Source organism: Mobula birostris, chromosome 6 (genome assembly GCF_030028105.1).
Source record: "Mobula birostris isolate sMobBir1 chromosome 6, sMobBir1.hap1, whole genome shotgun sequence".
Lineage (NCBI taxonomy): Eukaryota > Metazoa > Chordata > Chondrichthyes > Myliobatiformes > Myliobatidae > Mobula > Mobula birostris.
This window is the reverse complement of record NC_092375.1, coordinates 140,117,754-140,184,657: the sequence shown is the minus strand read 5'-3', so window position 1 is coordinate 140,184,657 and position 66,904 is coordinate 140,117,754. Positions and strand designations below refer to the sequence as shown.

Genomic DNA, 66,904 nt, shown 5'->3' with positions numbered 1-66,904 from the left:
ATAGTGTTCTTCCCCTTCCTCTTCTGAGGCAGTCTTTTGGAATACTGGTTCCGTGGGTTCTGACCAGCTGTGCCTCCAAGTGATAAAAGATTTTGCCAAGTTAGAGTTATGCCACCAGGGGTGGCGCTGAGGTGATGCTAGCTAGTGCTATAGCCCCAGCAGAAATTACAATAGCACCACCAAAGCACCACCAAGAAATAAACTGAAATTTGACATAGAAATTGCAGCTGCTTTGCTTTCTCTGTATAGTTTTGAATACAGCTTGTTTCTCCAGTTGATCTAATGAAACAGCGCCCCAATTACCATAGTCTTCTTCGCTGGAAACCATGCCTAGGCCTTTGCTGACTATTTATGTACCTTCTAAGTTCATTAATAAGAGCCTACAAATGTCTCCTTGGCCTCACCAGCCATTCCAGAACCCACGGAACCAGTATTCCAAAGGACTGCCTCAGAAGAGGAAGGAGTAGCCCAGGACTGGCAATGGCTCAGAACTCCTGGTATGCTCTGTTGCAAGTACATCTCCTTCTGCAAACTCATCAGAGATTCTGATAAAGGTCTTTGTAAAAGTCTTACATAGAGGGTGTTGGATGTCAGAGTATCTTCAAAAGGTTGAAAATTTCAAAGTAAATTTATTGTCAAAATATATATATGCCACCGTATACAACCCTGGGATTTATTTTCTTGCAGACATTCACAGTAGAACAAAGAAATACAATATAATCAATGAAAAACTACACACAGAGACTGACAAACAACTGATGTGCAAAAGAAAACAAACTGAGCAAAGATTAAAACAAATATTAATAATAATAAATAAATAATACTGAGAATATGAGTTGTAGAGTCCTTGAAAATGAGTCCGTAGGTGGTGCCTCATGAAGACGGCATCCATCATTAAGGACCTTCACCATCCACCACATGCCCCCTTCTCATTTCTACCAACAGGAGGAAGTACAGGAGCCTGAAGACTCACACTCAACATTTTAGGAACAGTTCCTCTCCATCATCATATTTTGGCACAGTCCATGAACTTTACCTTGTTATTCCTCTTTTATGTTATTTATTTACTTACAATTGTAACTTAGAGTAATTTACTGCCACAAAACAACAAATTTCACAATGCCTGTCAGTGATAATTCAGCCTAATTCTAATTCTGATTCTGGCTATCAGGGTTAGTGTTGGAGGCAGATATGTTACAAGCACTTATGAGGCTCTCAGATAGTCACATGTATATGCAGAGAATCGAGAGAAGCAGGCTATGTGCAGGCTGACGGGATTAGTTTAATTCGCCATCACTCACTTAATTAGTTGGTGTTGTGTGTTTAATATTTCAGTAATACTTGAGGAATATTGTAAATATATTGTTTGGTTCAACATACTTTGTTGTTTAAGTAATTCATTTTGGGTTATTTATAAAATTACATGAATAGCATAATAGGTCATTATGCTGCCATGTCATATCTGTGCACCTTGCTTAATGTAAAAATGAAGTTTACACGCATCTTTTGGGCTTCCTTGGCTCCCTTGTTTTTCTTTTCAATAGTTTTATGTTTTAGAATTACAAAACATAAGTTAGGATTAAAATCGTGGATCAATGGACCTGTCTTGTGCTGTACTTTTCTACTTTTTTTGTGTACCTTGACCTGTTCCGACCAGCTGTGCCTCCAAGTGATAAAAGATTTTGCCAAGTTAGAGTTATGCCACCAGGGGTGGCGCTGAGGTGATGCTAGCTGGTGCTATAGCCCCAGCAGAAATTGCAATAGCACCACCAAAGCACCACCAAGAAATAAACTGAAATTTGACATAGAAATTGCAGCTGCTTTGCTTTCTCTGTATAGTTTTGAATACAGCTTGTTTCTCCAGTTGATCTAATGAAACAGCGCCCCAATTACCATAGTACCCACACAGCAATAAAGTTATAAACTCTGTGCTGGCCTAAGGTCAGATCCACTCTACACTTCTGTTTATTCATTCGTTGTCAATGTCTTGCCATTGCTGATCTAAGATCACTTAAGGTGGTGATGTCACTCACTCTCACTCACGCGAGAGATTGATAGTATACATCCAGGCACGGATCCATGGTCTCGCGAGACTAACGGATGCCACACACACACATTGTGCTTTGACAAGCTAGCGTCGGCCTGGCACATGCATTATTTTGGCCGGCGTGAAAAATGGATCAATTTTTAGTGAGAAAATGACCTCATCCAGAGGAATTAGTGGTGTCTCAGCCTGAGCCTGTCTTAATTGAAAGTGACATGCAGAAAGAAATAAGTGGGGATGAGGACAACAGCAGTTCATCGAAGGAGTGTGAGGGCGAAGTAGAGGAACAAGAAATGGAGCGGGATTCGGAAGAGGATGTGGATGAAGCTGCTCTTAGTGGTAGTGGGAATACTGTTAGTGATGTTAGCCAGCAGCCTGAGGAAGGACCCCATCGGCTAGCATTGAAAAAGTACCCTTCGCAACAGTTTGGCAATCAGCAAAGGAGTTTTATTCGTGGCTGGTTTGACTGGAATATTCGATCACGAAAGATACTACATTCTGCTTCGCATGCAGGCATTTCCTGTGTGGAGGACATGGGTTCCATTCTGAGTCTACCTTCACTGTCACTGGTTACCGCATCTGGCAGAAAGCTACAACAGCTTTCAAAACCCGCCATGTAAGTGCAGCTCATAAGTTTGCTATGGAGGCACGGGCCGAATTCAGATTGAGAAAACAAGATGGTTCAGGATTGGGAAATATGCTCGATAAAGGACATGCAAAAATTGTCCCCAAGAAAATCGTGAGTATATGAGAGCAGTGGTTGAGTCTCTACGCTATACTGCGTGCCAAGGCATTGCCCAGTGAGGGCACCAGGAGAATGATGGATCTGGCAATAGGGGAAACTTTGCTGAGTTGCTCGGTGTAATTAGACAGTTTGATAAGACTGTAGCTAAAAAAAAATAGAGGACAATTCTGGAAATGCAAAGAAACACCCATCACGATATCCAAAATGAAATTATGGGTATTATGGCAGATATGGTCAGACGTCAAATAAGTGCAGAAATTAAGGAGGCTGGATATTTTGCCATCATGGCGGATGAAAGTAAAGACTTGAGTAAAAAGGAGCAAATATCAGTGGTGGTGCGGTATTTGAATAATGAAACTGTGCTTGAAGAATTCTTGCACTTCACTCCAGCAGAAGGGTTGGACGCAGAGTCGCTTCTTAAGAGCATTGAACAGACACTTGCCCAGTGTGTTATTGATAAGAACGCGTGTATAGGTCAGTGTTATGACGGGGCGGCAGTGATGTCCGGGTGCAATAACGGGGTACAAGAGAGGTTCAGGAAAGAGGTCCCGCAGGCATTATATATACACTGCCATGCTCACAGACTTAACCTTGTTTTAGTGGATGTTGTGAGCAATGTACAAGAAGCGGGCGGGTGAGTTTTTTGAAACTGTGCAGCTGCTTTACAACTTCCTTTCAAACTCTGTTGCCCACGATCTTTTCATGAAGAAACAGAGAGAAATGGAATCAACTGCACAGCCCATGGAGTTAAGAAATTGTCAGATACACGCTGGGCATGGCAGTATACAGCTTTGTGGGCTATAAAGAAATCACTCCCTGTCATTCTAGCTACACTACAGGATATTATGGGTCAACCAAATGCATGGAGGAAAACGGAGGCCAGAGCTGTAAATGGTCTGATTGACGAGCAGTTTGCTTTACTTCTCACTCTGTTTGAGGATTTATTCCAAGTCACCAAATTCATGTCAGACCAGCTACAATATCGCAGTTTGGAGCTTTCATCCGCTGTGGACTTGGCTCAGTCTGTTATCAATGCACTCTCAAGAAAACGGGGAGAGGAATCATGGAGTGAAATTCAGGCAAGAGCTAGGGACCTGTGCGTCAAGGCCAGTATACAGAGCAGATCACATGAAAGGAGACAGGCCCAGCCACCCCGCCACCTACATGATTTTGTTGTTGAGGCCCAAACCAAATACACACCTGTCACAATCTCTGACGACCTTCGCAAGCACTGTTTCTATCCAGTTATAGACAGGCTGCTGACTGAAATGAAAAGACGGTTCTCAATTGAGACTGGGGGTGTTCTGACTGGAGTCTCAGCATTGAGTCCCAAACACAAGTTCTTCCTAGACAAGAATTGTCTTTGGCCAATGGTCCAATACTATGGAGTGACTGTAGTGAACCTGACTGTAGAGCTACATCAGGTTCGGCGTCTGCTGGAAACAAAACAAAAGCAAGGACAGACAGTGAATGACACAGTGGAATTTCTAGCTCCAATGAGACCCTACCGCAATGCATTTATAGATTCATACAAACTAATCTGCGTATCACTGACTCTACCTGTGACATCTGCCTCATGCAAACGGAGTTTCTCTTGCCTCAGGCGCGTCAAAAACTACCTAAGGAATAGCAGTGGTAATGCTCGGAACAGAAACTTGGCCCTGTTGGCCATAAACAGCCGGAGGACCAAGGCACTTGACAACCAGAAAATTATTGATACTTTTGCTAATCACAACAGATGGATTGTGCTTCTCTGAAAACATCAATGGTGAGTGCGGTTGATTTTTTAAAAATTTGGGCCAAGACTAATGCTGATTATTATTATTATTTTGTGGTGGATACCCCATAGTCCTTATGCTTCCTGCAAATCCTAAGATATTACATTTACTGCTATTAAGCCTACCGGGTTTGCTTAGACTTCCAAGTGGTGATTCTGTTGATTTTTGTTTTAGATTCAGTAGCCGAATTAATTGAGGTATTGCATGGTCAGAGTACGATTTGTCCAACTCCTGGTAAAGCCTTGCATCTGTTGTTTGCCTTATTTGACTTTAATAATGGTGTATCTTTTAGCATTGTCTGTCTGTGTAATGCGAATAGCAGTGGGCATTTTCAGTTGAAAAGCACGTATTTGACGCTGATTGCGGGATTGGTGCATGATTCACGTTGTGCACTGTGGGTCGGATGCTCTGTTGGTTTGTTTGTTTATGCTCTGTGTAGCCCGGGTTGTCTCCGATGCTGTTGACACTGTCACAGTTCACTTCTATATTATATTTACCAATTGCTGTTGCTTGTGAATCAACAGAGGTATTTATAGTAGGCACATAATGCTTGAAACTGACTTTTGAACGCCACACATCTGGCCTTGCGAATACATATTACCATAGGGTACATCCCTCAGCACCATCACTGAATACCCAGCCCCACTGTAGCACCAGCAAGAAAAAATCTCTGGTGCCGCCAGTGTAAGCCACGCCTCCATTGATAGATTTGAACCAGGTTTTTGAACGTTATCTGGACCTTACCTGATTTAATGATTGCACGATTTGCCATTTTTAAATCAAGGAATTTGGGATTTAGAAGTCATTCCAGAATTCTGTCTGAAGAGTCTCTGCAGCTGCCCCTCTGAAACCCCCCCCCACATAAAGAACATACTTCCTGTGCCATAAATCTCTACCATTCAGATCCATTCATGTCCTCTTACTCCCACCCCATCTCCTCCCAGAAACACTCTCTTACACCTCTTCAGCAGCAACTCACCTCCAGTGTTGGAATAGTGTGACTTATATCGTGAGAGGCCCCTTTAAGAGCAGCCTGCAAGTCCCATATTTACTGTTTCAGTGTCAGGAATGTGCAATGGGGAACATCCTGCTGGAACCAAATGCTCAGCTAAAGCAGGAATCCCAACATTATTGTTCATGAATCTCACAATTGAAATTCTTGATCCTGGTTTAGCCATCACGTTAAGCAAGAGGAAGACTTTCTTTGACAATATAGCACCAAAACTAAAATGGAGTAAATTTTGTGGTCCATGTGTGTGGGTTCATTATATAGTAACAGCTGAGTCAGCTCCTATAGACTTCTCTGCACGCTTGTCAATATCTATTTAAAACTGGGATCAGTGATACCATGAGATCTTTTCTTTAGGGTTTAAATGGAGTCATATATAATTCTCTCTTTGTGAAGAGATGTTTGATCGGAAGCGTTGATTAGTCAATATTTCATCAGCAGGAGTGGCTGCCAGTCCCCTCCCTGAAGAGGTGAGGATCATTAGCCCTGAGATACAAGGCTCAGGTTAGATAGATTACAGGCGTTACTGATGCAATCAGGCCCTCAAGACTCCATTCAGCTTTTAATGATTTATTAAAACCTCATTTTTTGAGGGAATCTTGCTGTCACCGGTGAGACCAGTACTACTGCCCATTTCTAACTTCACTGGGGTGAAGAGCCACCTTCCTGAAATTGTACACATCACTGGTTAGGCAGCACTTGGAGTATTGTGCATGGTTCTGGTCACCGTAATATGAGAACAATGTGATCAAGATGGAGGGGGAGGGTGGGTTCAGAAGGATTCACAAAGCTGGGCAGCTGCAACGTAGCACAGCAGTTAGCAAAGCACTATTACAGTGCCAGCGACCTGGGTTCCAATCCCACTGCTGTCTGTCAGGAGTTTGTACTTTCTCCCCTTGACCGCATGGCTTTCCTCTGGGTGCTCCGGTTTCCTCCCACATTCTGAAATATAAGGGTCATGAGGTTAATTGGTCACATGGGTGCAACTGGGCAACATGGGCTTTTGGCCAGAAGGGCCTATTACCGTGTGGTAACTCGAAACCTCTAAAAAAAATGTTGTCTGGACTGGATATGATGGGACTGCATTAGACCATAAGACATAGAGCAGAATTAGGCCATTTGGCCCATCACGATTTCCCCGGAGGGAAGGAGACTGAGGGGCGACCCTTTAGAGGGGTATAAAATCATGATGAGCATAGGGAATGTCCATAGCTACAGTCTTTGTCTCAGGGTAGGGCAGCCTAAATTTAAAGGGCGTAGATTTAAGATGAAAGGGGAAAGGTAACATTGATATGCGTCCTGGTCAACATGATCACATTGGTCTGAAGGGCTTGTTTCCTATGCCGTTTAACTCTACAAAAGCTGACTACTGCAGTCCATCTGAGGAAAGAGTTCCTAGAGCACTGATGAGGATTTAGACCCAGATATGATATGATGAGGGAATGGTGATATACAGTATTTCCAGGTCAGGACGGTGTGTGACTTGGAAGGGAATTTTGGAATTAGTGGAGAGGATGAATGTTTAGGTAGTGGATCGGGTGTCAATCAAATGGGCCGCCACACAACAGATGTAGTTGAACCTCTAGAGAGCTGTCAGAGCTGCAGTCACTCTGGTAAATGGAACACTCACTACATGATGCTCGGTATCTGAACTGCCATTGTAGCCATTAGTACTGATATGGCTACTCCAATGGAGCTTTCAGTCAAAGGTGACCAAGCACATTGATAGAAAGAAAGAAGGGTTAGCTTTATTTGTCACAGGTAATTCAAAGCATACAGTGAAATATGTCATTTGGCATCAAATTAAATCAGTGAGGATTATACTGGGCAGCCCACAAATGTCGCCATGTTTCCGGCGTCATCACAGCATGTTCACAATTTACTAATGGACATGGAATGGGAATGCAGACCTTCCATCCAATCGGTTGGTCTGACATCACTTAGCTCTGCCATCGTGTGCTGTTTTTGTAGCTTAGCTGACAAAGGCACAGAAAGTACTCTGGACAGATCTTCAATGCATTATAGCCTCACTAGGCAGGCATCTTATCATTTCTTAGTAGACCTGGTTCTGCTCCTCATATGCCCTTCTGCAATCCCCATTGAACCAGGGTTTATGCCATGGCTGTGCGAGGGGATATACCAGGTCAGGAGGTTGCCAGTCAATGTGATTTACACTTCCTCTATTTGGTGATGGAGGTCCCAGTAACTTTATGGCCTCCCAGTTTTGCTCTGAGTCTACCTCAATAAACACATTTGTTGCAACACACACACAACCAAGGATTCTTTAGCATTAAACACAGGATATTTTCCTCTCAAGGGTTGTGCCATGGTCAGTTTTACCATTGCTGTTGTGGACAGATGAACCTGCCACAGTCAGACTTGTGAGGATGAGATCAAGAAGGTTTACCTCTGGTGAAGGTTCACCTATTACCAGTTGCCAATGCAGTCTTATAGCTGGCTCCTCCTTCAGGACTTGGCCAGTTCTGTCAGCTCTGGTGGTAACAAGTCATTCTTGGTGATGGACTCTTGAAGTCCTATCCTGAGAACAATTCTGTGCCCTTGCTTCAAATGGTGTTCAACATGAAGGAGCACAGATCTGTCAATTAAAGGAGGATGGAATCGGGACCATGTTTCCTTGCCTGGAACCATGAGATCTCAGGAGGTTTTGGGTCAATGTTGAGAACACCCTGGGCCTGTGTGCCACAGTGCCACCACCTCTGGTCCTGCCTGAGGACTAACAGGGACAGAAGAGACTGCAGATGTCCTCTGGAACAACATGCAAACTGCTGGAGGAACTCAATGTATCAGGCAGCATCTGTGGGGGCAGTGGGAAAATCAACATTCTTGGTCAAGAATTTGCAACATAGTATTTGTCTTTCTATTTCATACTGCCCCACTTTCATGCTTAAATTTTTGGGATTTGGAGTTCAAGCTAGAGCTGTTCAGTCAACTGTTGTTTTACTTATAAGACATAAGAGGCTATTTGACCCTGAAAGTCTGCTCCATCATTCAATCATGGTTGAATTATTTTCTCTTTGAACTTCAGTCTCCTGCCTTCTCCTCATTCTTGTAAGGTTCAGCAAGTACAACAAACACGCTTCATAAATTAACCCTTTCTTTCCCAGAATCATTCTTGTGAACCTCTTCTGGACCCTCTCCAATGCCAGCACAGCTTTCTTAGGTAAGGGGTCCAAAGCTGCTCAGAATACTCCAAATGCATTCTGGCTACTGTTTTATAAAGCTACAGCATTAAATCCTTGCTTTTATATTCTAGTCCTCTTGAAAGGAATGATAACATTGTATTTGCCATCCTTACTAATGCAAAAGCAGGACAATAAGGCTGAATTCATAGAGTAGCCCCAAGTGAGTTAAGGCACTATCTGTTTTCTGGGTTGGCATGCCAAGGTTGACTAAAAGTAATGTACAATTGAATCATGGTTTTGGATGATTCATAGGCTTTTAAGTTGTGGCAGAGCCTTTGCTAGAGCATGGGAGCAGCCTTAATGTTCTTCCTTGGGCATGTGTCACAATTTTCAACAAACCCATGGAAAGCCCCAGCTCAACTCATTAAAACTGGAGCTGAGGTGATCCTGGGTAAAACACAGAATGATGTTCCCTCCATTTTGCCATTGCTTTCCTTTCCTCTCTCCCGAAGAGAGAGCGACTGATACTTCTTTCTGAGGCAAGAGCACAGAGGCATTCAGATCTGTGGCTGGCAAATGGTGTTAAACATCAAGCCAACCTTGGTACAATGAAATGGTAGAGCAGGTTCAAGGACATAAGGAACAGGTATTGATTGGCCCAGTGTGCCAATCGATACGATCATGGCTGTTACCTCAGTGCTAAATTCTTATACTAACTCCATATTTCTTGCTTCTGATGAACTGATATCTGTCTTGAATATACTCAGCAACTGACCCATCAAAACCCTTATGGATGGAGAACTCCAAAGATCCACCAATCTCTTACTGCAGTTCTGAATGATGGATACCTTATTTTGACCCAACAGCCCCTGAAATGTATACAGTCAAGGGAAATATTACCCCTATATTTACCCTGTTCAATTTGGTAGAATATTGTATGCTTCCAGTCCTGAGAGCACAGGCCCATCCACTTCATACTTACCACAAACCAAATGCTCCGTCCCGGCAATCATTCTGGTAGAGCTTTGTGGTGCTCTTTCAATGGCATGTATAATTCTTCATCAGTAGGGAAGCCTGTCCTCCACACAATAATCAAGGGACAGCATCACCAAGGCTACATCACTCAAATCATGTTGCAATAAAGATTCAAAGTACATTTATCACCAAAGTATGATTTATCCTCATGTAGACAGCCACAAAACAAAGAAAACCATGGAACCTGTTCAAAGAAAAACATTAAACTCCCAACACACAGAAAAAGAGAACAAATCATGCAAAATGAAAAGAAGAAACAAACGAAAAATGCTGAATATAAAACACTAAGCCACAAAGTTTTCTGAAGAATCCGGGCATACTCAGTCCAGCTCAGCACAACCCAGCCCAGCCCAGCTCAGTTCAGCACAGCACAGCACAGCACAGCACAGCACAGCACAGCACAGCACAGCCCAGCCCAGCCCTGTGTTTTTGTTGTCTACAGGCCACAGGGCCCACCACTCTGATCAAAATTGCACAAAATAGCAACAAAAAAAAGACCAGATACCAGTGTAAAGCACTGTAATGTTTCACTGCTAATGTAATGGTTTCTCTGTAGCAGCAATGTTTGGGTTATGACTTGAGATAACAGGGGCTTTGAAATTTCTAATGACAGGCATGTTGCTCTTTCTTGTGGGTCTGAGAAAAGGGATTTCACGGTCCTTTGTCAGTGAGTGATGAAGAGAGAAAACACGAGTGGAGAGAGTTGGTAGACTGCCAGACAGTGTGGACTTGGAGCGAGGGTCCGAGGTCAGCAACGCTTGGAGGAGGTTGATGGGGAACGAATGGACGGAAGCGTGAACTCCAATGTTATGCATTAGACTGTTTAAGTAAAATGGGCCCTTTTTCTTTTTCATTTTCTTTACTAACCCTATAGTCAGATTAAGATTTATAAAGTTCAATCGTTAAATTACATATGGTGTACTGATATTTTGCGGTACGGATTTGTAACCAGGCAACACGTCCCACAGCATCCATACAAACGAGTATTTCTCAGCTTGGCTGGGCCAGAGGCTATCTTCCCCTAGACAAATGCATGCTGTCCGAACCTGAGGGTTACACCAAAAACACGTAACTTGAACTACAGAGTCAAATCCACAAAAGGCGATGATTAAACTTGCCCAATACCCAGGACTCTGGCAACACCTCGGTCAGCATCAAGTGGGAGAGAGAGAAAGAGAGACTGTTCGTACACAGGCACCTTCCTCTGGGAGCAGTGGGCGAGAGAGAAAGAGGGACCAGTCACACGTAGACACCTTCCTCTGCAGCAGCAAGCCAATATACTATTTGTCTTTTGCTTACAGTACCTGCATGTTAATTTAAGCTATTAACTTACAAAGACACCCAGGCCCTTCTGAATTCCAACAGTTTTCCACTCTCATCATTTAAAACAATACTCTTCAAACAAAGTGGAAGATCACACACTTTTCCACAGTTGCCTGGTTATGGTCACAATACTATAGGAAAGATACGATCTAGATAGAGTGGGTGTTGAGGGCATGTATTTTATAGTGGAGAATTCTAGGGACCAGAGGGCACAACCTCAGAATACAATGATGCTCTTTTGGAACAGAGATAAGGAGGAATTTATTTAGCTAGGGCGTGGTGAATCATTGTGGAAATCATTGCCACAGACAGCTGGAGAGGCCAAGTCATTCATTATATTTAAAGTTGAGGTTAATAGGTCCTTGGTTAGTAGGAGCATCAAAGGTTACAGGGAGAAGGCAGGAGAACAGAGTTGAGAGGGAAAATAAATCAACCATGATTGAAAGGTAGAGCAAATGGCCTAATTCTTCTCCTCTGTCTTCTGGTTGCATGAGAGAAAGAGCAGAGGAGATTCACCAAGAAGTTGCCTGCATTGGAGAACTTCAGTTCCGCAGAGGGATTGATTAAATAGGTTGAATTTGTTTTCCCTGGCGTGAAGGCAGTTGAGGGGTGATCGAACAGAGGTAATATATAAGAGATGTAGGCAAGATAGAAAATCATATTCTGTTTCTGTTACAAGGAGTGACTGTGACTGTTACAAGGAGAATCCAAGTGCAGGACACCGACACGGAGATAGGGTTGAGAGCCACTTGCACAGTCGCAAACGTGGAACAGATAACCAGGGGAGTTTTGACCCGGTGACAAAGTTTTCGTAGAATATCTAGAGACTGGAGCTGAACTTAGAACTAACAGTCTTAAGTGATCGGGAAATGAGGTTAACACACAGGAATCGACCGACAAGCTGGCGACCCGTGGTTGTGTCGCCAGAGTTCTTACCCTGCAGTCTTTGATGGAAACCAGGTGTGTTATAATTAAGTGAACTAGCAGCAATTGGGAATCTAGTGACTGGAATTAAGACAGAATCAAGGAGATATGAGTGGGATGGGGAACAGCCTGACGGGACCATGACAGTATCCCCCCTCAACAGGAGCCTCCAGGCGATCTCCCAGGCTTGACTGGATGGTCCAGAGGGAAGTCACGGATAAGGAAGGGGTCCAGGATGAAGGAGCAGGGAACCCTGGCTGTATAGTTCCCAGTCCACCAGGTACTGGAGGCCCCTGCCCCGACAGTGCACATCCAGTAACCACTGGACGGTGTATGCCAGGTGTTTGTCAATGATCCGGGCAGGTGGAGGGGGTTCGGTCGGAGAGCACAAGGGGCTGACAGAAACTGGTTTTAATTGGGAAACATGAAATGTAGGATGGATGTGCATAGATTTAGGCAGTTTGAGTCGAACCGCTGTGAGGTTGATAATACTCTCAATCTCGAAAGTTCCCAGGAAGCCAGAGGTGAGCTTCTTGGGCTAGTTCTTCAGAGGAATGTCTTTAGACGAGAGCCACACCTTCTGTACAAGTCGATACTCAGGTGCAGGAGTCCAATGGCGATCGGCAATCCTCCGGTTGTGGGTGGCTGAGCGGAGCAGGGCCGTGCGTGTGTCTTCCCAGACCTTGCGACACTGGCGGATATGGGCCTAAACAGAAGGCACCGCAATATTCCCTTCCTGAGCGGGAAACAGCGGGGGTTGATAGCCAAGAGGGCATTCAAAAGGAGATCTTCTGGTGGCGGTGCTGACCAGAGAGTTGTGGGCGTACTCTACCCACGCAAGGTGGTTGCTCCAGGCAGACGGGTTGTTGGCTGTTAAGCAACGTAGCACCACCTCCAAATCCTGGTTGACCCGTTCCGTTTGCCCATTCGTCTGTGGATGAAAGCCAGACGACAGACTAACTGGGGAACCCAGGGCTCGACAAAAGGACCTCCAGACTTGTGAAATGAATTGGGGTCCCCAGTTGGAGATAATGTCTGAAGGAATTCTGTGAAGGCGGAAGGCATGGAGGACAAGAAGGTCTGTGCTCTCCTGAGCAGAAGGGAGTTTAGGGAGGGCTACAAGGTGCACAGTCTTGGAGAAATGGTCCACCACAGTGAGTATGGGGGTGTTCCCATGTGAAGGGGGTAGTCCCGTGACAAAATCCAGTGCTATTTGAGACCAAGTACGACTAGGGACAGGTAGGGGACGAAGCAATCCAGCAGGTGGCCGGTGGGAGGCTTTTCCATGAGCACAGACGGAATATGCAGAGACAAAGGAACAGGTATCAGCATCCATGGAAAGCCACCAAAAGTGTCTTTTCAGAAGAGAGTGTCTGATCACTTCTGGGATGGCGGGTGAAACGAGATGTGTGCCCCCACTGGAGAACCTGAGATCGAACAGAATCGGGCACAAAAAGGCGATTAGCTGGTCCATTGCCAGGGTCAGGTTCAGCCTGTTCGGCCTCTTTTACTATGGCCTCGATCTCCCAGGTGAGGGCCACCACCACACAGAACGGCGGGAGGATAATCTCCAGGCTGGAAGGGTCTTCCTGGGAATCGTATTGACGGGACAGCGCATCAGGTTTCCCGTTCTTGGACCCCAGATGATAGGTGAGAGTAAACCTGAACCAGCCAAAAAATAATGCCCAACGGGCTTGGCGGGAGTTCAGGCGTTCGGTGGTCTGGATATATCCGAGGTTCTTGTGATCGGTCCAGACTATAAACGGGTGTTCCACCCCCTCCAGCCACTGCCTCCATTCTTCCAACGCCAGTAGCTCCCGGTTCCCCACGTCGTAACTTCATACAGCGGGGGACAGCCGGCGAAAAAAGGAGGCACAGGGATGAAGTTTCTGATCAGGACCTGAATGTTGGAACAGGACCGCTCCCTCCCCGGAGTCGGAGGCGTCGACCTCCACAAACAATTGGCAGGAGGGGGTCCGGTTGGACTAGGATGGGAGCGGACGTGAAACGCCTCTTCAGTTCAGCGAATGTTGAGTCAGCCTTGGAGTCCCAAAGAAAAGGTGTAGGTGAGTTAAGTCGGGTAAGGGGCGCCGCCACTGACTATAATCCCTGATAAACCGGCAATAGAAGTTCGCAAACCCCAGAAATCGCTGGAGTTGCTTGCGATCATGGGTCTGGGCCACTCCACCACCGACCGGATCTTCTCGGGATCCACTCTCACTCGCCCACTCTCGATGATGTAGCCTAAGCTGACCGACAGGACGTGGAATTCACACTTCTCAGCCTTCACAAATAATTTGTTCTCCCACAGCCTCTGTAGGATTTGATAAACATGATTAATGTGTTTCTAGAGACTGCTGGAGAAGATTAGGATGTCATCCAGATAGACAAATACAAAGCCGTTAATATAGTCTCTCAGCATGTCGCTAATCAAGGCTTGAAGAAGGGCAGGGGCGTTGGTGAGGCCAGGCGGCATGACCAGGTATTTGAGGTGGCCTAGAGGGGTATTGAATGCCGTCGTCCACTCGTCGCCCTCCCTTATTCGGACCAGGTGTTCGGCACTTCATAGGTCCAGCTCCGAGAAGATGGTGGCTCCGTGAAGTGGTTCAAACGTTGAATTTATGAGGAGCAGTGGGTACTTGTTTTGAACAGTTATGTTGTTAAGGCCTCGGTAATCAATACAGGGAAGTAGTGACCCATCCTTCTTCCCCACAAAGAAGAACCCTGCGCCCAGCAGGGAGGATGAAGGCCGAGTAATGCCCGCTACAAGAGTATCACTGATGTACTTCTCCATGGCTTCTCTCTCAGGCCGGGACAAGTTATACAACCAACTAGTGGGTAACGAGGCCCTGAAGAGGAAGTCGATAGCACAGTCGTATGGTCAGTGTGGAGGCAGGGAAAGAGCCTGTTGTTTACTAAATACCTGTTCCAGGTCGTGGTACTCTGCTGGAACCCTGGACAAGTCAGGGGGTTCCACGACAGGCGAGGTCTCAGTGACCACCCCAGGGGATAGGGCCGACTGAAGACAGGTGGAGTGATGAAACGGGCTCCAGATGGCTATCCTCCCTGTAGACCAGTCAATGTGGGGATTATGGTGGCTCAGCCAGGGGTATCCCAGAACTATAAGGGCTTGAGGAGAATGGATTAGATTAAATTGTACCTGTTCCTGATGGTTTCCAGACAGAATCAAAGTCAGGGGTGGCATACTGTGGGTGACCCGGGCCAGAAGTCCTCCGTCCAGCGTCCGGGCTTCCAGAGAGGTACTTAACAGTTCCCGAGGAATTCCGGCCCGGGAGGCTATGTCCTCATCCAACAGATTTCCCACCGGAGTCCACCAAGGCGGATAGAGACAGGGACTATTGGAGATAGTTCACAGTAGCTACAATCTGCATCCGGGTTTCGGGGACTGAAGGGAGTGTCGTCTGGCTCACCAGGGGCCCCCTTTCTACTGGTGAGCCCTCCCTTTTGGCCAAAGAGAACAGGTATCATGGGAATGTCCAGACTGGCCTCAATAGAGACAATCCCCTGATCTTAATCTCCGGAGTCGCTCGGTGGGAGCGAGACGGCTCCGTGCCAACTGCATTGGTTCCTCCCCAGGGTAGTGGGAACGGTCGGAGCAGGAGCTATGCTAGGAGCTGAAGGGGGAGAGAGGTTAGGTCTGGTCGAAGATGGTAAAACGGGCCGTGGGGTGACCCGAGGAATGGGGGGTTGGTGGGGGGGGGGGGGCAACCGGTTTTCTCTCTCTGGCATTCTCGGAGTCGGTTATCTAGCCTGGTGGCTAGAGAGACCAAAGAGCCCAAGCTGTTTGCTTCATCTCTCGCCACCAATTCGTCTTTTATCCTGTCACAGAGGCCTTGTCGTAACACTTCCTGGAGTGCCTCATCATTCCACCCCGAGTCGGCCGCTAGTGTCCGGAACTCTACGGAGTATTCGGCTACACTTCGTGAGGCGTGACGGAGAGTCAGTAGGTGCTTAGCGGCATCCTTACCACGAATGGGATGTTCAAAAATCTTCCTCATTTCAGAGAAGAAGGTGAGAAAAGAAGAGCAGGTCTCCGGCTGGTTATCCCAAATTGCAGCGGCCCATGCTAAGGCATTCCCTCGCAACAACCCCATGACGCACGCTATTTTTGATCTGTCCATAGCGTACGTACATGGGCTGCTGCTCAAAAACCAAGGAGCATTGCAGTAAAAAAGCCGGGCACTTCCCTAGGTCCCCAGGGTAGGGTTCCGGTTCGGGAACGTGCGGCTCCCTTGGTGATTGTGTTGCCGACCCATCGGGCGTTGCCATCTCAGGCTGTACGGGTTGGTCAGACCGGGTTCTCAGAAGGGACGCAGTAAGAGGAGCGGATACTCAGTCGACCTACTCACTGATCTTCCTTATGTTCTTGGACAGGGCACGGAGGTTCTCCATGACATCTCTGAGCAGTTGATCGTGTAGGCCCAGGAGGGAACCCTGGCTGGTGAGGGCCTGTTGCAGGGGGTTCGTGTCCGCTGGGTTTATTCTTGGTCAGTTCGTTCTGTTACAAGGAGTGACTGGGGGGTGAACCCAAGTGCAGGACACAGACACGGAGATAGGATTGAGAGGTGCTTGCACAGTCGCAAACGTGGAACAGATAACCAGGGGAGTCTTGACCCGGAGACAAGGTTTTCACAGAATATCTAGACACTGGAGCTGAACTTAGAACTAACAGTCCTAAGTGACCGGGAAACGAGGTTAACACATGGGAATCGAATAACGAACTGGTGACCTGTAGTTGTGACGCCAGAGTTCTTATCCTGTAGTCTTTGATGGAAACCAGGTGTGCTGTAATTAAGTGAACTAGCAGCAATTGGGAATCTAACCACTGGAATTAAGGCAGAATCAAGGAGATAGGAGTGGGATGGGGGCAGCCAGATGAGACCATGACAGTTTCTCATGGTAGAGATACCAAAACTAAGAAGGCCAATCACAAACAAGAGAAAATGTGTAGATGCTGGAAATCCAAGCAATACACACAAAATGCTGGAGGAACTCAGCAGGCCAGGCTATGGAAAAGAGTATTGTCGACATTTCTGGCAGAAACCCTTCAGCAGGACTGGAGGAAAAGGGCTGAGGAGTAAACTTAAAAGGTTGGGGACAGGAGAGAGAACACAAGCTGATAAGTGAAATCCGAAGGGGGAGGGATGAAGAGCTGGGAAGTTGATAGGTGAAAGAGACGGAATGCCATGGAAGAAAGAAAAGGGGAAAGTAGCACCAGAGGGAGTTGATGGATGGGCAAGGAGATAAGGTGAGCGAGGGAAAAAGAGATGGGAAATGGTGAAGGGGGGCATTACTGGAAGTTCGAGAAATCGATGCTCATGCCATCAGATTGGAGGCTACTCAAACGGAATATAAGGTGTTGCTCCTCCAACCTAAGAGTGGCCTCATCACGACAGTGGAGGAGGCCATGGATGGACAAATTGGAATAGGAATGGGAAGTGGTATTAAAATCGGTGGCCACTGCAAAATCCCTCTTTTTAGCAGACAGAGCGTAGCTTCTTGGCGAAGAGGTCTCCCAATCTACGTCATGTCTCACTGAAGTACAGGAGCACCGGACACAGTATATGACCTCAAAAGACTCACAGGTGAAGTGTTACCTCACCTGGAAGGACTGTTTAGGGCCCTGAATGTTAGTGAGGTAGGAGGTACAGGAGCATGTGTAGCATTTGTCTGCTTGCAGGGATAAGTGCCAAGAATGAGATCAGTGGCGAGGGACGAATGGACGAGGGAGTCACGTAGGGAACTATCCCTGCGGAAAGCAGTAGGTGGGGGGGGAGTGAAAGATGTTTCCCAGAAAGGATACATGGCTGTGGTAGTGGCCTACCGAAGGATTTCAGCCCAAAACTTCAACAATACTCTTTTCCATAGATGGTGCCTGGTCTTCTGAGTTCCTCCAGCATTTTGTGTGTGTTGCAAAACAAGAAGGCTTAGGGTTAAATCAAGGGGAAGAAGTTTTAAAGGGCATCTGAGGGGAAAAAAGGGTGATTGGTGTCTGGAACACACTGCAGAGGAGGTGATGGAATCAGATGCAATTACTACATATTAGAGGCATTTTGGCAGAAAAATAAGCGAAGCTTAGAAGGATGCAGACCTAATGTAGGCAAGTGAGATTAGAGATGGGCAAAAGGCCAGCATGGTCACAATGGGCCAAAGGGAGCAATTTTATGCTGTACAACTCTAACACTATGATTAATTCCTTATCCCCGTGAACTCCCTCACAACACATACCAGGGCTTTGTGTCATTAACAAACTTGAATAAATTGCAATTCATCTCCTCATCCATATCATTGTGAACATCTTCAGTTACAAAGGCACACCAGTAGTTATAGTTCAGTAAGAGTTTGAGGAGATTTGGTATGTCGCAATAGACTCTATCAAAGTTCTTCAGATGTACTGTGAAGAGCATTCTGACTGTAACAGCACCGTCTGGTATCGAAGTGCCCATGCACTGGATCGGAAAAAAGCCGCAGAGGGTCATAAAGGCAGCCAGCTCTGTCATGGGCACTGGCCTCCTCACCATCGAGGACATCTTCGAAAGGCAGTGACTCAAAAGAGCACAAAAATGCTGCCATTTTGAGGCATCGCCTTTTGAAGATTTCCTGGGTGGTAGGGGGCAATACAGACCCCCGTCAACCAGGACATGCCCCCTTCTCATGGATATCATCAAGGAGGAGGTACAGGAGCCTGAAGACACACACTCAACATGTTAGGATCAGCTTCACCTCCTCCACCATCAGAATTCTGAAAGGTCATGAACTCATGAACATGATCTCACTTTTGCTCTCTTAGTCCACTACTTACTTATTTTTTTATATATTTCTTAATGTAACTTATAACTTACAGTAATTTTTAATGTATTGCATTGCACTGCTGCCACAAAGCAACAAATTTCAAGTATATGTCAGTGATAATAAACTTGATTCTGATTCTGAAGGGCTTCCAGTCTTCCAGTCCTATGTTCCTTAGCTCCTATGTCAGAAGAACAAAGACAATGCTAAAGCCCAGATAAGCTGTCCTCTGGTGAGTTGCTCATACCCATTAGGAACTGAAGTAGGATTCCCCAAATCATTTCATTTAAAACTTGTGCAGACAAATGGCTTTCATTTGGCCAAGCTTCACTGAATGACAGGTGTACACTGAGATAAATGCAACATCGCGGTTCTTTCTTCCGAATGAGCCTTAAGTTCCAGGCAGCTGAGCCTTCACTCATCACTCCTTTGTTGCTGCCGCTGTTACTTCCTTTGGGTTAAAGGAGCCTTTATAAAACAATGATTATAAATAGGCCTCGATCTTCTCCCGCGGGTTATTTGGAGGAGACCTTGATCTTCTCCCACTAGCCATCAATCTTCACCATTCATTAGTCCCTGGATACAGATATTTGCCCCTCCATTGAAATCTATCAGCACAAGGACAAAAGATATCGCTGGAGTACAAAACCAGCATTGAGTGTGTTTCTGAGAGCCCCTGGTTGTATATGAGATTACAACCATATCAAAATCAAGTGAACAATTGTGAAGAACAGAGTGATTTTCTTTCCAGCTATTTATTGCTATCAGTGCAATTGAGCACTCCCACCACGTCATAACAACATTCATAGGTTTCTTCCAATATGTTGTAACTCTGTCATCCAAGGAGTACACGCTGGGTTCAATTGTCTCGCTTCCCACCTTTCAGTGATATTATCAATTCAATGACAGATTGAGCTTGATTGTGGGCAGTGCCCAAATTGAAAACAATTTAGTGTCTGATATGTACCAGGACATTTCATTAATCCTCATTAGGTTTATTCTGAGGCGAATGCACCGAATGTTACTATAGTGTCTTTTAATGAATAAGTAGTTAATAATATTTCTCTAGATTTTTAAAAGCACAGTACATTCAAATAATGCACTGGATCAGCCATTATATAAAGGAGTCTTCTTACCCTACTGCTACCACAAGTGCACTTAATGTAGTAACATAATGCACATTTTGAGAAATAAACAGAGGACCAAAACCGAATAGTTCAGGACTAGAGGTGCAGAAAAATGACATTGTTCCTTGCATTTACTCTTTTATTTTACATACAACAGACCAGAATGGAACATTGCATGAGGCTCTTGAACCATGCAACCTGGGGAAAAAGCCCACTAATAATCAATCGTCCATTTACACCAATCCTACACTTTTATTCTTCCCACATTCCATCAAATTAAATTGGTAAATTGGTTTATTATTATCACATAGAATCACAGAACACAGAAACAGGCCTTTCAGCCCATCCGGTCCATGCTAAACTATTAATCTACCTAGACCCATCAAACTGTACCCAGATCTGACTAAGTGCCTCCCTAAATATATCTTACACGCAGGGATTGCAGCTGACTCCACCACGTCCTCTGGCAGTGCATCAAAGATATCAACCACACTTTGTATAAACAATTTATGCCTCAGCTCCCCTTTAAAACCCTTTCTGATCACCTTAAACTTATTCCCTTTTATTTTTGATACCCATCAAGAGATAGAGATTCTATCTACCTTATCCATGCCTTTCTTGCGCTTAGATCAACCTCATGAACTCACTGAACTATCCAGGCTATGCTCTCTTCTTGCTGCTGCCATCAGGAAGGAGGTACAGGAGCCTTAGGTCCCACACCACCAGGTTCAGGAACAGTTATTACCCTACAACCATCTGGCTCCTGAACCAGTGGAGATAACTTCACTCACCTGAACACTGAATTGAGTCCACAACCTATGGACTCATTTTCAAGGACTCTACCACTCATGTTGTCGGTATTATTTATTTACTATTTATTTATTAGTATTATAATTATTTGTCTTTTTAGTATTTGCACATTGGTTGCTTGTCAGTTTTTGTGTGTCGTTTTTCACTGATTCTTTTGTATTTCTTTGGTCTACTGTGAATGCCTACAAGGGGAGCATATGATGACACATAGCTACCTAGATAATACCACTGGTGAACAATGCTTCTCAACTCAAAGTTTGCCCAGATAGCTGTTTTTTCTTGAAAATTGCAATGTACCAAGAGACATCACAGCCCCAATCAGGTTGCTACAGCATAAGCTTCAAGACAGTTGGCAGCTCGATGGAAACTCTGTGACATAGCAACCAGCTGCTAGGAGTATGCAGTGAGCAATTTAATCTATGGCACGTCAGACGAAAAACGCCAGCACTGGGAACTTGTTGCATGGAGAATAAGTGCAGAGGCAGAAAGAAAGAAAGTATTCCCTGGAATTAATAGGTCCTACCATATATTAGGATAACAATTGTTTGACATCAGATTTGCAAAAGACTCACAAGGTGACTAAAGCTATCATGATTTATCTTGACTGCTGATCTAAGTGATACTTAGGTAATTAGAAAATGAGTACAAAAACAGAAAGGGCATTTGTCTCAAATGATATACGGCATGGTTACACTTTATCTATCATGTCCATTTTTTTGGGTTCCATATATCATCCAATACAATGCTCTGGAAAAAGGAATAGAAGGTTGTAACAAAATTGCTACCCATTTCCCACTTACAATCATTTCTATTAGTTCAGGTTGCTGCTTTCTCGTTAAGAAAAACATGGCTCAGAGGGGAAGTTAATGTGAATTTTTAAATAATACAGCGATAAGATTATTTCCATTTAGACTATTACCTGTGAAAGCAAAGAGTTAAGTTGCATGTTTGTTTTTCAGAGTCATCTCCCTCTGGAACCAATCACTGGAACATCTAATGAGCATGGGTTCTCCACACCCCTTCAAAATGCACTTGAACAAGTAATTGAAAGAAGGGACTATTTCTGTAAACAAAAGAGTAATGTGGGATCAGTAAGCATTGACACAATCACACTTGGAATTTTGCTAGATTATGTTAAGAAATCAGAGAGGAATTTCTCAGTGCTTTACCCATATCACTTCAGTTCCATTGTGCCTCTCAGAGGAGAGTATACAATTAGAGAGGGTAGGGCCAGTGTCTCAGTGGGTTATGCGTGCTTGATTATGTTTTTCCATGCTTATATTCATATGGTTGCAAGCTTTAGCTAGTCACAGGACACCAATTATGCCCTATCCAAGTGTATACGGTCAGATGAGAACTTCTGAACATCAGTTCATTATTAATGTTGCTATGTATTAAAGTTCCATCCAAATGGTTTAACATTGCACTTTAAAATGTAACCATTTTTAAAATTTAGATTACTGATTTTATCCAGAACATAATCTATTGTGGGAGGTGTCAGTGAATCAGGAGGGGGAGAAGAAAGTCATAGAGTCATTGAGTACTACAGCACAGAAATAAACCTTAGTGGTGCATTAGCCGAAGATGAAAACACTGATTATACATCTAAATGTTTGCAAAGATAAAGAATTTCAGGATGTACAGTATATTGTATACATTTCTCTGACATTGAATGTACCTATTGAAATCTAATTTTTTGTCTCTTTTTTTGGTATTCTGTACCATGGGATGAAGAACAGCACAGACTGCTCAAATAATTCTCTACTTTTCCTTCTCTCCTTTTGTGAAAGATGTGGATTCTACGACAAGTTAGTGTTAATATTAATGATAACGTTACTGCACTGTCAGTGATAATGTTAAGTAGCTGAGCAATTTTCTCAGTGAATAGGAAACACCTGAGATTCAACTCCTGCTTGAGCTGAATTAGCTAAATGACTGAGAAATGCAGGGAGCAGAGTAGCAGCCCTTAGTACCCTTTGTCTGGAAACAAGGACAGCTATCAGTGAAAGCTTCTGCTCTCTGCAGTAACATTGGGAATGTGGCTTAGCTAAAGTCAGATTGAACTGAGTAGATTGTGATGCTCCAGATAGCCCACCAGTACTCTACAGGCCTGGAGACAGGCTGGACACAGGAGTGGACTGTTAATCCACACTCTAGCAGATCTCACTACCTTCAAGTCAAGGTGTTTGAAAAGTCTGGAGGGTGAGTGGAAAGAAATGCCTTTTTTTTCTGCATGTGTCTTTAATTCTACTTTCCTGAAGTTTTAGAGACAGGAGATGAATTGTCAAAGACTGCAGAAGAGTGGACACAAGTTTCACATCTTTATTTTTCTTAGTAGAATGCAAAATCCACCCCCATGAACACACCCAAGACAAGTTTAGGACATGCTTAGCTTCTACACATCAAAGAACCTAAATGCTCAATTGAGTGAGAGCCATATTTAGGAAGCAGCACGCACCAGAGAATGAAGCTGGGTGCAGGATGACACTTACCTAGGATGATAAGTGGCAAGTAACAGGACTTCAGGAAAGGTAAGATGAAGGAACACATCCAATCCTCGTAGAGGGATCAGAAGTGGAGAGAGTGAGCACCTTCAAGTTCCCGGGTGTCAAGATCTCTGAGGATCTAACCTGGTTCCAACATATCGATGCAGTTATAAAGAAGGCAAGACAGTGGCTATACTTTATTAGGAGTTTGAAGAGATTTGTCAACAAATACACTCAAAAATTTCTATAGTCGTACCGTGGAAAGCATTCTGACAGGCTGCATCACTGTCTGGTATGGGGGGGGGGGGGGGCGTGGCTACTGCACAGGACCGAAAGAAGCTGCAGAAGGTTGTAAATCTAGTCAGCTCCATCTTGGGCACTAGCCTACAAAGTACCCAGGACACCTTTGGGGAGCGGTGTCTCAGAAAGGCAGCATCCATTATTTAGGACCTCCAGCACCCAGGGCATGCCCTTTTCTCACTGCTGCCATCAGGTAGGAGGTACAGAAGCCTGAAGGCACACACACAGCGATTCAGGAACAGCTTCTTCAGCTCTGCCATCCGATTCCTAAGTGGACATTGAAGCTTTGGACACGACCTCACTTTTTTTAAGTATACAATATTTCTGTTTTTGCATTAAAAAATCTATTCAATATACATAATTCATTTATTTGTTTATTTATTATGTTTTATTTTATTTTTTTTCTCTCTGCTAGATTATGTATTGCATTGAACTGCTGCTGCTAAGTTAACAAATTTCACATCACATGCCGGTGATAATAAACCTGATTCTGATTCTGACATTCACAGCGCAAAAGTTCTAGTCACTGACCATCACCAACCAGACAGAATTCAACATTTATCCTTGATATCCAGTGGCATCAGAATCAGGTTTAATACTACTGTCGTATGTCATGAAATTTGTTGTTTTTCAGCAGCAGTACATTGCAAAACATAAATATAAAAATCTAGGAATTACAATAAGCATATATATTAAAATATTTAATTAAATAACTAGTGCAAAAGCGGAGGAAAAATAGTGAGGTAGTGTTCATGGATTCATTGTCTATTCAGAAATCTGATGGCAGAGGGCCAGAAGCTGTTCCTGAAATGTTCAGGGTGTGTAAGTCCTGTAACTCCTCCTTGATGATACCAATGGGAAAGGGGCATGTCCTGGGTGATGGGAATCCTTGATGATGGATGATGTCTTTCTGAGGCATTACCACTGCTGTCCTCTCCCATCAACTTCCTAAGAGTCACCTTGATCAGGAACTCAACTCAAACTACCACAAAACTAACATGGTTCTAATAACAAAGCAGAGGCTGACTACACTGCAGTGATTGATGCCTCATAACACCCCAAAACATCATGCCCCTGAACTCATTGCCATATATGAAAAGTAGCCCATTTATTTAGCTTCACACCCTGAACACTCATTACCTCCACCATAGCTGTAGTGCATACAATCAACAAATTCATTGCAATTGCTTGTCGAGGCTGACTTGCTGATATATCAATGTGCTTTCATCATCAGTAGCTCATTGAATGCTATTCCCGGAAATACTCAGGGACCACCTTCAGCAGAAGAACTGACTTGGTCCAAGAAGAGGACTCATCATCACCTTTTCAAGAGAAGTTAAGGTTGGAAAATAAATACCAGCAATACTGACATCCTGAAAACTGAATAAATGGAAAACATACTAGGGCCTCTAATTTTGAGGCGGTGCATTACAAATAAAAAAAATTGGAACAAAAAACATTCCTGCGATGCAAAGGACCGATGACATTAGATAGGATGGGGCTGATAGCGTTAAGGTGGGATGGGATAGAAAGGATTAAAATGACTTGTCTTGTCTTAGAGACAACATATTTCAAGTAAGCATGGGACACTTGACAGTGGAGTATATGGAACAAACTTTACTAACAGTCAGCACAGTAACCTGCCCATGCATAGATAAAGTAGTATTCATGCTGTATATATTCAAACCTTCTGAAAGCCCATTGGAAACTAAGTTCCTTTGCTCTCTCATTTGTATTTACATCAAAGGTACAAACCAAATAAACGACCTCATGAAGGATCTACTCCCAATTTCCTAGAGACAGTTGCAGATGTTTACTCTAAAGCCACTGCCTCCAAACAAGCCCTCCCCTCCACCTTTCCTCACCAAATTGCTTGCATCCTTTCAAAGTGCACATTCAGAAACTTACCTTTCCAAGCTGCGGTTCATGTATCTCCCATCTGCAGTTAGGTGAGTGTAAAGTTAAAAAAGATTTAAAAAATGGCAAAAATCCCAAACTGCCTCAAAAGCTTTCTTAACAATTGCAGTGGAGGTGGGTTGAGGGTGACAAATGACCCACCTGCCTCAAATTTGATGTCTGTTACAGTTATCTCCTAGATTGTAGGAAGCCCACGTACTAAAGGCGAGAGCCAGCCAGAAGCGGCCAATCATAAAACTGATTCTGAGGCAGGCACGTTGAGAGTGCATTGCTCTAATTTCACAAAGCACCCTATAGCCCACCTTGGCATTGAACACCAATCTACAAACTATTTCCTCTAATGGCCAAGTCTATCCAACCACCGTGTCTATTGCATTGCCCTATTGACAGAGCATTACTTCCATCCACCTTCCCTCCTTCTGCTCCTTGATGACTGATTACTTGATGGAACCTGTCTAACCTCGGCCATGAAATCCATTCATAAATTCGTAAACACAGCAGAAACTGGAACACAGTTCCTCTGGATTTTCCGTGCTCTTTCACTAACCTAATTCCAGAATATAATTCATTCTCTCCAAACTCACAGTTTGCAAATGACTGAACGAGAAATAGAAAGAAATCAGAGCAATTCTCAGCCCCGTATTCCACCAAAGCTCACTTGGCTGGGATCAACAGACATAACCAGGAATGGAAATAACTGGATGAATTTTGCCATCCTTTGTACAGGTTCACTGTTAAACTGAGCACCTCTCCTGTGACAACATCATCACCCCAGTCCAAAATAACAAAAAAATTTCTTCAAGATTAGCTTTATTTGTTACACGTACATCAAAACATACAGTGAAATGCGTTGTTTGTGTCAAATCAGATCAGTGGAGATCGTGCTGGGGCAGCCTATGGGTGTTGCCACGCTTCTGGTGCCAACGTTGTATGGGCGCACCTCATTAACCCTAACTCTTATGTCTTTGTAATGTGGGAGAAACCGAACGAAACCCACGTGGTCATGCGGAAAATGTGCAAACTCCTTACAGACTGCAGCGGGAATCGAACCCCAATCTGCGATCACTGGCACTGTAAAGCGACATGCTCACTGCTATGCAACCCTGCCACCCAATAACTAGTGCTTGCAATTATCATAATAAAATGCTCACTATCCCACCATTGCCTGCCACTGTTAAAAACGCCAAGCACTATATGAGGTCATTCTTACCCTCAGCCATTTGGCTCTATAATAAGTCAACCTATAGCCAGGGAAGTGATAACCCCACTCCTGCTAGACTGTTTGAGGTAACTTATTTTTTATTCTTTCTTACTTCTCTTCCAATATTTGTATATTTGTATATCTGTGCACTTGTAACGCTACTGTGATACTATAAGTTCCTTTGGGATCAATAAAGTAGCTATCTATCTACCTATCTATCTAAGGGGAAAATGTCAGCCAAACACAAACACACACACACCTGCTGACTCGTGACTTCAAAGAGATTCTTTTGGAATCCCTGTGGTACGGACCATTGCTGAAAGCAAGCCAACATACACTAGCATAGCTTAGAAGTCAGAAAACGTGTGAAACATTCAGAGCAAATAAGAAAAAATGGCTACCAGTACCACCATAATGATAAGAATGGTCAAAGATTTTCACTCTCCAACTTGATTTCTAAGGTTCCATATCTAGAGAATATTCTGAGCTTCATTCAGAAACATCCTAGTGGAGATCTTCCTTTCTCCTAGTTGAAAGCCAGTCAGCCAGACTCTGTTATTGCTGGGTTTCCCAGGTCAAAGGAAACTCTGTTCCTTGTGCAAGTTTCTCTTTGGCCTTTTGCTCATACTTTGACATCCAGGGTGCTCTAACTACAGACAGCCAGTTTCAAAAGAAGGAGGTTATTTTATAGTCTTCATGATAACATTAAGAAATCATTATGACAAGCTGTTGCAGTAATGGAGAATATGCAGTGGTTAGGAGTATTTTATGAAGCTGCAGCAAAAGGTGTAATGACATTCTGGGGCTCCACAGACCCTTTGCTTAATGGTATTGGTCCATGGCATCAAAATGGTTGGGAACCCCTGTTCTAACCCAAAAGATGCAATGGAGTGTGTTTGGCAAACTCATCATAATCACCTTTGTGTATGACATTTTTAAAAATTATACAATTTTAATAAATATTTGACATTCTTTCCATCTGAGAATTCTGACGTCATTTGCCACTACTTTACCAGACTTAGCAATATATGACTAAAACTGCAATTTACATCCACTTCAGAGTTAAAATGGAGTCATATAGTGTATATATTGCAGGTGTTCCCATTTAATGACCCATTCAATTTGCTTCTCTAAACAACCTCCCCACCCCTATTCCTCAACCCACAGCCCCCTTTTAGCAGCGAAACAGGTGAAATATCTTTGGCCCACACTTTATACTTCGTTGAAAACAGATACCAAAGGTTGGGACCATTTAACATCAGAGTCCAAACTGGTCCATAAGCATATCCATACAAATATAAATCCAGGCTAAATCACTATTTGACAATTAAGGGGCAGTCTTATCTATCCCCTTTCCTCATGTGGTGGCATCAAGGTCAGTTCTAGCACACCCAGTTTGACTAACTAAATCATGGCAATGCATCGAGCCCTAGTCTAGTTAGCTGAGAGTCACAACATGTGGATCTTCGACTCTGTGACCTGTAGGGAATGAACCTTACTCTTGAGCGCTGAATTGTGCATCAATCTTGTGAATCTAAGTCTTCGCTCTCCTCACTCCAATGTTTCCCAGTCCGTTTCTTCCTATTCCTCTCTGCCATTACAATGGCAGCTACCACAGTGATGAAGACTGTGAAGGTGATGACAAGGACCGTGACAGTCTCCGCTATGCATAGCTGAGTGTCAACAGACGCCATAGGTAAATCCCTTAAGGCCGGCGGCTCCAAGCAAATCACGTCGTTGTAGTCATCAACTATCAGGCGCTGGACACTGTGCAACTTCCCGAAAACCCTCTGCAGTTCACAGTCACAAGTCCAATTATTTTCAGACAGCAAAATGTGAGTGCCCCAAGTCTGAATGCCCAGAAACGTTTTGAACTTAATTCGCTCCAGGCCATTTCTGGAAAGATTTAGGACAGTAAGACTTGTCAATGATGTGAAGACACCGGTGTCAACGTCCTTGATGTGATTACTCTGAAGGTTCAGCACCTCCAGACTCTGAAGCATGAAGAACACTCCATTGTGTAAGTAAGCGAGCCTGTTATTCTGAAGGTGCAGGTGTCGGAGTTTGGTCATACTTCTGAAAGCCCCATTCCTGATCTGATGGATCTGGTTATTATTAAGGTAGAGTTTCTTCACATTGTCCAGGTACTGGAACATCTGTGAATTAAGCGTTTCCAAGTTGTTCTCAGATAGAATGAGCTCACTGAGGAAGGACAGGCCAGCGGAGAAACTGTCACCCAGCTGTCTGATGTCATTTCTCTGGAGATCCAGTCTCCAAAGGTTTTCCAGTACCGTGAAGGCTCCGTCCTCCACGAACTTCACGTTGCAGGAACTAATGAGTAGGATGTTCATCCGCCATAGGGTGTGGAAGGCTTTGGCGGGGAGAACAGTCAGGTTATTCTTGGAGAGGTCCAGGTGCTCGGTATCTGGTGGTAGAGTGGCGGGGATCTGGTGGAGAGAGGCCGCCGTGCAGTTCACATACTTGAGGCCTTCCCTGCAGTCACATCCCCTGGGGCACACAGACCAGGGCTCAGATGCAGGGCTCACAGCACCGAGTTGGAAAAGCAGCAGCAGTGTGGCAGGGACGATCACCTCCATCTGACCTTCTCAAGCCCAGAGCAGAGGGATAGAGTGGCGAGTACTTCATTCACTGCTCCTCTACCTCTGATTCTTAGTTGTGCTGTTCCTACTTCATCCTGCCTGAAGGAGTCAGTCAGAATGAAAAGAATTAATTTGCAAGTGAATATTTTTTTTCATCCCTATTTATCATCTGATACCCATCTAACTGCGTCCTCCAATACAACACTGAAATGTTTACCATTTCCAGGATTATACCGAAATCTAAGTAAATACTAATCCAAGCACAACTGTCCTGGTAAACAATTTTTTTGTTTGTTTTTCAGAGCAGTTTCACACAATTTATATCCACTATAATTATTGTGACAAAGCCTGGAAGCTTTAAATAACGAAAACGTTATTCGGTATAAACCACAACATGCAACGGAACAACGGTAATCTGACCTCGCTTTCCATGCGGTAAATCTCGGGGCACAATTTAATAAAATATCTAACTGTTTAGATGTATTGAATTTAATTTTCAGAGGTTAATTCTATTTAAGTAATCGAACTGGAGGACTCGGTAAAATATCTTTTCCATTACCTGTGCTGAGTTCCGTCTTGATGCTCTTGGCAAGATGATGGGTGATATCTGGGGAGTCGCTAGTGGGATGGCAAGGAGAGAGCGCACGGACCGCCCGGAGATGAAGTGCGGGAGAGGGGAAGGGAACAAACGGGTCTAGCGGGCTCTTGTGGAGATTCAGTCGGCGACTTCCGAGGCAGGGTAGATTTGCGAGACGATAGCAGGGCGGGGAAGTGTGAAGTCGGGATGAGGTGCCAACGAGTGGGTTGGGTTTAACAGCCCTGTGCGCGGACTACGATAAGGCACACGCTGTCGCCACGCTGAAAGGAGAGATGTCCTGAGTAAATAATGCAGAAACTAACTCCGCACCGCTTGCCAGATGAATTCAGAGCATCTCTCGCTGGGCCGAACGGGATTTACAGAAGAAGCTTAGCACGACACAAACAAACACGATCTTCCGTATTCTCCTACTAGTCACGCGGCAAAAAATAAAAAATTAAAGAGCCTTTCATACTTTGCCTTCGTTGGTCAGAAATCAGATCTTAAATGAGGTTTGTTATCCTTGACTTATACAGCATCTTGTGTAAATTGTTCGTTTGTGGCAGCAATACTGCGCATACACATAAAATTGCCATCGATTACAAAGTCAATGAACACGTAAGGCACGGGAGCAGAATTGGACCTTTGGGCACATCGAGTCAAAGGTCAGAAAGTTCAAAGCTCAAAATAAATTTATTATCAAAATCCATATATGTCACTATATACAACTCCAAGATTTATTTTCTAGTGGGCATACTCAATAAATCTATAGAATAATAAACCATAACAGAATCAATGAAAGACCACCTAACTTGCACATTCAACTAGAGTGCAGAAGACAACAAACTGCAAATACAAAAAAAAAGAAATAATTTTAAAAAAGCTATAAATATCGATAATATGAGATGAAAAGTCCTTGAAAATGAGTCCATTGGTCGTGGGAACAGTTCAATGATGGGTTAAGTTGAGTGAAGTTTGCCCCTTTGGTTCAAGAGCCTGATAGTTGAGGGATAGTAACTGTTCCCAAACGTGGTGGTGAGAGTTTTGAGGCTCCTGTACCTCCTTCCTGATGGCAACAGCCAGAAGAGAGCATGGCCTGGATGATGGTGGTCCCTGATGATGGATGCTGCTTTCCTGCTACAGCAGATGTAGATGTGCTCAATGATGGGAAGGTCTTTACCCATGATAGACTGGACTGTGTCCATTACGTTTTGTCGAATTTTCCACTCAAGGGTATTGGTGTTTCCATACCAAGCTGTGATGCAGCCAGTCAATATACTCCCCACTACACATCTACAGATGTTTGTCAAAGTGTTAGATGTCATGTCAAGTCTTTGCAAACTCTTAAACATGTAAAGATATCCTGTGCTTTCTTCGTAATTACACTTAAGTGCTGGGCTCAGGATGGGTCCTCCAAAATAGTAACACCACAGAATTTAAAGCTGGTGACCCTCTCCTCCTCTGATTCTTCAGTGAGGACTGGCTCATAGACCTCTGGCTTCCTTCTCCTGAAGTCAATCATCAGCTCCTTGGTCTTGCTGATTTTGAGTGAGAGGTCGTTGATATGGCACCACTCAGCCAGATTCTTAATCTCCTTCCTATATGCTGAATTCATCACCACCTTTGTTTGGCCTATGACAGTGGCACATCTGCAAACTTGAATATGGTATTGGAACTATGCTTAGCCACGCAGTCATAAGCGGAAAGCAAGTAGAGCAGGGGGTTAAGCACGCAGCCTTGTGGTGTACCTGTGCTGATGGAATGTTGATCCAGCATTCTGTTTCAGCATTCCAGCATGGTTGATTCATTTTCCCTCTCAGCTCCACTCTCCCGCCTTCTCTGTGTAACCTTTGACGCCCTGACGAATCAAGAACCTATCAACCTCCACTTTAAATACACTCAATACCTTGGCCACCACAGCTGTCTGTGGCAATGAATTCTACAGATTCGCCACCTCCTGGCTGAAAAAACTCCTCCTCACTTCTGCTCTAAATAGACATCCCTCTAGTCTGAGGCTGTGCTCTCTGGTCATAGACTCACCCGGTATTGGATCAACCTCTCTACATCCACTCTATCCAGGCCTTTCAATATTCGATAGGTTTCAATGAGATTCCCTCTCATTCTTCGAAAATCCAGTGAGTACAGGCCGAGAGCCACCAACTACCACCCCATCACTAACCCTTTCATTCCTGAAATCATTTTTGTGAGCGTCCTCTGGATCCTCTCCAATGCCAGCACTTCTTTTCTTGGATAAGGGGCCCAAAACTTCTCACAATTCTCCAAGTATGGTCTGACCAATGTCTCATAAAGCCTCAGCACTACATCTTTGCTTTTGTATTCTAGTCGAATGCTGATAAATAAACAAATGTTGTAAAAGGAATAAAGAGGCAGTGTTGATGGTTCCATGCACCTTTAAGAAATCTGACGGCAGAGGGGAGGAAGCTGTTTTTAAATAGTTGAGTGTGAGTCTTCAGCCTCCTGCACCTCCTCCCTGATGACAGAACTGGGCACCATGGGGATGGTGAACCACCTTCTTGAGGTATTCCCCCTTGAGGATGTCCTTGATGATGGGGAGATGTGTCCATGATGGAACTGGATGAGTCTATAGCTGCCTGCAGCTTCTTACAATCCTGACAATTGGAGGCTCCATACCAGGCTGTGATGCCACCAGTCAGAATGCTCTCCACTGTATAGAAATTTGTAAAAGACTTTGGTGACATACCAAATCTCCTTAAACTCCTAACAAAGTATATCCAGTGGTGTGTATCAATGTGTTGGGCTCCGATACGTTGACATCTAGGAATTCAAGGTGGCTCATGCTTTCCCTTATGGGCCCCTTCATAAAGATCGGTGTGTGTTGTCCCAGCTTTCTCTTCCTCAAATCCACAGACTGCTCTGGTTGAGAGCTTCAAGTTCCTAGAAATATCATCACCAATAGCTTGTCCTAGTCCAACCCCAAAGACTCTATGGCCAAGAAATCTCACAAATGCCTCTTCTTCTTCAGGAGGCTAACAAAATATGACATGTCCCCATCAACCTTTACCGATTTTAATCAATGCACCATAGGAAGCTTTGGTACAGAAACTGCTCTTCCCATGATCACAAGAAGCTGCAGAGAGTTGTGGATCATGGGAACTAGCCTCCCCTCCATGCACTCTGTCTATACTTCTCACTGACTCAATAACACAGCCAGCATAATCAAAGACCCCACCTACCCCAGAAATTCTCGGTTCTGTCTTCTCCCCTCTTCCATTGGGTGGAAGATACTAAAGCTTAAAATCACACACACCAGGCTCAAGAAAAGCTTCTACCCCCCCTTTTATAAGACATTGAGTGGTTCCCTAGTATAATAAGACAGACTCCTGATCTCACAACCTACCTTGTTATGAAGTTGTACCTTATTGTCTATTTGCACTGCACTTTATCCGTAGTCGCTAAATTTAATTCTGTTATAATCTTACATTGTACTACCTCAATGCATTGTGTAATCAATGGATCTATATGAACAGCATGCAAAACAAACGTTTCACTGTATCCCGGTTCATGTGACAATTATAAACCAATTACAATTCCGTTTCCAATTCCAATCAATTCTTTAGTCACATCTGTTTTTCTCCAGTCCTGATGAAGGGTCTCGGCCCGAAATGTTGACTATACTATTTTCCATAGATGCTGCCTGGCCTGCTGTGTTCCTCCAGCATTTTGTGTGTGTTGTTTGGATTTCCAGCATCTGCTGATTTTCTCTTGTTTGTAATTCTTTAGTCTTGCTGATCTTAAGTGCAAGGCTATTTTTACGACACCACTCAACCAGCCGATTTTTCTTACGCCTCCTTGATGCCATCTGAGATTTTTACCAACAAAATAGTGACACTGGTGAACCTGGAGACAGTATTTAAGTTGTGCTGAGTTACACAGTCATTAATGTAGAAAGAGTAGAGCAGTGGGCTAAGCACACTCGCCTGTGTTGATTGTCAATGTGGAGGAGATTTTGTTACTGATCCGCACTGATAATAGTCTCCCGATAAGGAAGTTGAGGATCCATTTGCAGAAGGAGGCACAGAGGCCCAAGTTTTGAAGCTTATTGATTAATACTGAAAGGATGCTGGTGTTAAGTTCTGAGCTGTAATCAATAAACAGCAGCCTGATATATTTTTCGCTGATGTCTAGGTGCTCCAAAGCAGAATGGAGAGCCAGTGAGTGCACACCTAAATTGAGCAGGGTTCAGAAAATAGCAACAAGCTCGACTTAACAGATTTTCTACACCCCCCCCCCGCCTCACACATGTACACATTCACATATGCAAACACAGGCACATATACACTTTAGCATACCCGCATATACACTTTAACATACGCACATATACACTTTAGTATACACACATATACACTTTAGCATACCCACATGTATACTTTAGCATATGCACATACACATATTAGCATACACACATACATATACTCACATGCATATTTACATATTTCAAACTTACATCAGCACACATATATACAGTGCCTATAAAAAGCATTCGCATCCCTTGGAAGTTTTCATGTTTTATTGTTTTACAACATTGATTCACAGTGGATTTAATTTGGCTTTTTTGACATTGATCAACAGTCAAAAAGATTCTTTCGTGTCAAAGTGAAAACAGGTTTCCACAAAGTAATCTAAATTAATTACAAATATAAAATGCAAGATAATTCATTGCGTAAATATTTACCCCCTTGATGTCAGTATTTAATGAATGCACTTTTGGCAGCAATTACAGCCTTGAGTCTGTGTGGATAGGTCTCTGTCAGCATTGCACATTTGGACTCTGCAATTTTTCACCACTCTTCTTTACCAAACTGCTCAAGCTCTGTAGGATTGCATGGGGATCATCAGTGAACAGCCCTTTTCAAATCTAGCCACAAATTCTCAATGGGATTGAGGTCTGGACCTTGACTTGGCCAGTCCAGGACATTATTGTTTTTAAGCCATTCCTGTGTAGCTTTAGCTTTATAGTTGGGGTAATTTTCTTGCTAGAAAACAAATCTCCCAAGCTGCAGTCCTCTTGCAGGCTACATCAGGTTTTCCTCCAGATTTCCCTATATTTTGCTCTATCCATTTTACCTTCTACCATCACAACCCTTCTAGGGCCTGGTACAGTGAAGCATTCCTACAACATGGTGCAGCTACCACCATGCTTCATGGTAGGGATGGTGTGTTTTTGATGATGTGCCGTGTTTGGCTTATGCCAAACATAGCATTTAGTCTGATGGCCAAAAGCTCAATTTTGGTTTCATCAAACAATAGAACCTTCTTCCAGCTGACTTCAGAGTCTCCCACATGCCTTCTGGCAAACTCTAGCTGAGATTTCCTGTTATTTTTTTTTTAACAGTGGCTTTCTCTTTACCACTCTGCCATAAAGCTGCGACTGGTGAAGCAACTGGGCAACAGTTGTTGTATAAGTTGTCCTAGGTGTCTTGGTGGCCTCCCTTACTAGTCCCCTTCTTGTACGGTCACTCTGTTTTTGAGGACAGCCCGTTCTGGGCAGATTTACAGCTGTGCTACATTCTTTCCATTTTTGATGATTCACTTAACTGTACTCTAAAGGATATTCTGTGACTTGAAAATTTTCTTGGTTCATCTCCCGACTTGTGCTTCTCAATAACCTTTTTGTGGAGTTGCTTGGAGTGTTCTTTTGTCTTCATGGTGCAGTTTTTGCCAGGATACTCACCAGCAGTTGGACCTTCCAGATACGGGTGTATTTTTACTACAATGAATTGAAACACCTTGACTGCACCCAGGTCTCAAAAAACAGATCTTTATTTAACTAATTACGTGTCTTTTAAAACCAATTGGCTGCAGCAGTGATGATTTGGTGCATCATATTAAACAGAGTGAATACTTATGCAATCAATTATTTTGTGTTTTATATTTGTAATTAATTTAGATCTCTTTGTAGAGACCTGTTTTCACATTGTCACAAAAGAGTCTTCTTTCTATTGATCTGTGTTACAAAAGTCAAAGTAAATCCACTGTGATTCAACGTTGTAAAATAATAAAACATGAAAACTTCCAGGGAGAGGTGAATACTTTTCATAGGCACTGTACATTTGCATATACACATCCATGCAACAAAAGTTTCTCTGATGTTTTTCCATTAAAAGATGGATTGCTGACCACATTTATGCACCAATAGGATTAATGCCTGTCAATTACAGTACATTTCTAAAACGTGTAAAATATAAAAAGATAGAGGTTTTCTGCCACACTTGGAGTTAATAATCACCGATACATTTTATTCCTTGGATTAAATTGGAGAGAATTCTGTGACAGGGTGGGATGTTATGGGATATTATGACTAAATAGAGAGTCTCTTGTTCCATTCTAATCTTCCAAAAATACAAATTTAAATCGTATAAAATGAATTAACAAGGAACAAATAAGTTGCTTTTAGCTCCTGATGAACTAGTGACAGTGGATGAAGTCAATTTTATCTATAAATGGAATGGATGCAAATCTTATCCAGACAGAATGAAGTGTAGCCAGACATGGTCAGGCACTAGTGTGGAGAAGTATCGAGAGTGGATCAACACAGGCATCACAAAATCATTGGCAGCACAGTGTTTTTCAGTACTTGCATGTAGACTGAATTTTGTCTCCTGTGGTAGCGGATACCAAAATTTACTTCCTTTGACTTCAGTGCGACTGAAGTGAGTAACATGTATGGCAGCTCCGTGCGACAGAAGTGAGTAACATGTATGGCAGCTCCTTGAAGCAGGAGTTTTTTCTCTGGTGTAAAGTGTCAGTGTACCTCAGTGTTGAGAGTCCTCTGCACTGCTGGCAGGCAGAGAAGAACTGAGACATCAATGCTCCTTTAGGGACGTGATAATTCAATAACGTTCTTCAACCAAAACAACTCGGACTGTGATGGTGCTTTCACCATAGCAAAGGCATTAGCAAGGCACTTTGCACCAGCTTAGTAAACAAGTGTAACATACCATCTCGTGACAAGTTGAACAGCCGAAAGTAGTATTGTAGGAGCAGGAGGCACAAGAGACTGTGATCTGGAGCGAAATAAGAATCATTGCTTTAAAGAATGGCAGAATAGAGTGGAATAGAGGCAAGGATGCTAGCCCTCTGTGTGGGAAGGGGATGCGAGATGGGTGCTCCAAGTTCAGGTGACAGATGGAGGAGCTCAGATAGCTTAGGGAGTTGAGGAGCGATCCCAGAGATTGGAAAGGATACTCTTCTATCTGTACAGATGCCGCCTTACCTGCTGAGTCTTTCCGGTCTTTCCTATTTTTCTTTTAGCTTTTAGAGGAATAAATGCAGAGGAAATATTCCTGCTTGTGGAGATGAGCTTAACGTTGTAAGGTAGTCGCCATGAAGTCTGGTCACCGAATTATAGGAAAGATGTCAATAAAATTGAGAGAGTACAGAGGAGATTTACTAAAATGTTGCCTGGGTTTCATCTCCTAAGTTATAGAGAAAGGTTGAACAAGTTAGGTCTTTATTCTTTGGAGCGTAGAAGGTTGAGGAGGGACTTGATAGAGGTGTCTAAAATTGTGAGGGGGATTGATAGAGTTGACGTGGATAGGCTTTTTCCATTGAGAATGGGGGAGATTCAAACAAGAGGGCATGAGTTGAGAGTTAAAGGGCAAAAGTTTAGGGGTAACATGAGGGGGAACTTCTTTACTCAGAGAGTGGTAGCTGTGTGGAATGAGCTTCCAACAGAGGTGGTTGAGGCAGGTTCTATGTTGTCGTTTAAAATTAAATTGGATAGATATATGGACAGGAAGGGAATGGAAGGTTATGGGCCGAGTGCAAGTCGGTGGGATTAGGTGAGAGCAAAAGTTTGGCATGGACTAGAAGGGCCAAGATGGCCTGTTTCCATTCTGTAATTGTTATATGGTTATATGGTTAAGTCCAGTGGAAAATGCAGTTAGACAAGACCCAGGGAGTGGTGAGAAAATGAAACTCATTCTTTGAAGTGTCACGACCACAGATTCGACAGTGCAGTAGATACGGCAATTGCGCTTGTGAATTTGCAGGTGTCAGGTAATTATTATTTAATCGTGATAGTACTTAACTCCATTCTTGTTGTCGTAGTGCTTGTCGAGACTTGGACAGAGCATAGCAACACTTCGCTGCTGTTTTGCATTCGGCCTTCCCTGAGATATTGGACTTTCAAATCAACTGACTCTGAAGACTAGCGGTATTCATTGAATGTTTAGATGTTCTTTTCAGCCGCAGTGTAGGCTTCGTGTCCCTTTGAGAGTTTTAGTTAATGACCCTGTTTTGGCCCAGCATTTATTGTCTTATTTTCCCTTTAACACTGTTCATATTAAAGTCTGTGAACTATCAACCTGACTCAGTGTCTCTCACTCTGCACTCGGGCCATATCTGAACCGTGGTGACATAAGGAAGCTGGAGAGAAGCTTAGTGATGGGCAGGATGGGCTGAATGGCCTGCTTCTCTGGGGGGGAGTATAAATGGAGGTTGCTGCTGGGCTGATACACAATCTCCAGACTTGTATCTCATACGACTTGCGGTAGTGCTGTTAGTAGTAGGAGATGGGTGGGGGTTGCTGGGGTAGGTGGCGGCAGATATAAGTGCTTGACTGAAATGCTTATGGGAGCTTCATCCAATAAAAGGCAGAGGATGCTGGATAAAGAGACAGCTGGATAGCATCTCCAAAACAGATATCAGGCTAAGAATTAAAGTCACATGAAGCCATTACAAGCTATTTTAGACCATAAAACATAGGAGCAGAAATAGGCTATTCAGCTCACCAAAACTGTTCTGCCAAACGTGATACTGATTCTGACAGATAGTACCTGAGGTCAGCATTGAAGCTGGGATTCTGGCACTGCAAGGCATTGATTATACCATCTGTACAACTGTTCTGCACTACTTAGCTGCTGTAACAATCTATTCATGAGCCGGCCATAACTATTGTGATTAGGTGTTGGATTGCTTTGATTGCATTACCGGGAACTAAACTCCAAGAGTTCAGCTGTAACATTATACAAATGTGTGTAGTTTTCTTCCTAATTGGAGCACTGGACCTACCCTTTGGCCACACTGTAAATTAGATGTGCTTCAATTTATAAATAGGGTAAAAAATGTTGTGGGAATGCCATGCAAACCATTTAAGAGAATAATTCACATCTGATAAATACTTACCCTTTTCAGTTATTAAACTCTTTTTCAGCTAATTGAAAAAGTCAAAAGAATGTCATTTCTTGCCAACTTTTTCAAGTCTAACTTCATGGAAGAATCAGAATCAGGCTTATTATCACTGGTGTATTATCACGTGGCAGCAGTACAGTGCAAGACTTTAAAAAATTACTATAAGTCACAAAAATAAATAAATAATGTAAAAGATGAACAATGAAGAAGTGTTTCTGGACCATTCAGAAATTTGATGGCAGAGGGGAAGAAGCTGTTCTTATAATGTTGAGTCAGCCTTCTGTCAAGAAAGAATATTCTATGCAATTGACATAGAAGAGTAATCGATGGAATATACTTGACTATTTTTGCTCTATTTTTGCCCTACTCCTTTAATTTATATATATTTCTTATTGTAATTTAAAGCTCTTATGCATTACACTCCAAGCTGCCGCAAATAATCAAATTTTAAGTTCAACCTCAAGTTCAAGCTTTTTGTCATTTCAACCGTATACGTGTATATCACCAAACAAATAAATCCTCCTCCAGACCAAGGTGCATAATACAGTAATATAACTCAGGCATATGGAACTTAATGCAAACAAGTGCAATGTTTTGCATTTCAGTAGGACCAGGCAGGTTAGGTTTTACACAGAGAACAGTAGGGCACTGAAGAGTGTAGCAGAACAAAGCGATCTGGAAATGCTGGTACATAATTTATTGAAAGCGGCATCACAGGTAGATAGGGTTGTAAAAAAAGCTTTTGGCATATTGGCCTTCATATATCAATGCATTGAGTACAGAAGATGGGATATTATGTTGAAGTTGTATAAGACATTGATGAGGCCTTAATTTAGAGTATCGTCTGTAGTTTTGGTCACCTACCTACAGGGAAGGTGTAAACAAGGTTGAAGGAATACAGAGAAAGTTTGCAAGGACGTTGCCAGGTCTGGAGCTTCTAAGTTATAAAGAAAGATTGAATAGGTTAGGACTGTATTTTTTAGATTGTAGAAGATTGACAAGAGATTTGATAGAGGTATACAAAATTATGAGGGATATAGATAGGGTAAATTCAAGCAGGCTTTTTCCACTAAAGTTGAGTGGGACTACAACCAGAGATCATGGGTTAAGGGTAAAAGGTGAAAAATTTAAGGGGGGAACATGAGGGGAAACTCCTTCCCTCAGAGGGTCATGAGAGTGTGAAATGAGTTGCCAGCACAAGTGGTCCATGTGAGCTGGATTTCAACGTTTAAGGGAAGTTTGGATAGATACATGGAGAGTAGAGATATGAAGGGCTATGCTCCTGGCACAGGTCATTGGGAGTAGGCAGCTTAAAAGATTTCAGCATGGACTAAATGGGCTGAGGGCCTGCTCTGTGCTGTGCTTCCCCATGACTCTGTGATTCAATAACACATGAACTAATATCACCACAAATACGTTTTCAAATAGTAAGTTGTGTTTGTAGAGCCTTGTGGTCAGATATCTTGGAATTCCATTGCAGCTAGTCAGGACACTCTCAATGGTGCTCCTATAGAAATTGATTAGAATGGGAGGGGGAGGGAGGAGTCTTGTGCACTTCAGTCATCCTCAGGAAGTTGAGATGCTGCTGTGCTTTCTTGATTAAAGTGAGGTGTTGAGGGACAGGAAGAAATTATCTTCCAGGTGTGCTTTTAATATTTCAGTAATATTTGAGTTATATTGTAAATATATTGCTTCATTAAGCATTTTTTGTTGCTTACATAATTCATTTTGGGTTATATTTAAAAGTATATGAGTGGCATGAGTCATTACACCACTACATCATATGTGCCTGGCCTCACTAAAGTAAGAATGAAGTAGACACATTATCCCCAGATCTGTGTTTTTCTTTTGAATAGTTTTTGGAGTTACAATACATAACAGTAGTGATGAGCAATTACTAAAACAAATCTGAGATGTCTACCTATCTGAAAAAGTGCAGCGATACAGCTGAGTTAAAAACACCACAGCACATTTCTCTTTGGAAAGGGGAAAGAGAGTGCGCAGCAGATATTATTTCATCGGTAGGGGAAAAAAGTTGGTCAAGTTTAAAAAAGTAGAATATGGATAAGATCACAGGTTCATTATACAGTAAATACTGGGTGATAATGATAAATAAGTAAACAAACAAACAAACAAATAAATAAATATATAGGCAGAAATCACTGGCTACATCAGAATGATAGACGCATTCACTTGTATAACAGATTACTGGGTCATATATACTGAATGAATTGAACAGTATTTTGAAGCAATTGAAATAGTCTATGAAGACTGAATGCCAGTTTTGTCAAGTTGCAGTTTCAAAAAGGGCACTAATCTGCACGCTGTTGATGAAAAATCTGATAATGATGGGAGTGACACAGAACTATGTAATCTTGAGATTAACAATGTGAAAATTAACAAGGGACAAGCAACATGACTTACTCCAGAATGATTGGCAGTTTAATTAAAATGGAATTGCACACTGGCTCAGCTGTTTCAGTCATTTCACAAAATGAGTTTGAATGGCATTTCAAGGATACTGAACTGAAGCCTGCAGATATCCAACTAAGAATTACACTAGAGAAGAGTTAATTCCTGTGAGAATGACATTTGTAAGAGTGAAAAACAATAACCAACAAGCCACATTGAACTTGTATAGAACAGGAGGGCCAGAACTGTGGGGCTGTTATTGGCTGAGACAACCTCAGCTTGATTGGAGATCCATCCACTATCTGCATATCACATCCACTGAAATAGAGTCAACTGAAAGTGAATTAAGAACGATATTGGATGATGCCACAGCAGTGTTCATGGATGGCATTGGAAAACTCAAGCATATCAAAGTAAAAATAGTGTTTAATGAAAATACCACTCCAGGTTTTCCAAATCGGTTTTGGATCCTTCTGCCATCTGTGATAAGTTAGCCAGTGAGATAGATCGCATGGAGGTTAAATGGATTCATTCTAAGGTTGAGTGGAGTCTGTGGGCAATGCCGGTGGTTCTAGAAGCCGAGAAAGATGGATCCATCAGGATTTGTGGTGATTTTAAGGTCCCTGTCAACCCAGTACTGAAAGTAGATCAATACCGAGTAAACTTTCCTTGGGCTTCCAGATGGACACTGGTATTGATTTTAACCAACATTTCGATGACAATCTCTGCCATCTTCATCAGGGATGATGCCTAGGCATGTCTGGTCTGGCGGTATATATACCCCCGTCATCCGTGCCTCATGATTGGTTAGTCCTCATCCAATCAGTTTTCTTCTGTCCAACCTTGTTTGCAATCGAATTCCAGTTCTTACTTAGAATGAGAGCTTTGCCTTTGTTAAAATTCTTATTCTCTAGTCTTACTTCAATGGCTTCCTTCACCAGGTGGTCCCAAAAGCCACTGATGTGGCATAGTAGTTTTGTGCCATCGAAGTCAATCCTATGGCCTTTGCAAATACAATGGTCTCTTACCACAGATTTCTCCAGGTAACCCAAATGGATATAACTCCTATGTTCCCTAATACAGGTTTCCATTGTATGTCCCTCTGGACGATATACGCTGCTCCGCATTCACAGGGAATCCTGTAAACACCAGCCGTCCTGAGTCCCAGGTCATCTTTGAGCCACAGAAGCTGTGATTTGAGCTTCCTTATGGGTTTGTGGGTGCTATTAATCTGGTATTTCTTCAGGATCCTGGCTATCCTTCCAGAAACTGTGGAAATACAGGGAAAATAGGCTGTAGTGATGGGTTCCTCCTCGTTGATAGGTTTCCTGGTTTTTCTTTCAGCCCTTTTAAGGGACCAATTGATTTCCTTCCAATTGTAGCCATTCTGTAGGAATGTCGTACTTTACCAGGAATGGTCCAAAGGGAAACCAGTAAAGACCCCACACTGTCTCAGCTCTACATCACCACCCAAAATGGCTGGAGTGAGCGACAGAAGCTCCAGTTCCCTCAGTTTTACCAGCGCTGGGATGAACTTACCCTTGATTCTGGTTGCTTTATATAGGGACTGGGAGTTGTCGTTCCATCCAGACTGAGAGCTAAAGTGTTGGAGGAGCCACATGCTGGTCAACTATGTATGATCAAAATGAAAGCGCTCAAAGTTTTGTCTGGTAGCCTAGGATAGATTAGCAGATGGAGCAGCTTGCCATGCACTGTTTAGCCTGCCTACCCAGAAGATGCCAAGAGCAGAGGCTCTCCATCCCTGGGAGTGTCTTGCCTTGCCCTGGCTGAAAATTCATATGGATTTTGCTGGACCATTCATGGGCACAAATTTCTTGTTGTAAAGTGCCCAGAAGTGTTCCCAATAGCCTCCACTACATCGTCACACACTCTCCTGATGGACAGGTGTTCAAGAACACTTAGTCAGTGGCCATGGACCACAGTTTGTTGCAGAATACTGTCTGTCATTCCTGCTGAAGGGTTTCGATCCGAAACATTGACTGTTCTTTTTTCCATAGATGCTGCCTGTCCTGCTGAGTTCCTCCAGCATTTTGTCTGTGTTGCTCAGATTTCCAGCATCTGCAGATTTTCTCTTGTTTGTACTAGGTTCATGGTCAATGGACAGCTCACTCACATATTTTTCAGGGCATGAAAACCTACAGCAGGCACCTCAAGGCGTCGGTGAAGATCAATAAAACTAATAATCCACTATCCAATTGTTCAAAAATCCCAGTGATTTAGCAACTGGATCTCTGGGAGTCAGTTCCTGCACTTCATTTAAAATCATCTGATTCTTTTTCCCACCTTCCGTTGAAACTTAAAGATTTCATTGGAAAATTGATTATACTCTTCTACTGTGTAACACCTACAATAAGTAAAGTAAAATTGTGTTGCAACAATATCCAATGGTCTGGACAATCTGCCAGTTCATCAAGTTCCCGAGCATGCCAGATTATCAGAATTTTATTGTACCTGTCCCAGTAAAATCTTCAAATCCTCCAGCAGGGCAGGAAGGTCAAATACCAAGTTCTCTCTAAGCCAGCATAGAGGCACCGATCAATCTTAACCAGCTCCAGTTGGTCCACATTAGCAGCTCCAGGCCCCTGAAACAAACGTTTGTCTCCAAGCTTCCTCACAACAAGTCAGAGGCAGGAGGGCACAGAAAATATTTCAAGGGCATTCTCTAATGCATAGGCACTGAGATAGGAGTGCTGAAGGGTGGCAGAAATGCATATTGTTCCATACTGCTTACACACTTACCCTGTCAATTACCACCTACCTCACTTGGGCCAGAGTTTGCAGATCCCACCAGTGAAGAGCTTAGGAGAGACAATGGCACCTATCGGCGACTCCTTTGCTTGCTTCTTCAGAAACAGCTCTATTTCTATCTTTAACATTTCTGTTATTCCCTTTCAGGGTTCTTTTGAAGACCCTGACCTGGAGTTACATGCTGACTTCGGTTCTTTGTGGGAATGGGACCCGTTCTCGGGGTTTCACGACTGGCTGTTATTCAATATGCTAAGGATGCAGCCTAGAATATTAGCTCACCTTCAAAGTTCCAGGGTCTCGTGGCTCTGGAGACGGGTGGACTGAAGGTTGGTGCCTCTGCAGGAGTCCAGTGTGTCGTGGGAGACGGAAGATCGAATGCAGTGAGCTGGCTGCTGGCTGTGTGCCCAGAGATCCAAGTTCTTTGGGCACAGAGCTTGGAAAAAGCGATGCAACGGACTTTTAACATTGTAAATCAGTGAGTTGTTTGTTATGTCTCCCCTCTCGCTGTGAAATTGAGACACCTCTTTTTCCCTTATTAGGGAGAGAGAGAGACTGTGGTATGTCGAATACCGGGCGAATGAGTAGACTTTGGGGTACTGCAAGTCTGTGTCTTTGCTGATGCTTTGCTGCACGCTTGAGTGGTGGGTGCTGATGCTTTTTTTTGCTGGTGGGGGAGGGAGCGGTGGCTTTGCTGTTGCTTACCTGTGGGGAGGGGAAGCTGGGGGAGCTTTGGGGTTCTAACATTTAATTGTCATTCATTCTTTGCGGAACTCCTCTGTTTTTGTGGATGATTGCGAAGAAAAAGTGATTCAGGATGTATATTGTATACATTTCTCTGACATTAAAGTGTACCTTTGAAACCTTTGAATTTTAGCCCCCTCAGAGCCCACAGAAGAACATAAGACAATTGGAGCAGGTGTAAGCCACTTGGTCCCTCAAGTCGGTTCTGTCATTCAATATGATCACGGATGATTGATCAATTGGTGCAACTGTAACGAAAACCAATTTCCCTCGGGATCAATAAAGTATGACTATGACTATACTATGACTATGATCAATGATGGCCTCAACTCTTTCTCTCTGCCAGTTACCCAGAATCTTCAATTCAATGATCTTTCAAATATTTATCTACCTCCGTCCTTCTAATAATCCCACTTCCACAACACTCTAGGGTAGAGAATTCCAGACACTCATCACACTCTGCTGAAAGAATTTTTTACATATGTCGTCTTTAAAATTTAGCTCCTTATCTCAAACTACATCTCTTCATTCAAGACTCTCCCACTTGTGAAAATATCTTGATATCTACTCTATCGTGTCCTCTTAAGATCCCCTTGTATGTTTCAATAAGGTGAGCCCTCAATCTTCTGAATCACAACCAAACCGTTCTTTCTGAGGACATCCCAGGAATTAGTCTACCGAAAAACAAAAACAACAGGAATTCTGCAAATGCTGGAAATTCAAGCAACACACATAAAAGTTGCTGGTGAACGCAGCAGGCCAGGCAGCATCTCTAGGAAGAGGTGCAGTCGGCGTTTCAGGCCGAGACCTTTCGTCAGGACTAACTGAAGGAAGAGTGAGTAAGGGATTTGAAAGTGGGAGGGGGAGGGGGAGATCCAAAATGATAGGAGAAGACAGGAGGGGGAGGGATGGAGCCAAGAGCTGGACAGGTGATTGGCAAAGGGGATACGAGAGGATCATGGGACAGGAGGTCCGGGAAGAAAGACGGGGGGGGGGGCCCAGAGGATGGGCAAGAGGTATATTCAGAGGGACAGAGGGAGAAAAAGGAAAGTGAGAGAAAGAGTGTGTGTATAAAAATAAGTAACAGATGGGGTACAAGAGGGAGGTGGGGCATTAGCGGAAGTTAGAGAAGTCGATGTTCATGCCATCAGGTTGGAGGCTACCCAGACGGAATATAAACGCAAACAACAGGAATTCTGCAGATGCTGGAAATTCAAGCAACACACATCAAAGTTGCTGGTGAACGCAGCAGGCCAGGCAGTATAAGGTGTTGTTCCTCCAACCTGAGTGTGGCTTCATCTTTACAGTAGAGGTAACCGAATCTCCTTTGTACCACCTCGAACGTTACTATATCATTCTTCAGTAATAAGTCCAAAACTCAGTATTAAAGAGGAGGTTTTGCCAATACCCCATGCAAGTGCAAAAAAACCTACCTATTTTAAACTCCCACTTTGCAGCAAAGGACATGGTGCCAGTTCCCTTCTTAACACTTGCAGTACCTGCCTGGTAAATTCTTGAGATTTATCCACTAGTACACCAATATCCCTCTGAACTTTACTCACTTGCAGTCTCTCTCTATTCAGATAATAATCTATCTTTTGATGTCCAGGTGTTCCAGAGCTGAGTGGAGAGCCAATGAAATAACACCTGCTGTTTTCCTGTTGTGACAGTAGACAAATTGGAGCGGATCAAAGTCATTCCTCAGGCAGGAGTTGATGTTTCATTGCCAGCCTCGCAAAACACTTGAGCACAGTGGATGTAAGTGCTACTGGACAATCATCATTGATGCACGTTACCACGCTGTGTAGTTAGTCCCCTGCTAATTATGAACATTTATACTGTGGGGCTAAGTACAGTTCCAAAGCCATACTTAAATTTGCTGACTACACCACAGTTGATGGTCAAATCAAAGGTGATGACAAATCAACATTTGGGAGGGAGATTGAGTGGTTCCACAATAACAACATCTCACTCAATGTCAGCAAAACCAAAGAGCTGATTGTTGACTACAGGAGTGAGAATCAGGGGTCCATGACTTAGTGTTTACTCGGGGATTGGAAGTGGAAAGGGTCAGTAACATTATATTCAAAGGTGTTATCATATCAGAGGTACCATAAAATCCATAGAAACATAGAAAACCTACAGTACAATACAGGCCCTTCAGCCCACAAAGCTGTGCCGAACATGTCCTTACCTTAGAAATTACCTAGGGTTACCCATAACCCTCTATTTTTCTAAGCTCTACGTACCTATCCAGGAGTTTCTTAAAAGACCCTATCATATCTGCCGGCAGCCCATTCCACGCACTCACCACAGGAACGTGACCACCACCAGGTTCAGGAACCGTTATCTGCTTTCATCCACTGGGCTCCTGAACCAGTGTGGATAACTTCATTCACCTCGGCACTGAGCTGATCACTGAACACAACCTATGGACTCATTTTCATCAACTCTGCCACTCACCTTTTCAGTATCATTTATTTATTTGTTTGTTTGTTTGTTTGTTTATTATTTCTCAGCCCAAGCTGGTAAAACCTGAGATACGAGCATAACCAAGCACACTGTTTTCTCAATTGTTGGGAACCTTTGGACTATTCTGTGGTGTTTAGTATTGTAGCTTTCTGCCGATTTACATAGATATCACTGCGTAACCCTAATTGGTTAATACTATTGTGTAGTGCCTTTGGGATGATATCAGTTGTAGATAATACTATCGAAACAAAGTCTTTCAATTTCCTCTTTTAATTCAGCATCATTTCTGGCGTCCATCACTTAAATGATTTCTGTAAGTTACATGCATTTGGAATGGCTATATCTATTAAGTTGTTCTTGCCTGTTTATCCTGTATTATTATATTCAGAAGGTTATTATGGATTGTCCTATCTGTTATAACAGATCGGTCATAATATAATTTGTGGTATTCTGACTCTAAAACTGGATCAGTCCAGGGAGGCGACGGGGAGCTTGCTACAGGGGTAACAGCTTGCTCTCCATATCATACTGCCCTGGCTTACATATCTCAACAGCTAGGACACAACATCCATGGCCAACCCTGACCGATGGAGGCCTCACTCACTCACTCAGTTTTGAGTGCAGTATCATCCTTAGATCTGCTCAGCCCATCAACCACGGGATCATTGAATATCAAGGGACACAGTGGAGAGCTGACCTGGTCTATATAAACGTGTGTGTGGGTAAGGAATGTGGGGCATTCTGACTCTGTACTACTTGCACTGTGCACCACACAGCGGAAGACAATAGATAAATGTTTATGTTGAAAACCACCCTTCTCGGACTCTGTCTATACTTCTTGCTGACAGTCAATCAGACAGCATGATCAAAGATCCCACCCACCCCGGATACTCTCTCTCCTCTCCCCTCTTCCATTGACTAAAAATACAAAAGTCTGAAAGCATATATCACCAGCTCAAGGACCGTAGTAGGATAAGCTGTGCTCTTGACCTCACAATCTACCTCGTTATGATCTTGCATTTTATTATTTACCTGGGATGCACTTTATTCTACATGTTATATCTCTACACTTTACCTCAATACAATGATCTGATCTATACAAACAGTATGCCAGACAAGCTTTTTACCGTATCTCAGTGTATGTGACAATAATAAGCCAAAATCAGTTGCAAAACAATCAGACCAGGGAAAGCATTGAGTGACCACCTCCTGTATCAACACATTGTAAAAGGTGTATCCCTGACATTTAATAACCAATTCAGGACAGGTCCGTTTTGGCTAGCTGTATATCCAGGGAGTCATCCCTCAACACTTTAACATAGGAGATTCATCTTGGGTGTCTGGTGTTGAAGCTGAGAAGCTTTTGGACAAGGAACCAGTATGAAATATCCAAAGTCGTTCTGCTAGTTGGGATGTGCTACCATTGTAATGTGTAATGGTGCAAAGTTACCTGTCTACATTCAAACTTTTAAAGTAGGTGATATTGCCATTGAAACTATAATTAATCATTTATTGTTCACTTTGTATTTAAACCATGTAAAACATTGTGAAGGGAGACAATTCTATATTCTTTCCCAAAGATGTGTTTTGTTTGATAATGACTTTTACAGTTTCCATGTGGCTTTGTTTAATCAGTCACAATAATACTAGTTACATCCAACCTGAAAACAACCCATCTGTCTGCTTTCTGTGTGATAACTGGCTAATCAGTCTGTGTTAATACACTTCCTCCAATAACAGGAGATCTTCAAAGTTTTTCTTTGCTTCTAGAAAATAGAATGAAGAATACAGAACTGCACAGCACAGAAACAGGCCCTTCCGCCCAAACACCATGCCGAATTAAACTAAATCTCTTCTGGCTGTACATGATCCATAAGGACATGTACAGCACAGCTTTGAGGGCCGAAGGGCCTGTATTGTGCTGTGGGTTTTCTATGTTTCTATTACCCACCATCTCCTATATATTAATGTATCTATTTAATTGCCTCTTAAATGCCACCATGATTCCAGCTCCACTGCTATCCCCAGCACCAAGTACTCTCTGTGAAGAAAACTTGGCTTGCACATGTCCTTTAATCTTTACCCTTCTCACCTTAAATTCATAACTGTTAGTTCATGACATTTCTACCCTGGGGGAAAAAGTTTATGGCTGTCTACCCTATCTGTGCCTTACATAATTTTATAAACTTGTATGTGGTCTCCTCTCAGCCTCTAACACTAGCAGGAAAACAATACATTTATTTATGCAATCTCTCTTTTTAGCTCATACCCTCTAATCCAGGCAGCATCCTGGTGAACCATTTCTGAATCCTTTTTAAATTCTCTACGTCATCCCTGTAACGGGGTGAACAGAACAAAGTCAAATTAAATTTCTATTGCAGTACATGTATGGTGTGGACCGGTGGCCAAGTGGTTAAGGCATTGGACTAGCGACCTGAAGGTCGTGAATTCGAGCCCAGCTGAGGCAATATGTTGTGTCCTTAAGCAAGGCACTTAATCACACATTGCTCTGCGACAACACTGGTGCCAAGCTGTATGGGTCCTAGTGGCCTTTCCTTGGACAACGTTGCTGTCGTGGAGAGGGGAGACTTGCAGCATGGGCAACTACTGGTCTTCCATACAACCTTGCCCAGGCCTGCGCCCTGGAGAGTGAAGACATTCCAGGCGCAGATCCATGGTCTCGCAAGACTAACGGATGTATGGTAATATATGGTACTATCTACTACTTTTGAGATTCATTTTTACAGCCACTTACAGGAAAATAAGGAAACACAACAGAATTTATAGAACATATACATAAACAAGGACCGACAAATAACCAATCACCAATGTACAAAAGAAGACAAACCTTGCAGATAAAAAATACTGAAGACTTGAGTGACAGATTCCATGAAAGTGCATCTGTAGATTGTGACATCTCTTGAGAGTTGTGTTGAGTGAAGTCACCCACACCTGTTCGGGAGCCTGGTGGTTGTAGAGTATTAACTGTTCCTGAACCTGGTGGTGTGGGATCTAAGGCTCCTATACCTCCTGCCTTATGACAGCAATGAGAAGTGAGCATGGCCTGGATGGTGGGGGTCGTTGATGACCGATGCTGCTTTCTTGTGGCGGTGCTCCGAGTGAATGCGCTTAATGGTGAGAAGTGCTTTGCCTGTGATGGATTGGAATGTGTCCACCACTTTCTGTAAACGTTTCCATTCCTGGCCATTGGTGTTTCTATATCAGTGCATGGTGCAGCCAGTCAGGATACTCTCCACTGTGCATCTATAGAAGTTTGTCAAAGTTTCAGGTGATGTCCCGGATCTACACAAACCTCTAAGAAAGTAGAGGGGATATTGTGCCTTCTGTGTGATGGCACTTAACACGCTATCTGTACACAGTGTTAGCTTAACCTAACATTTAGCCTTTCTGCTCCTTAAGAATTCTTTTCTGCTTCATAGTATGAGAGTGGAGGCAAATCAATAAAAACCTCAACGGATTTCTTGGGATGAATAATATAGACTGCATCAAACAATACGCTGGGGAGAACAGAGAGCGCATGGCAGTAAAAATAACCGACAAGGACAACCCAAGAACTAATGCGGTAATATGGTGCACAAGGTTTATCTGACGTTCACATTTCAAGGTAGAGAGAGAGGGAGATGAATATAAAAGCACAAAAACAATAGGTTAGTTTAACTGAAAGCAAAGAAAAAGAAGAAAATATGAATAGTCAACATATTTTTATAAATATAGTCAAAGCTCACATGCATCAAACTCACCCAGGATTTAGAATATGAAGGGAGAAAAATCGTGGGATTCTCCAACTGAGCCACCTCCCCATTGACAAAGAAGCTAGGGGGCATGGACAGTGATTGAAGCAAGTCGTGTGGGCAGACGTAATTAATGAAACCAAGCACCACCCAGCAGGTATCAAAGCCTGGCGCACAGACAAAGCTGGATTAATATCATTATAGAGGCAGCTGTGCATACAGGATGCTGCCTGTAAAGAGTCACTGAGGTCAATTGTGTGCAGGAACTCGATTAATATCAAGAGATAAATAGTCATTAACTGCTTTATATCATCTTCTCAGTATGTGCGGCACCTAAAGCAGACCATTTGACCCAACAGATCCTTGCTTGCTTAGTCGTTGACACAATTCTCAGTGCTTGTCTCAGCCTCTGTCAAAGCATCTTTTCGTATTTTTCTCCATTTAGTGTTCATCTGGCTGGCTTCAGACTCATCTGTACCTTAACCTACAGCACCAAGGTCCACTGTCTGAACACCGAATATGGTTTAGGTTGATTTAATATTGGTAAATCTAACACTGTAAAAATATAGTTATTAAGTCAGAATGCTAACCTGATAGAAATTGCTTCTGCTGTTGCTGCAAACCAGACAGATTAGGAAATATAAAGTGTATTTTGGTAATTATATCTGTTTTATAAGAGAGATATAAAGGGGACTATGGACACATGAGGGAGGAGCTGGCAAAAGAGTAATAGTGGCATATTTGGCATATTAATTCTCTGGATTCTTTCAAAAAAGAGTTAGATAGAGCTCTTAAAGATAGCGGAGTGAAGGGATATGGGGAGAAGGCAGGAAAAGGGTACTGATTGTGGATGATCAGCCATGATCACAGTGAATGGTGGTACTGGCTCAAAGGGCTGAATAGCCTACTCCTGCATCTATTGTCTATTGTCTGTTTATTGATATAAATAAAGTGGAGCTGGTTAGAAATTAAATGTTGATATTACCAGGCAGTGTTTACTTTTTGGAAAACATATTTAACTTTTCTCATGTGATTTTAGTTCATATTTAATCAGATATTTTATTAAAATTAAGAATGGGTTAATTGATAGTGGCAGAGTGAAACTCTGAGGCAGCTTGTGAATGGTTGCTCGTGTGAGATGTGGCACTGTGCTAGTGTTATTCTCTCCATCAGAGTAGCTGATATCTCTTAACAATGTCCTTACATCATTTCATCCTGTCTAGATGCTTTATAGGTAGGTGGATTGCTCCGACTGAAATACCAACAGGACGGCAAACCGACTGAGAAGTATGTATGCAGTACTGGAGAGGAAAATATCAATAAAGTCTGTGCTCACTTTAGGGCACAGACACAAACAGAGATTCATTTCGGCTGGCTGGAGTAAAGAGTGGGGAAGGTGAGTTATTATAACCTATACTGTACTGTGTGAAAGGATAGTGGAAACAGATGCAATTATAGCTTTCAAAAAGAAATGGGATGAACATATTAAGTGATACTTATGGAAAAAACACCCGCAAGATGGTTTTGGCTCAACATTTGACCCTTTTCCAAGATTTAGCTGGGCTCCACTAGGAGTGCAAAAGCTATTTAGCGGGAAAATGTCATCTTAATTACCAAGAGAATTGTGGATTAAACAAATTTTAAGGGTAAGCGGATTAACTTCTATAAAATGATGAAGGAAACACGTTGGATTTCAGTTGACTATTAATTCAATATAATGAGGACCAGGGAGTGACAATTTTGAATGATATTAAGTCATAACTAGAAGATGTTATTCCCACAGAGAACTGTGTCTCGGAAACTCGCTATCCTATACAGTGCACATCCATTCCTTTAAGCACAGCTAAATATGTCTCAACCACAATGAACCACAACTTACAAGATGGCTGGCTAGTTTATATTTTTACCGCTAACCCAGGGACAGTGATTGTCTTTGCAATTATAACATTCTCATTTTTAAAAAGGTATCAACGTTGTTGAGTTCCAACTCACCTCCATTTTCTTTAATGGAGGAAATAATGCGGGTGGTAAAGTTTTTGATCTTGGGGATGGTCAGGGTGAGCGGAGCCAATTTTCTCACAAAACTAAGCACCTGAGATTCTGCAGATGCTGGAAATCCAAAGCAACTAAGACAAAATGCTGGAGGAACTCAGCAGGTCAGGCAAAATCTATGGAGAGGAGAAAACATTTTGGGCTCAGACCCTGATCTACTGTGAAAAATGATACAGACAGTCCTGATGAAAGGTCTCGGCACAAAACATCGACTGTTTACTCTGTACCGTTGATGCTGCCTGGCCTGCTGAGTTCCTCCAGCATTTTGTGTGTGTTGATTTGATTTCCAGCATCTGCAGATCTTCCCTTGCTGTGATACAGATAGAGTTTGGGGTAAAGGCTTACATTTACCCTATCTATATCCCACATAATACCTCTTTTATCTCACCTCTATCAAATCTCCCCTCATTCTCCTATGCTGTAGGAATGAAGTCCTACTCTATTCAAACTTTCCCTATGACTCAGGTCCTCAAGTCCTGGCAACATCTTTATAAACTTTCTCTGCACTCCTTCAATCTTATTAATATATTTCCTTAGGTAGCTTACCAGAACTGCACACCATACTCCAAATTAGGCCTCATCATCGTCTTATACAGTACAACTTCAACGTAACATCCGAACTGCTGTACTCACTTTGATTTATGAAGGCCAATGTGTCAAAAACTTTCTTTGCAACCCTATCTACCTATGAGGCTACTTTCAGTGAAATATGGACCTGTATTCCCAGATCCCTTTGTTCTACTGCACTCCTCATTGACCTACTGCTCTGCACTTTAGTCCCACCCTGGTTTGTCCTCCCAAAGTGCAACACCTCACCCTTGTCTGCATAAAGTTCAATATGCCATTTTTCGGCCCATTTTTCCAGCTGCTCCAGATCCTGCTGCAAGTTTTGAAAGCCTTCCTCGCTGTCCACACTACACCCCCAAACTTGGAGTCATCCTCCAGGGAGGGGGGAGAAGGTGGCGGCGGCGACAGCGCGTGCAGCCACTTCGGTGATGATATCTGTTATCTGTCGAGTAGGGGACCGTGCACAACCCTGATTTGATGGAGATAGACATGAGAGCATGGAGGAACACCTGGAAAATTTCTGAAATGCCTGCTTCACTGTCGCTGCTACTGTGTGGTAACCGGAATCTCCGGAGCTGAAGGCCTCGAAATTCTCAGCTTTGCGTGTTTCAGTGGCCGGGGAGAGGTCAAAGGTGCTCGGCAGAGGATGGCGCTCAGGACGCTGTATCAGAAGGCTGGTCGGAAGCTCGGAATTTTCGGACGAATGGACTCAGTGCCGGCTGTGGTCGGGTGCTTCCAAGGTATCGGCAAGTTGACGGTGCCTGGAGGTTTATGGCAGGGAGTTTCTCCCTTTTGCCGCCTGCTATTGGGGACTCGGGAGTCGATTGACTCGGGACTTTGAGACTTTTTTTTACTGTGCCCATGGTTTGTTCTTCATCAAATTATGATATTGCTTTGCACTGCTGTAACTATATGTTAAAATTATGTGATTCTGTCAGTGTTAGCCTTTGGTCTGTCCTGTTTTCTGTGATATCACTCCAGAGAAACATTGTATCATTTCTTAATGCATGTATGCATTTCTAAATGACAATAAAAGAGGACTGAGTGTTCTCATAATCTAAATCCGAAAATGTGCTGATCTAGTTTACTACATTACCATCCAGATCATTGATATAGCTGACAAACAATGGACACAGCACTGATCCCTGTGGCCCACCACTAGTAAGTTACATTTGAAGACTGAAGCGACATGCTTTTATTCTAAACTCCTGCACTGGTATATTTCAACAGCTTGAAGGTGAACAGCAGCCTGATTAATTACAATTAAAGATTAGGCTGACTATGAGCATTGTTTTTGAACCTTTGCTGTTTAGATGTGAATCAAGCCCAGACAAGTGTACATTTGCCAAAAATTCATTATTTTGTTGCTTTCATTTTCGAGGCATTCCACTTTAATTCATTTCCCAATGGATCATGTACCAATTCAGTACTAATTGCTCCTGCCTTCTGCACTGTCCAACTTGAAGTGATAATGAAGGCTGGTTTGGGAAAAAGAATTGCTGTCAGGGACACAGCGAGGATCCTACAGGAGTTGGGTACCAGCAGAACATTAGCTTTTGTAGATGGGAGGGATTGTATAACTTTTATCTAATCTGTATTAGGAAGAAAAATAGATAAAGTTTATGGCAGAGAAAGGAATAGAAAGATATAATGGTGTGGTTAATCGGGAGGAGGCTAGAGCAGAATATTGGAAACACCAATAGTCAAAGCTAAATTCATTATCAAAGTACATATATATTTCTGTATGCTACCTTGATATTCATTTTCTTGCAGCTATTTTCAGTAAAATAGGGATTTACAGTAGAATTTATGGAGAACTATATATAAAAGTCTAATAAACAACTGATGTGCAAAAGAAGAAAAATCGTGCAAATAACAAGAATAAATAATACTGGGAACATAAGTTGTAGAATCCTTGAAAGTGATTCTGTAGGTTGTGGAATTAGTTCAGAGTTATTATGGTGAATTTGGCCCAAATGTATTTTCACATTAAATGCCTTGACTGTAAATAAAATGATAATAACAATTTGAGATTTTTGCTTGCTGGTATTGTGTGCTCGCCCACCTATGCCTTTGCAATTTTGGACAGTCTTTTCTAGTTAATGTAAATTTAAGACCCTGTCTGCAAAAAGCCCTCATTAAAACAATGGGCTCCATTTCCTTCTTGGATATGAATACAAAGCTATGACTCATCAACTATTCAGTACCAGCCAAGTGCACAGCATCTGACTTACTCAACAATTGACAATTTTGAACTGGCATTTACAAAAAGCAAACAACGCAATATCCATTTCTTGAAGAGACACATGCTGATAGAGTCTGTGATTGATGCCATACTAAATACAAAAGTGCAGCAGGATGCTGGGAAGAAATTTCGTAGAACAAAAGAAGATGGCACGTCACATCAACGATACTGCCCTATAAAGCATTTGCTCTCTTGAAGCAGTAAATTTCCTTTCCTATTGCTTAAATTTACAAAAGATTTGCACAGGAAGCAGTCATTACTACAGCAACCATCTTTTGTTTCCCAGTAAATATGGGGTCAAGGGTCAGCCTCTCATTAAGCCAAGTCACTGCTTTGGACAATATCGGTCCTGTTGTGGCAATAAAGTCAAATGAAAGCATTGGGCCAGATGATGCTGGAAAAAAAATAACCACATGTTTAATGAGACCACACATTCAGGAGATAAGTGAATGTTAATGGTGGAAATCTGTATTTAACTCCCCTATGTTATCTGTCTCACACAGATGACAGGGTCTTAGCTTCCCATTGTCCTTAACCAAATTTCAAGACTATCAAATTCAACTCTGGAAGTTAAAGCTGCTCAGTAATGGAGCAATTACCCCTTGCATGACCTTGTCATTGTTAATGATTTCCAGTAAATATCCTTGATGGAAAACAATTAAAATATGTCTCATTTATTCGGACAATGAATTGTTCCTCTTAAATCAGTTGCTCTTTTATTCCAGTGCCCTTTCCATTCTTGACTGTAATTCCCATTACTTATTTTTCTCTGCTTCCCAGTCCTGAATCCTCATCAACTGAGAAGATGGTCTATTAATTCCATTGTCTGAGGAGAGAGTCTGCTGGCCCCATTGTCTGAGGAGAGGGTCTGCTGGCCCCATTGTCTGATGAGAAGGTTTGCTGGCCCCGTTGACTGAGGAGAGAGTCTGCTGGCCCGATTGTCTGTTGAGAGGGTCTGCTGGCCCCATTGACAGCAGAGATAGTCTCTTAGTCCCATTGCTTGTGGAGATAGCCTGCTTGTCCCTTTGTTCACCAGGTTACCACAAAAGTCCCTTTGCTTGGCCTGCACATTATCAGTCAGGCTCACTGGATCCATGCAAAGAAAGAACCAGCTCCTAAAGGACGTGCAGTATGTGGTATCACAACAGGTTCCAGGTGACTAGATATTTATCTACAAAAACTCAGCCAAATGGCAGCTCCTCTGCTGAGATCCAGACCAATCTACCAAACAATATGCCTGGAAGTAGGCCATTTCCCAAGCAGTGGTTCAACCCGACTTTCTCTTTGTTGGACAGCATCAGTGTGTCCTCTGCACATGTCAGAGATTCCAGCTGGCTTCACCATCTTCACCCAGGCTTTGTTACCCTCAAGCTGCCTGGTGAGTTGGTAGAGTTAATTACAATGACTATCTAAATGGCACTTGGACAGGCACTTAAATAGACAAGGAATACTAGGATATGGACCTTATGTGCGTGATTAGGACAAAAAGGTTAGCACGCACATGCTAGGCCAAAAGGCCCACTTCCTTGTGTACAACTCTATTACTCCATTACGATAGCAAGGTCACCCCATGAGCTGGGGTAGGTTTCTCCTGCAACGAGTACTATGGACCCAACGAGGGGACAGGTTGGCTGCCAAGGAAAAGCAAGGAACACTTTACACTTGATTTGATTAAGTTAGTTTAAATGTTATAGATATTTGCACATGTGTGCTTAGGTTCTTAATTTCTTTCACACAGTTCAATCAGAATCAAGTTTATTATCACCGGCATGTGACATGAAATTTGTTAATTTAGCAGCAGCAGTACAATGCAATACATAATATAGAAGAAAAAAAACACAAAGTAAGTGTTTTCGAGTCAGCATGGATTTATGAAGGGGAAATCGTGCTTGACTAATCTTTTGGAATTTTTTGAGGATGTAACTATGAAAATGGATAGGGGAAAGCCAGTGGATGTAATGTACCTGGACTTTCAGAAAGCCTTTGATAAAGTCCAACATAGGAGATTAGTGGGCAAAATTAGGGCACATGGTATTGGGGGCAGAGTACTGACATGGATTGAAAATTGGCTGGCTGACAGAAAACAAAGAGTAGCGATTTACCGGTCCCTTTCGGAATGGCAGGCGGTGGCCAGTGGGGTACCGCAGGGTTCAGTGCTGGGACCGCGGCTGTTTACAATATATATTAATGATTTAGATGAGGGAATTGAAAGTAACATTAGCAAATTTGCTGATGACACAAAGCTGGGAGGCAGTGTGAAATATGAGGAGGATGTTATGAGAATGCAGGGTGACTTGGACAGGCTGGGTGAGTGGGCAGATGCATGGCAGATGTAGTTTAATGTGGATAAGTGTGAGGTTATCCACTTTGGTGGTAAGAACGGGAAGACAGATTATTATCTAAATGGAGTCAAGTTAGGAAAAGGGGAAGCACAACGAGATCTAGGTGTTCTTGTACATCGGTCACTGAAAGCAAGCATGCAAGTACAGCAGGCAGTGAAAAAAGCTATTGGCATGCTGGCCTTCATAACAAGGGGAATTGAGTATAAGAGCAAAGAGGTCCTTCTGCAGCTGTACAGGGCCCTGGTGAGACCACACCTGGAGTACTGTGTGCAGTTTTGGTCTCCAAATTTGAGGAAGGACATTCTTGCTATTGAGGGAGTGCAGCGTAGGGTCACAAGGTTAATTCCCGGGATGGCGCGACAGTCATATGTCGGAAGATTGGAGCGACTGGGCTTGTATACACTGGAATTTAGAAGGCTGAGAGGGGATCTTATTGAAACATATAAGATTATTAAGGGATTGGACACGCTGCAGGCAGGAAGCATGTTCCCACTGATGGGTGAGTCCAGAACCGGAGGCCACAGTTTAAGAATAAGGGGTAGGCCATTTAGAACGGAGTTGAGGAAAACCTTTTTCACCTAGAGAGTGGTGGATATATGGAATGCTCTGCCCCAGAAGGCTGTGGAGGCCAAGTCTCTGGATGCTTTCAAAAAAGAGATGGATAGAGCTCTTAAAGTTAGTGGAATCAAAGGTTATGGGGATAAGGCAGGAACTGGATACTGATTGTGGACGATCAGCCATGATCACAGTGAATGGCCTACTCCTGCACCTATTGTCTATTGTCTATAAAATAATAATTATAAATAAATAACTAAATCAATTACAGTTAACATATATTGAATAGATTCAAAATTGTGCAAAAAGCAGAAATACTATATATTAAAAAGTGAGGTAGTATTTTGATATTTAATATCCAATTTAATGAGTTTACTATTTTGGTATTTAATTTTTTCAGATGATTTGTGTTAATGAACATATTTTGCATGTTTATGAATGTTTGTGCATGCCAGACATTTACAACCAAAGGCAGTGATAGTTTGGAGCCTTGGGGTGGGACATCACCAGCTGTCAGAACTATTCTGTGAGTGAAACAAGCTGCCCACTCTGTGCGCCTGCTCTTCTACCTACCATGCCAATAGATAGAGTTGACGTCCCATCAGGAGACTGTGCCCAGGGCCGCAACAGAAGAAACAACATGGCCCAAAAGCAAGTGACAATGATCTCGAGTCAAAACTGCAGCTCTGGGAGGGGGTGTACTTATATTCCTTACTGTGAAGCAATGTATAGTTATCCAGTCACAAGCCTGGTCACCATACCATCATTGGGTTATACATTACAGAAACAGGCCTTTCAACCCATCATGGCCAGGCCACTCATCATGCCCATTGACACTAACCATATTTATCAGAACCTACTCCGTAGATTGCTGTGATCTTGTAATTTAAGTGCACTTCTCAATACTTCTTCAATGTTGTGAGAGTCTCTGCCACCACTAACACTTAGGCAGTGCTTTCCAAAGTGCAACCACTCTCTGGGTGATAAAGTTTTTCTTCAGATCCCTTTTAACCTTACCCTAGATCTATGCCCATCAGTTTTGGTCATCTCTGCCTTCACACAAAAAAATCATACTATCATTCCAATGTATTTGCATCTCATAATTTTGTGCATTTCTAGCAAGACCCCCATCACACCATTACACTCTGCCTTCACTGCTCCAAAGAAAGCAAACACAGCCTGTTTGTTCTCTTCTCATAACTGAAGTATTCGATCCCGCGTGTCATCCCTATAACCTCCAGTGCAGTGATGACCAGAACAGCTCCCAACATTGCAGTCATAGCTCAAGCAATGTTTCATAAATCTATACCATAACTTCCCGGCACTTATATTCGACACACTGGTTAATAAAGGCAAATGTTTGTATGCCTTCTTCACCAACTGATTTATTTTTGTTGTCCTTTATTCTGTTACAAAATAAATTGCCAGTATTATAGCAAGGGACATCTGGTAGCCAGTTATCTGTATAGAATTTACATTGATTATGATAAATAATGATGTCAAGCAATGCCAACAAGAAAGAACTAGGCCCATCGAGGGGCAGAAAGGGTGCAGAACAGTAGAAATACTGAAAAAGAACACAGCAAGTGGGAGAAAATATTTGAGAATTAAAATATTTCTGTAAAGCAGTAAGATTTTGACATTTGAATCACTATTAGCTATTCTGAAGAAATCCTTAATGCAAAACTACTTTTACAATTTCTGATCTTCTGCTTTTAATGATTCAAGTATTTCAAGGATATTATGGTACAAGAGAAGTAAATGCTCTCCCCACAGACCCACTCCCTGATCCTGTGAAGCCTTTGTCCATTCCAGCATCTCAATAGCACTGGTGGGAAGTAGTACTCCGTTCTTGTGGAGACATTGACTGTCAGCACCTTAAGAATAGAAATGTCACCACCTCATTCCATCTCACTCATCACAAGATAGAGTTCCAGCTGTGTTGTCCAGGCAACGCTGAGCTACTTCACCTGGTTTGAGCTGCTGTCTGACCCGTGTAACCAAGTGGATCATGCATTTAATTTTCAGACCTTGCAAAACCCTGGTGGGAATAGATAATGCAAAGATGCGTAAATTGTAATAGGGCGAAGGGAAAATACCACAAAAGCAGCATAATCCCCAGCATAATTCATCCAATGAAACTGCATCAAGAATTTAGGCAGAGGTTTCAAAATGATCCGGTTGAAAAGTTGCAATGACATAATAGATGACATCACCTTAGTTTCAGATCATTTCAGTGGTAGGACTCTTATTTCTGAGTCAACTGGTTACAGCTTCAAACTTCAATATAGGGACTTCAGTAAAACACCAGGAGAGTGCTGATCATGAGATAAAATGTTAAGCCCAGAACCCACAAGTGTGGAATGTGGGTTTTGGAGGTGCAGAACCAGTAATAGTGTGTGCCATATACTTCTTATCCATTCAGCCAAGCAGCTCATGTTTATATCAATTATTTAAGGGAAGTGCAAACTAACCTTAAACTGAAGTCCAGCCTTTGTGCTTTCCATCCGTTTCAGATCGCCTGGATGCTGAGGGTATTCAAAAGGATCAATAATCATTCGGGCATGTCCTTGTTCTCAGTCACTGTATTCGTCATATAAACTGTCTGGACCTGTAGAAGCCAGTTGTGTTCCACATATTCCCAGATGCTGCTTTGGGAAGCAAGTCATGTGCCCGTATCTTTAAACCTCCAGATCTTTTGGGCTAATTTCCAGAATGCCTAATTCAAGAGTCCACAGTCTCCGGATGTAATCAATGGGAAGTATTCCATTCACTTAGCATTTGGCTAAGGTTGTTTCACCCTATATGGCACACTAAACGTATGCTGCACGGGGAACCAAGAGGTGAGCTTGCAGAGGTGCATAAAATCAACAGGATACAAACTGCTTATTTTCTCTCCAGGATTGGGGAAATCAAGAACTACCAGGCATAGCTTTAAGGGGGGAGGGGCAGATTTAATAGGAGCTTGAGGGGCATTTTTTAACACATAGGGTAGTATGTACATATGAAGAATGATCTACATAGAGACAATAATAACTTTTGAAAGATAGTTGGACTGGTACACTAATTATCATTATCATCATTTTGTGCTGTGTTGTATGATGTGGATGATCACGGTCTTTGAACATGATTGTTTTTGGTAAATTTTTCTACAGAAGTGGTTTACCATTGCCTTTTTGTGGGCAGCATCTTTGCAAGACGGGTGACCCCAGCCATTATCTATACTCTTCAGAAATTGTCTACCTGGCAGCAGTGGTCGCATAACCAGGACTTGTGAGATGCACCAGCTGCTCATATGACCATCCATCGTCTGCTTCCATGGCTTCAGTTGACTCTGATCAGGGGGTTAAGTAGGTGCTACACCTTTCCCAAGGATGACTTGCAAGCTAGCTGAGGGAAGAAGCACTTTACACCTCTTTTGGTAAAGAGGTATCTCCACTCCATCACCCAATAGGAAAGCCTACTTCTTTGACAAGGGCTCTCCAGCCTGCACTGATGACCCCTTCTCCTGCCTTCAACCCTCCTCCTCTTCCTGGACGTTCTGCTCTAGACTTCTGCCTGCTCTGGATCTTTTTATCGCTAACTGCCAACTTTAACCCTCCTTTCTCCAATTCTAACTTCACTCCAGTCCTGATGACAGGTCTCGGTCTGAAATGTCGACGGTTTACTCGTTTCTATAGATGCTACCTGGCCTGCTGAGTTCCTCCAGTGTTTTGTGTGTGTTGCATCCAATAGGAAAGGCTTAGAGGGCCAAATGTGGGCAAATGGGCCAAGCTTGAATGAGCACCTTCGTTGAAGTGAGAAAATTAAGCCAAAGGGTCTGGCTTCCATGCTATATGATTAGAGCTCTAACATTCAATTGTTCTTTCTTTTCTTTTCTTCTTCAATTTTTTTTTATTAGTTTCAACATCATACACATTACAAAAAAAAAGTACAGAGCAATTGGGATTGTATTAATTAATAATAATTATAAAGGTTTACGGTCAGGTAACACATAGTTAGTAAACCTCCCAAAATCACACAGATTAACAATAAAATATATAAAGAGTATACATAAAATACAAAAATATCATAAAAAAACAGAAAAAGAAAAAAAATCCCATAAAAAAATAATCTACCCAAACTAAAAGGAAACTAAGGAAAAGAAAAAGAAAAGAAAAGGCTATTATGATACCTCAGATAGAACCAACAGTGTCGCCACTTCCGCTCCTCTCCCCATATATTGAAAACACAAAATAGATTTGGTAAGGGTCAAATTGCATCATGTGGAAATATTGAATAAATGGTCTCCAAGACTCAGCAAATTTAATAGATGGGTCAAAAATGACACTTCTAATTTTTTCTAGATTTAAACAAGATATAGTTTGAGAGAACCAATGAAATGTAGTTGGAGGACCAATCTCTTTCCAATTCAATAGTATAGATCTTCTAGCCATTAGAGTAACAAGAGCAATCATCCGACAGGCTGAAGAGGTCAAATGATGTTTTTCTATCATTGGTAAACCAAAGATGGCAGTAATAGGATGAGGTTGTAAATCAATAGTCAAGACAGTTGAAATAATATCAAAAATATCGTCCCAATATTTCTTCAATAAAGGGCAAGACCAAAACATATGAGTTAATGAGGCTATCTCAGAATGACATCTATCACATACAGGGTTTATATGACAATAATAACGGGCTAATTTATCTTTAGACATATGAGCCCTGTGTACAACTTTAAACTGTATCAACGCATGTTTAGCACAAATAGAGGAAGAGTTAACTAGTTGGAAAATTTTTTGCCATTTCTCAGTAGGTAAGGTATGCTTAAGTTCCCTTTCCCAGTCATTCTTAATTGTATTGCAAACATCTGGGTTTATTTTCCTTATCATATTATAAATAATTGCTATTGAACCTTTCTGAAAAAGGTTTAAATCCAAAATTTTTTCCATTCTATCAGTAGAATATGAAATTGGAAAGGTAGTAAGAACAGTATTTAAAAAGTTTCTAATCTGTAAATACCTAAAAAATATGTTCTAGGTAAGTTATATTTATTAGATAATTGTTCAAAAGACATAAAACAATTACCTGAAAATAAATCAGAAAAATGTATTATACCTTTTGTTTTCCAGACCAGATATGCTTGATCCAAAAAAAGAGGGTTGAAAAAGAATGTTGGATATAATAGGGAGAGTTAAAATAAATTGATTCAGTCCAAAAAATTTTCAAAACTGAAACCATATTCGAAGAATATATTTAACTATTGGGTTATCCATTTGTTTGTTCAATTTAGAAAAGTCAAAAGGAAGTGGGGTCTCACTCAATTGATCCATGCTATATGATTAGAGCTCTAATACCCAATTGATCCCTCTAAACTTCCACAAAATTGTCTAAAACTATATTGGAAACAAAAAAAAAAGCTTCAGATTCAGATTTATTTATCATATGTAAATCGAAGCATATAGTGAACTGCGTCATTTGTGTTAACAACCAACACACCCAAGGCTGTGCTGGGGGCAGTCTGCAAGTGTTGCCACATATTCTGGCGTCAACAAAGCAGGCTCACCATGCTCAGCAGAACAACACAGAACACAACAGAACAGAACATACCATCTATCCAAAAAAATGGTGCATTAAAATGGGACCTGTTCAAGTGGCAATGGGAGTTAGTCCAACTCAACAAGGGTCTGACAATGTGCTGCTCATCGGCCTGCACTTTAAAGGGCTGAATCTCCACTCACCAGTAATGTGTATCATTACTAGTGAAAGGTACTGGTTTTGCGATTGGATTGTGAACAGAACCAGCTGGTCTGGATTGAAAACCATGGTCTACGAGGATCATGAAAAGCCTCTCTCCTTCAGGGGTGCTCAATCGCCTGTGCTGTCAACGCGTCCCTTCAGCACAAGAACCGGCCCTTTGACCCACCATGTGCATGCCGACCATTGTGTACCTGTTCCTACTCTGCTTGGAGCTGAGGGCCTTCTGTTTAACATCTCACCCTGTAGTCCACCTCAACTTTTTGCTGCTTCTTTTACCTTGTACCTCAGGATCCAGATCTGGTAGTAGTTCCTGTCTTCAGATTACAAGATGCAGAGCACGTAACTGAATTTATTAATTTATTTAGATTACAACACAGTAATAGGCCTGCTGGCTCAACAAGCCTGCGCCACCCACTAACACCCATGTGACCAATTATCCATAAGTCTTTGGAAAGCCCCAGGCTGATGTGAGCGGCAGCATCTTGTTTTCAAATTACCACCGGCTTTTCCCAGAATGGTTCTAGTGGTGTGCGGCCCTCATCTGAGCGGCATTCAGCAGCTGTGCTGGGGCTGCATATTGGTGTCAGACACTTGGGGGATGAGGGAAGCCCTGTTCTCCAGGAACTGTACTTATAGCCAATGCCAAGCAGAGAAAAAGTCTAGTAACACACACACAAAATGCTGGGGGAACTTAGCAGGCCAAGCAGCTTCTATGAAAAGAAGTACAGTCAATGCTTCGGGCCAAGCCCCTTCGGCAGGACTGGAGAAATAAAATTGAGGAGTAGGTTTAAAAGGTGGGGGAGGGGAGAGGGAAACACAAGATGATAGGTGAAACCGAGACGGGGAGGGCTGAAGTAAAGAGCTGGGAAGTTGATTGGTGAAAGAGATACAGGGCTGGAGAAGGGGGAGTCCAATATGAGTAAAAGTTTGGTAGTTTGGTCTCTGGGGTAGTGGTCATTAATGCTTCCTGGACACAAGGCACTCAACATCAGGAAACTCAAGTGCAAAATTCTAAGTAAGTTTCTTATCACAGTACACATATGTCACTGTACACTACCTCGAGATTCATTTTCTTACAGGCATTCACAGTAGAACAAGGAAATACAATAGAATCAATGAAAAACTACACATAAGCAAAACCTGGCAAACAACCAGTGTGCAGAAGAAGACAAACGGTGCAAATAAAAACAATAAATAATTAAATTAATAATACTGAGGACATGAATTGGAGAGCCCTTGAAAATGAGTCCATAAGTTGTGGAATCTTTTCAGAGAAGTGGTGCGTGAAGTGATCAAATCAGTGTTGAAGCTGTCCACCCTGGTGCCTGATGGTTGAAGGACAATAACTGTTCCCGAACCTGGTGGTGAAGGCCCTGCGGCTCCTGTACTTTCTTCCCGATGGCAGGAGTGAGAGGAGAGCATGTCCTGGATGGTGGGGGTCCTCGATGATGGATGCTGCTTTCTTCTGGCAGTGCTCTTTGTAGATGCATTTAAAAGTGGGGAGGGCTTTTCCTGTGATGGACTGGGCTACAATCAGCACTTTTTGTAAGCTTTTCCTTTATGGGCTTTGGTGTTTCCATACCAGACCATGATGCAACAATCAGGGTACTCTCCTCTGTGCATCTACAGAGGTCTGTCAAAGTTTTAGATGATATGCCTAATCTATATAAACCTCTAAGACAGTACTGGTGATCTCCTGATCTCCCCCGATGATCACAGCTGCTGATGGTGTGAAAACCTTTCACATGGATGGAGAGATCCAGGTTGCTCGCAGAACCTTCGTTCAGCACACAGAGGCAGCCACTGGCTGCCTGTACTTGGGGAAAGCATGCCAAATGTCTGTGATAGCAACAGAAAAAGGCCATTCGTCCCTACAACCTGCTCCACTGTTCATCACCGTGATGGCCTTTGTTCGAGCTCAATGCTCCTTCCTCGCGCTACCCTCATACCTCCTCTCATCCACACCGACTCCTCCAGTGAAGGGATGCTGCAGGGTTTTTGGCCGCCGGTGCATCCATGAATGACTCAGAAGCTTGCTACCCTGTTGGTTGTTGCACGAACTACGGACACCATAAGGCTCTGGACAGGCTGCCCAATCAGCTCCGCCAGATCAGCAGGAGTTCCTTTAAAGAGATGCCATTGCTGCGAAGAAGTGCAGTGTCCTCCCCATTGTACCGTGACCTGAGGCTGCACCAAGATGCCCAGTGTATGCCGGTAAAATAGGAAGCCCACACAACTGAACATCAGCAGAA

At 42.8% G+C, this 66,904-nt stretch overlaps 1 protein-coding gene across 1 annotated transcript; it reads right to left on the bottom strand.

The window, feature by feature from the left end:
* Positions 1–28,172: 28,172 nt before the first annotated feature.
* LOC140198727 (uncharacterized) lies at positions 28,173–29,249 on the bottom strand. The gene has a single exon (XM_072259742.1). It carries the CDS (start codon positions 29,247–29,249, stop codon positions 28,173–28,175), a length of 1,077 nt encoding a protein of 358 aa, XP_072115843.1.
* Positions 29,250–66,904: the final 37,655 nt, after the last annotated feature.

What these genes read in the sequence shown, in the direction of transcription:
- LOC140198727 (XM_072259742.1), bottom strand. Translation starts at nt 29,249, where the DNA reads ATGGAGGTGATCGTCCCTGCCACACTGCTGCTGCTTTTCCAACTCGGT.